Source organism: Glycine soja, chromosome 11, assembly GCF_004193775.1.
Source record: "Glycine soja cultivar W05 chromosome 11, ASM419377v2, whole genome shotgun sequence".
NCBI classification, from domain to species: Eukaryota; Viridiplantae; Streptophyta; class Magnoliopsida; order Fabales; family Fabaceae; genus Glycine; species Glycine soja.
This window is the reverse complement of record NC_041012.1, coordinates 34,379,344-34,448,809: the sequence shown is the minus strand read 5'-3', so window position 1 is coordinate 34,448,809 and position 69,466 is coordinate 34,379,344. Positions and strand designations below refer to the sequence as shown.

Sequence of the window (69,466 nt, the reverse complement as noted above, 5' to 3'; positions counted from 1 at the left end):
ATTACATATTAGAGATCCAATAATAACACAACCTAAATTAAGACAAAAGGATTATATCAAATTGTCTCAACCTAAAAACAAATAGAATAAATAATGTGAAAAAAGAGATTAAAAAAAAAGAGATTAAAAAAGAAAAGATGAAAAACATATATTTTTTTCTTTGACCATATATATCATAAAATTTAAGAACAATGTTAGCCTCAACTTTGAGTAGTCTTGGTAATCCTTGTGGCCTAGAGGATCTTCGGCCAGGTGACACAATCGTCATGATAAAGCTACCAACTTGGGTATGGGTTGATGAGATTGGACCATGAAAATCCCACTTTGAAATGATAATTATTATTTTTAATATGAAAATTGAAAAATATACTTATTTTTAGTTTGAGTTTTTTTAAAAAAAATTTATAAATGTCAATCCATAAAAATAATATAATAAATAAAAAAAATGTAATTTTGAAATAAAGTAATGTATAAACATAATTACTCATAATTTAAGCAATTTATAAGGACTAAACTATCCTTTTTCTCATGCCTTCTTTCTCTCTCTCTCTATATATATAGACACTAGATTTTTTACCTGTGTCATACATGGGGTAAATAGAGTGTATATGAGGATTTTTTTAAAGATTTTTTTGTGTATTTTAAAGATAATAAGAATGTTAAAAAAATTTGATAAATAAATATAAGATAACATGAACACAATGTATCTATTTGTGCATCATATGGATGTTTATGGGTAAAGTGACACAACCCTTATACTAATAACACGAAAACTCAATAACTTTGTTTTTTTTTTAACAACGGTAATTTTTGAAATTTTTGTGGTAGACTCTTGTGTTCCACCATCTTCAAATAAGCAAGTGATTTATATGTCATCAATTTATCTTTTTTCATTTGACTTGTTTGAAGAATTGTCAACCTTATTCAAACAATTTTATACACGATAAGATTTAAATAAATTTATCTGTACTTATTCCGTTGCATGTGACATGTTATATATATATATATATATATATATATATATATATATATATATATATATATATATGATCATATTTAAAACATTAAAAGAAACTATTATCACAATATTAGCCTTCTCTACTTTGACCTACTTGCTTTTCCAATTAGTACAATATCTTCAAGATTCACCTTAATTATAAAAAATAAAAATATATTAAATATTTGAGACTTGCGGACAGATTTTAAATTGTATATGATATAAAAAAACATTTTAAACCGTATATGTTAAATATTCATAAAGGTAGAATATTATCTTTATATATTGTCGTCCACGTGTGGTAAGATATCCTTTTTCGCATAAGATTCATTTTCTTCAATATTATTCTGCATGTAAAAATTAAAGTATTATAAAAATCTTTATATGTTTATACATAAAAAAAGTACTGTACGTACTATATCAAGCACCATGAACAAATTATTTAACTTTGGTTTACTTTATATAGAGTCATAGAAGCGAACATCTATGTTATGAAGGTGTGAGTTATAATCTAATTTCTGTGCAACCAACATGTCTCTTTTATGCTCATTCTACTACTCACTCTCACTCACGTTGGAACTCAAATTAGATAACACCCTTTTCGTTTTCTTATTTCTTTCTTTTATTCTTCTTCATCAAAGCTTTTCACTTAAATTGCTCGCTTTTTTCCTCTTCAAACCCTAAAATCCTTAATTTACATAAGACTAATGCAATGCTTAAATTTTATATTCTTTATTATTTTTTATGAATAGTTTATATTTTACATAATAAAAATTTCTTACATAAAATATTATATTAATATTTTTAATTTAGATAAGATATAAAAACAAACTAATTAAAAGGAAGATTAAAAAGATATAATTAATTTTTAAAAAAAGTTGAATTTCAAATTTTAAAATTTATATCTCACTCAATTGAAGAAAGTAAATTAAAGAGATAATTTGTTAAACAACAACTTGATTTTTAAAATGCATTTTTTATATTTTTAAATTTTAATTTTGCATTAGTTCAATAGAGTCATAGAAGCATCTCGATTATGTAGGTGTGACCCCTACCTTATGTGTAAAAAATATTACAGATATATCTCGCTCAATTAATGAGAAAAATTAAGGAATAAAATCTTGTTCCTTATAAGCAATACAAATTTGTTAACTTTTATTTACTTAATTGTAATATTAAAACATTGAGAAAATTATACATGAGATATCTAATTTATATTTTAAATAAAATCAATTATAAAATATTATAAAAACTAATGAAAGTAAATATATTTTTTCCATTTCCCATTTCTCTATTTTCTTTATCAAAGCTTTTCACTCGAATTTAGGATGAATTGACATTTCCTCATTGAGTGCGGAGTTGAGAGCCTTTCTGACAATCATCTGCATCGAAACAACGACAAGTTTGATATTTGATAGTAAGAGATAAGAGATGAGAAAATAATACATACCTTTTTAGCGACAGAAGAGAAATGTCTGATTGCAGAGAAGGTAGGGCGAATAATCTGCAAATAAAAAAGTATGCGTTCATCATATGAAATGCAATTGGAATAGGAATAAGACTTCAGACACAGACAAACAATATCTTGTGCCATATTTCAATCTTTATATGTGAAACTTGTGTGTAGGTGGTGTTTATACAATTTTGAAGTTCGATTTTTTTTAACCAACACCATATAAAATTGTCTAGTTTCATATATTAAATGATCATCAAAATTCTGAATTTATTAAATATCTATGTAGTCCAGCATATTAAATACCACTGTTGTGATTGTGAACCTTCGCGACCTGTGTAGTAGACTGTCATTTGCATGTTCTCTTCCAGTGTCTACAATTTTGCGCTCCATCTCTTCTTATTGGCTCGTTTTTCTTTTACTTCTATTTGTGCTTTTATAGTTTTATTTATAGACTTGAGTATTATATATAATATATGTGTATTATCATGGTAAACATGTTATTAAATTCTCTCTCTTTTGTCATAAAATTCCGTCTTATTTTGTTTTTCTAACTTTTGGACAACTTCTCTTAGAATTACTTCATCAATTTGCAAAATTCTTTCAAACTTATTTCTAATTCCTTCAGACTTCATTATTTATCTTTTTAATTTTCTCATTGTCGTGATCATCGCAGACAACTTATTACAAGAAATCATTTAACAAATTTGAGTATGAAGAAAGAAAAAAAGGAACAATGGGGACAAAAAACAGAAGAATATTCAGCCACCCAGAAAACAGCTAAATGCATATTAGTTTTGTGCTGTAAGGTTCCTTCCCCATGCTGTGCTAGCACTGTTGCCTTGCATGCGGTCGTTGTGTTGTCGAAGCTGGATTGGTTTAAAAGGTCCTATTTGTCTCGCTATAAACTAAATACCTAGAATCAGCAGCTATCACTTATTTTTACATTTTTATTATAACTCTGTTAGTTACTAACTAATATTCTTTGGACATTAATTAAAAAAGAAAATATTTATTACGAAAATAATACGAAAACATAAAAAAAAAAAAGTTATGAACAGTTGTACAATTATTTCAAATAAGTCAAAATAGGTTAAATTTAAATTGTTGAACCAAATAATTGTTAATTCTTCAAATTAATAAAATTCATTTATTACCTTTTATAAATTTTTTATATAGTTCATATTTTATATGTAAATTAGTTTTAGACCATCTTCCGGTTCAAACAATAAATTTAAAGGGTTGGACTTAAACTAAAATTTACTCAATGATCAAACTCATTATTATGTTACCATATTTTCTTAAGATTTTAATTATAATTTAAAAAATATAAGTGATTTAAGGCACGTTTGAATAAACAACTTAATTAAGGACATTTTAAATAAATTTTTGTATCACATAAACGTTTATAGTGTGAATTTGGTCATAAAACACACTAGAATAAGTTAAAATTAATTTATTTTGATGCATTATACCAAAAAATTATGAAATTAAGTTTAAAAATCTTACAAGAGTGATAAACTATTTTCATAATTTTTTTTCGGAATGAATTGAGTTTTATTCAACTTAAATATGCAGTACATCAGCTGTAATAATGGAAGAAATTGGATGAGTAACATTCTCAACCCAATATATATTTCGATCGCCCTGAGAAAAAGCTAGGTTAGATAAATATTATATGCAGCCTTATTGCATACCCTCTTCAAATATTCAAATAAACTCTTCATAAAATTTTCCAAATGAATTATAGTTTTTAAAACTTATTCCATTGAGTCAAAAAAGACCTAAGATAGGAACCATATTAGAAAAGGCTTCGAAAGTACAGTACTTATTTATAATTTATTTTCTTAATCCTTCCATTAATCTGGAGTTCGATGGAGAGATTAAAAATTATTTTCACCAAAAAAATCGAATTCATTTGTAATATTTAAAGTATAAGAATTTAAACTAACTAATATTCAATTTTAACAAAATTACTCGCACGCTAAAAACGTGACAAACGTGAAAGTTTTCACGAAGCTAGATTATTTGGCCCTTTTTACTTTGATTTAACAAATACTAGTAATTTTTGTATTCATATATATATATATATATATATATATATATATAGCCTAAATAAAAATCATGATCATTTGTTTTAAAACAATAACTATTAAAAATAAACAGTTGAGTATAAGTTTATGTTAAATTATGTTTTATCTATTTTTTAAACATTTTCTAATTTTTTACTAATTAATTTTTTAAGCAATACACAAATATTTTATGGGATATATTTGTGACTATATTTTTTTTACCATCACTTATTAATAATTTGGCACATATTTAATCTTGTTAAATTATATTTTATTTTAAAATGATTAATGATGAAATGTGATTAAATATATGTCACTTAATCATATATTAGATAATATTATTTTAGAAAAAGATTTAATGTTCATGCTGATTAAGTTGAACTACAAAATTTAAAAGAATGATATTAATTAAAATTTTATGTATAAAGATTACAAATATGTTTAATTTTTTCTATTAATCTTTTGTAGAGACTAAATTAATTTTTGAGTTAATAATACCATAATATTATTAGTGCAATATATTTTTTAAAATAATAAAATTAAAGATTCATTCTCTGACAAAACAAAACTGATTTGACAAGTTGCTAAAGGTAGGATGTACCAGCATGCATTATTACACATAGTGCTTTTTCTGACTCCAGACACTACCCAATCAAGAACCAATTGAACGGACCCCTACGTTGTGTGCGCGGGAGAGAGAAGAGCCAGAGAGATATAGTGGAGATGGATTTTATTTTTTGTTTGTTTAAATTTAATTTGCTCCTTTTATTTAGAGGTTTATGAAAATTAAAGAGTTATTATATTATTTTTATAAAATATTTTGTAAATTTTTACTTAAATTTTTTATATGAAAGATTAAAATTAATGACGACATAAATAATAATTTTATATTTTTTAAAGACTAACTTGAAAAAAAAAATGAAAAAAGCTAATTAATCTTTTGTTTATCATTGATGTTTTACATTGTTTGAGATTCAAATTCAAGAAGTTGAATTTAATTAAAATAATCCACGTATCTTTGGTTGGGAGAAAGGAAAACGGAGAGAAAAACATAAATAAGTAAGTGGAATAAGTAATTTTAGATATTATTAGTTACATATGCATAATTTATTATAGATGTGATGAAATATTAATAATTAATTTTTTTATTAGTGACTAAAATTATTTACTTTATTCTTACTTAATTTGAATGACTCGAATTCAAATCTATTTATATTATAAACAATTTAAGTTAAAAAAAAAGTAACTCAAAACACACAACTCCTTTACATGTATTTTAGATAACACCATTAATTGTTAGCGAATAAATAATTAGTGCATTATTTAACAAATTTTAATGTTACATATTATTTTCTATAATGTAAAATCCAAAAGATTTAAAATAATGTTTTATTAAAAAATTATAGTAGAGAATTTGAATTTTTATTAAATGATATTATTATTTCAAAAAAGTATATAATTATTTACTTCTCTTCATTCCGACAAATAAAGAAAAACATTCTATTTATTTTATCCCTCATTTCTACTCATTAAATGATACTATATCTTTTCTATCTTAATTTTACTCTATTTCTCACTCATTTTATTTTTCTTTTGTTTTTGTGTTCCTTAAAATTATTTTTCATCCAAACAAAGTGTTCATGAGACATTTCAAAATTATTAATAAAACATTTAAACCTTCATTTTATGTTTTAAAATATTAAAATTAATAATAAAAATATTCAAATTTAGTTATAAGAGACATGATAGTTGGAAATAGGAAATAAATATAAAAACATTTCTAAATACCAACTATTCAAATTAAGATAATTCATTTACATTAAAAAAGTTAAAGTATAAGTTACAATTGCCTCTTAAAAAAGGTGTATATTTTGCTTTTCAAAAAATATAATTTGAACATATTAAGATTCCCCTTCAAGATTTGAGTGTAATGACCGTCCCATTTTTTCCTTCTATTCATAAACATACACGTGTAATATAAAAAATAAATAGAAGGAAAATGATTTTCTTCATAAGTAGCCGGGAGAAGTACGCTTGCGAATTGAGTCAAAGTAACAGTACGTTGAAAGTGATGACATCTAATAATCCTACGTAGCATCAAAAAGAAAAATCCTATGTTTATTATCTACTTTAATATATTAGTTTTATATTTTTTTTAATTAATTTAAAGTGAAACATTGACTCATTAATTAAGAGAATTGTATTGAATTAGGATTTTAAAAGATTAGTTTAGTATAAAAAATCTTATGAATTTAAAAATTATGCAGAAATATTATGATTTATTAGATTTTTTTATAATTTGGATTTTAATAGATTTATATAATAAGAATTTAAAAGATTTGAAATGATTTTATAAATTTATAAGATTTAAAAGAATTATGTGAATTTTTAAAAATACATTCAAAATTACACATGTTAGTGGAAAAAATAATAAAAATGATGATGTTTGGATAAAAAAAAGTACAACCAAAATAATTTTTTTAATGTTTTAATAGTTATATTAATTTTTATTATGTTCTCATATACTAATCTTTCTTACAATAATATTTTTTCATTTTTACTTTTGAATTTGAATAATAGATTTAAAATTATACATTAAATTCTTTGATTTTATTTATTCTTATAATTATTTTATAATAAATCTAATGACATGTTTAAATAAGATACAATAATAAGCATGTATTAGAAGAGAGTAATGAGGGTGGAAAATTGAGAGAAGAGTTATTGAGTGAGGATGATGAAATTAAGGATGATAATCATATTAATTGTATAGAGCAAGTTATGAACATAATCAATATAAAAGAAATATGATTAGTTAACAAATAAGAAACATTATTTTAGTTTTAAAAACAAAGAAAAAAATACATAAGAGAGGAATATATTTTACTCTTTTTATTCCAAAAGAGAGAAGAAGGCATTTGTAGTGAGATAAAAGAAAATCTAAGAATCAATAGAAAAAGAAAGAAAAAAAATCTAATAAAATTTTAAAGATTTGTGTGAGAAAGTAGAAAGTCTGAAAGAATTCATCGAAATCTTTCTTAAAAACAATCCATTAAAATTAGTTTATTTTTAAATACCATCAAATTTTAGTATTTTTCTCAAAAAATATTAAAAGTCTTAATTGAATATCACAATATTTATTTATACTAATTAAAAATCTTTATTGAATACTACAAGAAATTTTCTTTTCTAAAAAGAGTTTTTAAAAATTCTTTAAGATCATAATTCAATACACTCCCTGACACTCTTAATAGATACAGTTTTATTTTTTTATAATTTTAAAAAAAAATATTAGATGTATTTTCTTTTATAATATAAAACCAAATATTCTCTAAAGAGTATGTACCCTTTACTTACAAATAAAAAGATATTATGTGTTAGAATTTCTTTTGTCAATGCAGCTTTTGTTTTAAAAAACTAAACTTTTTGTATAACTTTTTTTCGGATCTATATATACTAATAATATCGTAAAATATACTCATATTTAATATATATATATATATATATATATATATATATATATATATATATATATATATATATAAATTTGACTGGTCTAATTAGAAGTGATCAATCTGTCTCTTCTATAAAAATCTTTAGTATTTCAAAAAAGTAAGAATTGGTAAAAAAAAATGGTTTAAATTTGATAACTCATTTGATTCGGTATTTATACATTTTAATTTTTTAAATTTAATATAAAACATTTAAAGATAAATAAAATGTATATTTAAATGTTTCTTATAAATTATTTTTTTCAATTATTATTAAAGTTTATGTTATAAATCATATAATTTAGCTTTTTGTATTAATTTATAATTTTTAAACAATATTTTTTATTATTTAAAATATTATATGATGTTAATAAAATAAATTTAATAACTAACCATGATTTAACCACAGTTAATTGAACTATTATTTTTACCATGTTCAATTACTTGTCCAATTTAAAAAAAACATTGCAATTACATATTATACCATTTAATTTGTAGATCTTTGATGTCAACATTAACAGTTTAGTATTTATTAAAAAAACATATTAGTAAAATTCTTAATTTGTAGTGATTTACAAATATTGATGAAAAATATTTATTAGTTAAATTAAGATTATATTTCTTACTATTTATAAAGAATTTCTTACTGCCTACCAAAAGAAAATCTTAAATATTTTAAACTTATATTTATGAATATCCGTATAATTTTCAGAATTCTTGAAAGTCCGTGTACAAATAACGAAATTCCAATGGTCGGACCAGATTTTGAGTACCGTACTTCTGCTCATTCTCAGAAGTTTCTGGTTGAGCTCGTGTCTTAATAATAATAATAAATCACTTTCACATGTCTTAAAAGATTAAAAAATAGTCTTTGCCGGGATTGTTTTTGCTAAATGATTATTTTGTTCATTAAATGTGTAAATTGATAAATTTTTTGTTTTTGAAAGAATATAAATTTTATTGTAGTCTATGCATGTGTAAAAAAATATAACAATTATGTCTTCTACATATTTAATAATAAATTGATATCTATATTTTATAATTTAATGTCAAATCAATTCTTGTATTGTATTAATTGTTTGTCGACCGACCTAAGACTTCAAGTCTCATCATATTCACACACTCGTGGCTAGAGGACTGTATATAATATTGGTTGTTCGTTGATCGACCTAAGACTTCAAGTCTCATTGTACTTGTGTACTTAAGGCTGGAGGACTATGTACTCTATCTGTTGTATGTTGTCCGGTCCAAGACTATGTACTTAAGGTTGGAGGACTATGTACTCTCATCGTGCTTATGCAGTTGAGACGGAAGGATTGTGTATCGTAACAAGTGTTTTTCGTTTGACTCAAGACTTTATTAAACCCCATCATTCTTAAACACTTGAGACTCGATATATAATTGTGTACTATATTGGTCATTCATGGACCGATTGACAATCAAATGACAATTAGTATCCCATTCTAACGTATCGTTATAAACAATTAAAAATCTTAAAGAGAAAATGCTAGTAATATTAGATTTAACACTTACTTTACTATTAGCTAAAATTTATTGTAAATCACTCATTTTGATGGATCCCCTTCTCATATAATGACATCGGACCTGAATTAAAAGTATGATTCATCAAAATTGATGATTTCCAATCAATTTTAGACAATAGTAAAAATAGGATATAAAAAAGAGTGTTAGATATAATGTTTCTAGCATTTCTCACATCTTAAAACATGGTTTAATTTTTTGGAGAAAAAAATTATATTGAAACTTAAAAATAAATATAAAGAATTATTTGATATTTTGATAACTTTATACAAAGGAAAACCTTGAATCATTCTTCTTAATTTTCCTAATTTTCTACTTTCATATACACAACATTATAAGTGGACACTAAAGGACTAAACTACCACTAATTAATGCCCTATACGGCTATACCCACCGATGGACATTAATCGTGACACATTCCGTGAAAGAAGAATAAAATGAAAAAGAATGAACCTCAATTTTTGTGTGTAAATTATCAATTTAATCATTTATATTTACTGTAATTAACTTTTATTTTAGTCCTCTTTTTGTTCCAAATAACAAGTTTTAGAGAATTTAGTTGTCAATTAAGGCTTAGTTAACAACATCAATATATGGCAAGTAAATGCATGCACTTTCATTAAGCAAAGTAACAAAATTAACATAAAGAAAAATATTGCAACTAATTAAAAGTTTAAGTTGAAAAAACAAAATTGATAAGAAAAATAAAAGATAAAACAACAAAACTGACTTAACAACGAAAGGTGTATTGTTACTAAAAGAAAAAGAAAAAGAAACCTATCTTAATATATAGTTTCCTTTATTAAGAGGCTATAAATATGGAGTTCGTGCTCCCATTTCCCTTCACAAGTAATGAATCATTAAGTTATATTCTCTTTCCTCTTGTTTTCCTTGTTGCTCTTACAATGGCAAAGATGTCGACAGATCCTCTATTTATTGGGAGAGTTATAGGAGATGTTCTTGACTCTTTCACCCCAACCATAAAAATGACCGTAACTTACAAGAAGCAAGTCTACAATGGGCACGAGTTCTTCCCTTCCACAATTACCACAAGGCCGAAGGTTGAGATTGGTGGAGGAGATATGAGGTCATTCTATACACTGGTATACTTATATATTTTTTTCTTTTTTTAATAATATAAAAAAAAATCTTGAGCTGTTTTTGTTTTTTTGTTTTATGTTCCCTGTAATAATACAAAGTACTTCTTACAAAACTTCAATCATTTGAAATAAATGCCTCCTTTTCTCTTTGCAGATTATGACTGACCCGGATGTCCCTGGTCCTAGTGATCCTTACCTGAGAGAGCATTTGCACTGGTACTTTTAATATAGCTTGAAATTAGCCAATTATTTTGCTTCATAGTTCATAGGCTAAATAAAATTAATGAGGTTAAGTTGTAATGTTGTCATTACTTGAAAACCAAACTAATTCTGAACTGAGAAAGGGAAAAACTCTTGATCAGTGAACTTACTCCAATTCTGGATTTGAAATTGACCTTAATTGACAGAGATATAATTTTTTTAAAAAATAATGATAAAAAATTCATATTTTAGAATGACATTTTGCATATTAAAAGCTAGAAAATTTATTTTGAAGTACAAACATAATTATGTTTTAAATTTTTTGATAAGTTTCACATTGAAAATTAATCAATTCTATGCACCAAATTGTTTTTGAAGAAGGGAATTCTAAGTCCTAACCAAAGACCTAATTTTACTGTACATATACTGTGCAAAGAATTATCAGGTCTCATCCTATATAGGCTATATATTGAATTGTTTCAAATTGTGCCCTTTTCAGGATGGTGACAGACATTCCAGGCACAACAAATGCCTCATTTGGTAACTTCTATTTATTTAAAGATGTACTAAAATATATATATGGAAAAACGACCAAAAAAGAGAGTATTTTTTTTTCAAATTCACAGATGGGATAAAATTTTAATGAGTATCCGAAAGAAATAAATCATAAGATAACTTATTATTTCTAAATTAAAATTCATAAATTGTTTTATGATTTTTTTTTCATTGAAGTAGTAAAAAATTATAGGATTTTATTTTTTTTGAACAAGACTTTAAAGTTATAAGAGTTTTTTTTTCACACTACTTTAAAATTTTATTGGATTTTTTTTCCATTGAAATCTTAAATTATTTTATGATTTCATTTTTTTTTTGCACGTAAGGCATTTTTGTTTAAATCATAAATAATTTTTTATTTTAATTATTTAATAAATTAATATATATTTTATTCTTTTAGTTTTATTTAATATTCCATATATTTTAATAATTTTATTTAATATTTTCATATTTTTTTATATTATTTTATTTAATATATTTTCTATATTTTTTATTAATGTTAAGAATTTTTTTTTATAAATTAAAAAATAATACAAAATATTTAAATTTGAGCAAAACTTGTGTGAATATTACTCAGATATAAATCATTTCTAACGTATATTTGTAAACCGTAGATTAATAGCTGTAAAGCCGATTGAATGGATAATTTTTTTTTTTGACAAACGGTTGAATGAATAATTTAAGCTGTTCGGAGTCTGAATGTTGATTAAAAAAAATTGAATTTTTCAAAAAATTTACTAATGAAAAAAAACGGTTACAAGTTGTGCGAAAAAAAATAAAAAAAATCTTATTACTACAAAGTCGTGTTTTAAAAAAAATTAAAGTTATAATTTTTTTTACTGTGTTAAAAGTTATAAGTTATCCTTAAGGACTTATCCCTCTAAAGGTATTAATTTAAATTTTATTCCCATTTGATAAATTTGAAAAAAAATACCCCTCTTGATCGTTTGCTGAAATTTTTACACAAACATACAATAAAAAAATTAATATATACACAAACATATGCTTTTACTATTCACAATCTAAATTCAGGAGAATTCGAATTTGCACATTGATCTTTAAATTTTTTTTATAAAATCAAGTTGAGAATTTGAGTCCCCCAACTTGAACTCTTAACTTTTTTTTTGAATTTTTTTTAAAAGATAATAAAATAGTAAAATAAAAGAAATTAATTCAAAATAATAAAATTAAAGAACATAAATAAGAACAAATTAATTCTAAGTAGTATTCACAACATGTTTGTTTAAGTATTTTAAATTTGTAATTTATTTAAGTACTTAAATGGTAATTAAAAATTATATGATAATTTATTCTGATTATTTTCATGTCAAGGAATTTAACGAAACAAAAATTGAAGCTTAAGAAAATCCATAACATCTTTATAATTGTAGTAGGAAAATAAAAAAAAATTGATTTTAACCATTTAAATAAAAGTTCAGTTGCGTTAATTTTACAAGTTATTTAAGTAACATTGTGACAATAAAATAACTGTATGATATCTTAAATAAATATAAATATTAATTTACATTAAATTATAATTTTTTTATATTCTCTAATTTTATTATTTTGAATTAATTTTCTTTATTTATATTATTTTAATATCTTTTAAAAAAAACATTAAAAAAAACACAGTTGAGAATTCGGATTGAAAGAACCCCAATTTACAATTTGATTTTGCAAATTTTGTTAAGAATCACAGTGTAACTTTGGATCTCCAAAGTTGAATTTACACTGAATAATAAAAGTATATGTTTGTGTAAATAATAAGAAGATATATACGCTTGCATATATATTAATTTCTTTTTTATGTTTGTGTAAAAATATATATTAATTAATTAATTAATTAATTAAACTTTTTGCACCACTCTTTTGGGGTATGTATATAGGGAATGTGTTGGTGAGCTATGAGATGCCAAAGCCTAACATAGGGATACACAGGTATGTGTTTGTCCTGTTTAAGCAAAAACGTAGGCAGTGTGTAACTCGTCCACCTTCTTCAAGGGATCACTTCAGCACTCGCAAATTCTCAGCTGAGAATGACCTTGGCCTCCCTGTCGCTTCTGTCTACTTCAATGCACAGAGAGAAACTGCTGCAAGAAGACGCTAGCTAGCTATATATATATATATAGTTATAGTTATAGTTATAGTTACTAGTGCAATATATGCAAGCATTTAAATGCACTAAATAAAATATATGTTCACGTGGGGGACCTATATATGTGAGGATTTCTAGTGTAAATCTTCATGTGGCTTGCACCAATGTTGTCCCTTTTTTTTTCGGTCTTGTAACTTTTGGTGCGTTTGGTGAAAAATCGTACGGTGGTATGTATGTTTTGTTAGGTAGAGTTATGTCATGTGTCATAAGGGTGAATTATTCCAAGAGTTGTGGAAATTAAACATTCCTATAACTATATGGAGTTAATTATAATTAACCCTTCATAAATAAATGGAATTATATATATATTAGATTTATGTAATTTCTCTCGAATTCTCTTTCTCGTGTATTCGGAGTTAATTTGAAGGTGAGGATAATTAATTTGGAATAAAAAGTTTTTATCTGCCTGTATCCTTATTCGTTCTATCATGTTTAACTTTTTATTATTAAGTTGTGAGCTATATATACGAGGTGCTCTTATAAGAGGAATGACACCCTTTTTATTTTTTAACTGTAACCTAGAGTTTAGTTTCATTGTTTTTTTTTATAAAAAAAAACTATGGAAATTGAAGTAAGCTTTTTCATACATATATACACAAGTCTTCGAAAAAATTACAATATGATCCAGGATCACTATAGTCTCAACTAAATTATTTTTAGATGAAACATAATTGAGTATTATTATTATTTTTCTTATAAATTAAAAAAGTTAATCACGAATTTCGTAAAAATTAGGTGAGACTATAAACACATGATGGTTGGACTTAATTTACTGGACTATAAACACATGAAGTAAGCATTTTTATTCAATAACTTTTCACTCAAGAAACTTAATTATATTTTTCGACAAGTGCTGGACTTAATTTACTGGACTTTCACTTCTTTCCTTTTTGTTTTATGTGATAATAGTCTTTTTCATTAAGGATCCAATTCTGATCCAATCATCTATATTAATATATTGTTAAATTATACATTGGATATCAACAAATGAGTTTAATTTATGACAAGAATTTTTTGATTTTTTGTAATTGTTGTTAGTTTTTTATTAATATGGAGGATTCAAATCTCTGAGTTCTTTTTCCTTTTTTTTTTTCTCTTCACCGTCAAGTTAATTTTATAACTCTAAAATTTCTTAAATATTTAAAGTGATGCATCATTATATATATTTTTCTTAAATTCCAGATATGTGAGGATTTTCTATTCATCTATGAGACCCGCTTTTAGTTAACTTCACAGATTACCCTGTCAGGAATGCATGGAATGGTGTTTACGTGCTCAATCATAACCAAGTTTCCAGTGCAAGCTTCCAGGATAAAGATTGAATATTTGACGACTAATAACCATATCTTAACTGTGTGGAGTTCATACTGCAGAATTAATGTAACATTCAATATAAAGAGATTGAGAGTGAAATCTCCAGTCGTAATCCAAGTGAATTGAAGTAATGGTAAAGTATGCATCTCTAAGTGATTACTATTAAGAACTGTCGAAATATGGAATACTTGCATGTGTGCAAGCATTAAGTAAACATAACACTGCCATATAATGAGTTTCAGCATTCAGGCTAACACAACACGATTGGAAAAGAAATTGTGACATGAACTTCAATTCAACATGACAATTGGTAAGAGTGAGAAAATTTTAGTTAAAGGTTACTAGTCTTAATTAATAGCTTGCAAAATATTAAAAACAATGATCTGTTATCTCAAAGTTCAAGATGTTGGCTTGAGATGACTCAGTTATATACTGAGGAGAAACCTTACGAAAAGTAGCAATAGACAATGAGACGAATTATCCTAACTTAAATTTTTATTCACTGAGTTAACTATATATATGGTTGTTTGGAATGAATTTGTTAACGTGGATCAAGTACTTCTCTCACCACGTGTAACAATTGAAACACGGTTCTGATGACATAGATCCATTGTATCGAAACGTGGAAGCTAACATGTCATATATTGTGCCAGTTTGCCACTTAGTATAGCTATAATGTCAAGTAAGCATACAAGATTTGAGCTTGGAATATATAACATATCAGATCAAAGGTTTTTCAGAAAAATTAGGATCAACACATAGATGTTACCCTTGAAAGTTGTGCCTTTCTTTCGTTGGAAATTAATATTAGACTAGATAGGGTGTGTTGTTTAAAGTTTGGGTGGAGGGACACACATTCTAATGCACGTTTCGTGAGAAGCTCTAATTTGTTACTTTTGATTCAACATTTATTTGGAGGCTTCTTAACGGAAAAACACAATGCACATAATTATTTCTTTTTAATCTAGCAGCTTTTCATACATATCTGGATGCACCTCTATGATTGGTTTAAATTACGCACAAGTAGTTCTTGTTACTAATTAAAAGGAACATTTTCTTCAAACATTTTGGTTCTTGTTATAAGAGCTATGTTAGCATTGTTATCCAAGTATTCTTTTACCGAAAATCAGATATTAATTAATTTCTCAATATATAGAGATCTAAAGTAACTAATTTTTTTCAGTATATATTCTTCTCTATACATAAACTTGAATTGAACTTCTAATCGCATGCTTAAAGGATGTAATTATGTATCATCTGTAAAACACAATATTGGTATACTAGTATCCTTTGTACTCATAGCGTATATATTTCTTAGCTTCATAAAGTAAAAGAATTGCAGTATCTTTCTTGTCACTTTAGCACATTACCTTAAGCTCAGCCATCCAAATTCCAAACCTAGGGATAGAAGGCGAAACTGCGCACTGAGCTTGGTGAGTTCGTATCCACCCCACATGGTATTTACTAGGCAAAACAGAAAAAAGGTTATCGATCTATTTTCCCACTTAACTATGTACTTCTACTCCCTTTTCCGCATCCATTGGTTATTTGATAACCCTAAGTTGCTAGGTACATAGACTAATTTATTCAGCAATAGGTAACAATAATAAATAAACAATATTATGAAAGCTTATTTTAATTAAAGAATACATACTGAGAATATTCGGATGAAATTGGCAAACCTACATGGCTACATTATTTAAACCTTTTCCCCCTCCCTACACATTATTTGTAGCTTCTGTTACCAGACTCTTTTGATTTTTTTATGTGTGCAAAAATCAAACTAACAAAATCAAGATCGTAATCTCATTTGAGATTGATCTACATCAAATCTAACCAAAAGAAGGAATTGACTTGGTCTAACTAGGTGTATAATGGCTAAATCTGACACATGAAACCAAAGGAGGAGCCCCCAAAATAAGACCTAGCTAGTCATTGGTAGAGTATGACTTTTCAAAAGGAAGAAATAATGAATGTATTTAGATACTGATAATGTTCTTGAGTGGAAAGAAGCTGAAAAGGAAAAAGGATTCAGATTTGGCACATACGGAAGAAGAGAGCTGGAAGGATATATATATTTCTCGCCAGGAGACGTGAAACTACAACATTTAACTTATTTTGTATCATTTTCTCTGGGCTACTCTCTTCTTTTCTTTTCCATCATGTTCTTAAACTTTTGCTTTTTTTATACCCTCTTTGATCGTGATACCAAGCAATTCTAAAGCTAATGAGAAGAATTTTCGATCGACGTCATATCCCTTATCCAATGACGATAAACGTGTTAGTATACCATTTCAAAGAAGTTAGATTTCTTATTAATGATTGTGATAATTAAATCTTATAGAACATAATATATTTAAACTTGTATTATTTATATAACTAAAATATATAATAAATAAATAAATATTTTTGAACTATGAATTATATTTTATATTTATGATAAACAATTTATATCATAATACATAATTACTTTTAATTAGTTGATATTTTAAAAAATTTATATGAAAATCTAATTTAAAAATTAAAGATAAAAATGATAGGTTGAAAGAAAAAAAATATCTTTAAAAACATTAATCATGGTTGAAGAAATAAAAAAAAAACACTTTAATTCAAGATAGTTATTCTTAATGCATGACTAAGTTATTTTAAAAATTGCAATGTGAATCATTTATTTTATGTTGTTGAAAAATAAAATAGAAATTAAATGATGATATTTTATGTTGTTTATGAGAGGTGGATTAAGTTGTGTTGAGATTTTGGTTTGAACCATGAGTGAGAAGAGTCCATTTTCTCTTCCTTTCTATTACTTGGGGCAACCATATACCTAAGGAGACACTCTCATTTCTCTCAAGAATCCTAAGTTCTCTTTTTTCCTTTTTTCTCTTCTCCCATGCTCTCCTCCACCCATAAGGAGTTCTCTCAAGAATGAGACTTGTTCTCCTTTCAAGACAGAGTTCTTTCCTCTTTCTTGAGCTTGTGACTCCATTGTTGGATGGTGAGCTCTCTTTCTCTTTTATTTCTTCTTTCCATGAGATGACCCATAATTGGTGTTTGCTGCAAAACCTTATTTGTGTTGTTTTGGGGTGTGTTTTCATGGGTTTAGGTGAGATGGTCTTGTTGTTGAAATAAATCCTCTTTGGTTGAGCTCAAGACTTTTTCTTTCTCTCTTTTTCTCAAAAACATAAGCTTGGAGATCCATAGGTAAGGGACGCTTAACCTTGTTTTAAGTTCATGTTGGTGTGATTTTGGACTTGGAAATGATAGTTATTGGTGTTTTTATGAAAAAAAAAATCATGCTTGTTTAGTTTCTAAAATTTTGGGAGTGTTTGGAAGCCCTTGAAAGTGATTTCTGTAGAATCATAAGTTTTGCAAAGCTTCAGTCACTTAAGCAAATGAAGTCCCAAAGACGAACATGTTTAGTGAAATTTTCGCTTAAGCGAGAAGACTAGTCACGTATGCAAGTAGAAAGTCTAGCTTAAGTGAAAATAACACAAAGAAGGAAGGGGACTCTATGTGAATTGTCACTTAAACAAGGTTAACTCTGAAGTAAGAATGTTTGTCGCTTAAGTGAGTATAGAGATAGAAATCATGTATATGATTCATTACTAGAAAAATCAAAATTAGTGATGAAGGTTTGTGACAAAAACTAAACCCTCGCACTTAGTGATGATGTTTGTGAGGGATTTATAAAATTTGTGGCCGACACATATTTAACTACTAAAAAATTACTTTTTTATGATGCGTATTCTAAGACGGTAATACGTCACCGTCTTAGAATGTCACGCGGTGACAATTTTGTAATTAAGAAGAATTTTTTTTATGACACACATTCTAAGACGATTTTAAGGAACCGCCTTAGAGAATGTACTAGGGGGAACGATAGCGATGACGAGTTTATATGTAAAAACGTCGTTATTTTCGGCCCATTTAGGTTGGACTTGGCTTATGATAAAATGGCAGTGGGTACCATCTCTTGCGTTCTCGTTCTCTCACACCACATCGCACTCTTCACCCACACAAACAACAAAACCCTATTTTTTCTATTTCCACACTCTCTCTGTCTCTGTCTCTGTCTCTCTCTCTCTCAATCAAAGCCATTCCATTTTTCTCCAAAATCACACTCCCATATTTTCCCCTAAACTCTTCGTCTTCCATTTTCTATCTGAATCACATTCGCACAATTGCCTATACCGTTGCTACGTTGAGGCGGTTATTGAAACGGTTGCATCTCGGTATCCTCGTCAATCACTTGCCAATACCGCTTCTAGGGTTAGTTTCTTCCTCTCTTTTTCTTTCGCTTTCTAATTCCCCAAAAATTTCCCCTCTATCTGTAACCCTAGCTTCGAAAGGATTTTTTCCCCTCACTTGCGTGTCTTTTTAGGGCTTCTTTTCTCTCAACGCATTTTTTCGGGGTTCCACACTGTCTTTTTTTAATTTTTGTAATTTTAGGCATTGCTTCGATTCTTGGTCATGAACTGTTTGATGGTTTCATTTTTAGAGTTGTACCATTGTCTCTGTAGTTGTGCTTTTGGTGTGGGGATTTCTTTTCTAGATTTTTAACCCGTGTTGATGGTGCAACTCTGAATTTTTGAGGTTTTATGCGAATCAATCTTTTTTTCTATAAATAATGGTATGATTTTATATTGATAGATCTATACAACATTAACTTATTTTTCAAATAATTAATCTACATTTATTATTTTTCCTGAAGCTTCATGGTTCGTCAGAGATCACCTCTTCCAGCACTTAATGAGTGAGTCTTTTTTAGTTTCTTTGGTTGTTCCTGGTTTCTAAATTTGTTTATTTGTTTTTGGCCTTTTTTTGCTTTGTGTGTGTTGTTATTTATTATTTTTATAATCGTGTAGATTGTGCCTTGTTGTTTTTATTTGGAGTGGTCTTTTGGCTTTTATGGTCTTGGCCCTATTTGGTTTTGGTTTTATCGTTGCTTTGTTTTTATTGCTTGTTATTGCGGCTGCAAGAAACTGATTAGGTAAAGTTCACTTTGCCTTCTGATGCTTTTTTCTTTTGATTCTTTGAATGGTATTTTTTGTTTATTTGGAAAGAGTGAGGGATGGAACGGAAACATGAACTTGAAATTCAAAGGAACCAAATTTTGATTGTGTATCCAAAGGATTGTATGCTAATGTTTTTATAATTGTGTGTGTGTGTGAAATGGAAAAAGTAACTTATCCATTTAAGATGATTAAAAAATTGCCATACATATTGTGTGATCTAAGACACATGCCACAAATTGATTTATTTGTCAATTTAGGAATAATGTTGTCTATGAATTTCCATAGTTCATTTTCTTATTCTTAAATTTGTGAGTTAATTGATTTCTATGTAGTCAATAGCGGCCGTAGTGGTTGTTATAGCGACGGAGTGGAGTGGCCCCCATCCGTGAAGGGCACCTCTATAGTGGAGCGATTTTGGGTCGCGGTTGGAGCGACTACTATCGCGGCGGAGCGGCGCGGGTTCTGGAGCGATTTTTCACGCCGTTACTTCGAAGCACTGGAAATTCCAAAAATACCCTCACTTAATGAGGGTAAGTGAAGGTATTTTAGGTTTTTGGTTTTTTTCATATAAGCTGCTCTTCGCATGACCGGGGCTCCATCGTCTTCAACAGTTCAACCCTAGCGCCGCCGTTGCTGCTCTGCACACTTGCAACGCTTGCATCCTCCGTTCTGGCGACGCCTGCATCCATCGTTCTTGTGACGCCGTTCCAACTTCTGTTCTGGCGACACTTGTATACTGCGTTCCTGCATCCTCCGTTCCAGCCTCTGTTCTGGCGACACGTGCATACTGCGTTACTGCATCCTCCGTTCCTGTGACACCTGCAACTTTGTTCCGTTCTGGCTTCTGTTTTGACTCTGTTCCGTTCTTGTTTATTGTGATTACTACTTACTGCCTAGCAAAAGCAAAACCATGGCATCCTCTGATCAACAAAAGAATACCAATTTAGAGGGGTCTTCAAGTGGAATGTTCAAGCCTACTGGTGATAAGGTAGATGTCTTTTGGAATTGGAATAGCTTAAAGGATAAAAATAATAGGAAGAGTGTGACATGTGATTTTTGTAAAAAAAACGTCTACTGGAGGAATTTTTAGAGCTAGAAGACATCAACTTCAAATAAAAGGAGATGTGGGTTCTTGTAAGAGTACCGAAAGATGTTAAATTAGAAATGATTTATGCTTATGAGAAGAAAATAGCTGAAACTGCAGCATACATGGAGGAAATGCAAGAAGACAACGACGAAGAGGAAGATGGGATCCAAGAGATTGCAAGACTTAAAATTGGAAAAAGGCCTCCAACAACATCAAATGAAGCCTCTTCAACTGCTTCCAAGAAGAGGACCACAAATAAAAAAGGCCCTCTTGATTTTTTGTTCTCCAAACAACCTAAAAAAAGTATCAAATTGTGAAAAACTATGAGACAAACAAGTGTAATATGAATCTTATAACAAGGCATCAAGAGACAGGGCAATTCAGTACATTGCTCGTTTCTTTTTTAGGAATGGAATAGCATTCAATGTTGCTAAATCAAAAAGTTTCACGTTGATGATTCAGGCGATTGGAACTTATGGTCCTCATTTAAAGCCTCTAAGCTATCATGAATTGAGAGTTCCACTCCTTAAAAAAGAGTTGGAATACACAAAGGTCTTATTGACGGGTCATGAGGAGGAGCGAATCAAATATAGATGTTCAATTATGTCAGATGGTTGGATGGATAGGAAGAATAGAACTTTGATTAACTTTTTGGTAAATTGTTCATTGGGAACACAGTTTGTGAGGAGTGTGGATGCTTCTGAATACATGAAGACTGGTCAGAAGATCTTTGAGCTTTTGGATAGCTTTGTTGAGGAGATTGGAGAAAAGAATGTTATTCAAGTGGTGACGGGCAATGGAAGTAATTATGTGTTGGCGGGTAAGTATTCAATCATGTTTAATGAAGTTTTTTATTTTATAGTTATTATAACTTTTAATTGTTACACTACTTATACAAGTTTATTGATTTTGGTCTTTATAGGTAAAATTTTACAAGTCACTAGACCAAAAATATTTTGGACTCCATGTGCTGCACATTGTCTTGACTTGATGCTACAAGATATTGGAAAGATCCCAAAAGTAAAAAGGGTTATACAAAGAGGCATCATGCTTGTATGCTACATTTACAACCATACATTGACTTTGAACACCATGAGGAAATTCACACAAAAAACTGAATTGGTGAGACACGAAGTTACAAGATTTGCTATCACTTTCTTAACTTTGCAAAGATTGCATAAGCAAAAGGCCAATCATTTTAGTTCAGATGAATGGTTGAAGTCTAAGGCAACTAAAGAGCCCAAGGGGAAGAAAGCAACAGATGTTGTTCTTATGCCATCATTTTGGAATGATGTTGTCTACACTTTAAAGGCTATGGGGCCTCTTGTAAGTGTGTTGAGGTTGGTGGATAATGAAAAAAAACATGCAATAGGTTTCATTTATGAAGCAATGGATAGAGCCAAAGAGGCAACTCAAAGAGCTTTCAATAACAATGAAGGGAAGTACATACAAATTTATGTCAAAATTCAAACAATACTTCAATCAATTACAATACAATCATTCATAAATAAAAATTTATATATATATATATATATATATATATATATATATACATATATATATATATATTTTTTTTTTTTTTCAAATTTTATTTTTAATTGATTTTATATAATGAATTAACTTCTTTATTAAAAAGAAACTTAAAAAAACACTATAATTAAATAATTACATAAAAACTAATATATAATAATTATAAATATATTTATAATTAAAAAATAAAACAATAATTACTTCAAAATGAAAATGAAAATAATCTATTTTTTTATTAAAATAGATTAACTATTTAAAAACAACATTCTAAGTAAAATATTTATACTTAAAAAAACAATAACTATTTGAAAACATATTTGAAAATAATATATTTTCAGTTTAATAAAAAAACAATAACTATTTCCAAACATATTTGAAAAGGGTATATTTTAATTTAAAAAAACAATAAATATTTCAAAACATAATTCAAAAAAATCTTTTTTTAATTAAAAAATTAACTATTTAAAAAAATTCAAAATAATATATTTATAATTAATAAACAACAACTATTTCAAAAAAAAATGATAATAATATATTTATAATAAAAAAAAACAAAAACTATTTATAAACATAATTAAAATTATTATTTTTTTATTTAAAAAATAAACAATAACTATTTGAAAACAAAAACCAAAATAATTTATTTATTTATAATAAAAAAATAACTATTTAAAACAAAAATCAAAATAATATATTTTTAAATAACAAAAAACATTAAATATTAAAAAACAAAAAAATTATTTACATTAATAATTAAAAAATAATAAAACATACGGATTAACTAATCTGTATGAGTTATACGAATTAACTAATCTGTATAACTCATACGGATTATCTTATCTGTATGAGTTATACGGATCTCGTAAACCAACCAAACAACTCACCCACCCTGACAAATAACACAAGAATGAAGGAAACCACTTACAGTGATTGTGGTGGCGGCGATTGCCGCAACGGTGGTGACAGCGACGGGCTCTACAGTGGTAATGGACTCAAACGACGGAGAAGGGAGACGCAACAACAAGAAGAAAACCAAGGAGAAAATCACAACGACTGTATGGACGCGAGGGAGAAGCTTCTGCTTTTAAATTTTTACTGAAGGGCATTTTTGTCACTTCAAGTTTATTGTTAGGTGCACCAACAATTCTGCTGGGTGCATGTAAAAAAACCCATGAGTTTCACTTGTAAGAGAATATATTAGACATGTTTTGTATTGGGCTTTTGTTGGGTGTTGTCATTTGTGCATATTGGACTTAAGCCTCTTTCATTAATTTATTTGACTTTTAATATTTTTAGCTTATGTTTGGACCTTTATTAATGAACCTTGGTATAGTCTTTAGGTCTATAATATAGTAGGACATATGTTGACCTTGTAATTAGTCTTAACTTATTTTGGAAAGAAGCTTTGAAGCTTTGTGAGAGACACTCTATCTAGGTTCTTAGGAACTAATCTTGGTTATCTTTGAATTTCCTAATTCAAAATGGTGAATCTTCATTTGAATTTATCAATTCATCCAAATTATGGCATTGTTCTATCATTTCTCACCTCAATCCATTTTTTCTTTTGATTTCTATATTTTTCTTAAAAAATTACCTTAAAAAATTCAAGTGTGAGATGCTAAATTTGTGATCCATAAAGGAGATTTCATCATTAAATATCCATGGAGTAGAGTATGCATTTTGATGATTATGATTGGTGTTGGACTTGTGATGTTGATAGATGGTTGATTTATGATTTTGATACTCGGTTGTGATTCATGGTGATTGTACATGAGATATTCCTTTTATGTGAGTTGAATCTTGTTATTATTTGAATTTCAAATGCCATATTTTAAAGACAATGAAGTTTAAATAATTGTTATTTATTGAGTTTAAAATTGTTTTAAGTATGATTGTATTTGGTGAGCTTACTCTTGTAATATGGTACATGTGATTGTAAATGTGAATTGACATCTAATTTGTGGTTGTCATATATTTCCTAGGAATATAGTTTTATTTTATGAATCAAATTAGTTTTATACTTGTACTGAAAAATATTGAATTGCAGAGTGTTTTCAAATTTTGTATCTACCTTGATTACTTCATAAAAATTCCCTAAAAATGTCGGACAAGTTATTCATTTTATTGGCTTTTTTATTGCTCATGAAATATTTATGACTTTTATTAGAATGCTGATAATGTTAAATGATTGATAACAATGCTGATACTTTGATTCAATTGATACTTTGTACAGATTCGGAATGGGAATCAACTTGTTCGGATTCTTTGGTTTTGTTTTCAAGTTTGCTAATGTTCGGTGTATGTTTGGTGCAACAGTTGAATGATGGATTGATGGCAACACAAGGATATGCGAATCAGAAGCTATAGCATAAATACATTTTTTCTGTTTTGGTCTCTTATACAAGTGTTTTAACGGGCATGACTTTTTTTCTAGGGGGACAAATGTTTTTATTCTATCTCAGGGGATGCTGTTTTGGGTGATATAAGATGGGTTGTATGGTAAGGGAGGAGGAAAGAGAAAAAAAGGTTACGGATTTGATCTTCATGCTAACAAAACTAACATTCCAACAAATTAACATTGTCAATAAAAAAAAGGGGGGATGTTGTCCTGGATATGTAGGTGAATTGGCAGTATTTAGGCATGTTTGATGTATTCTCTGTAATAACTGTGAAGAAGGATGTTTTTTAATAAAGATTTTTTGTTTTGGCTTTTAAAAAAAATGTTGATAAGTTATTGATTTTTATAATTATTGTTGTAGGGTGATTTTTAATTTTTCTTAGTAACTTTTTAGATGAAAAATCAATACATGAAGAAGCAAGATGACAGATGGAGAAAAAATCAAGATGAAGCAGCAGGATGAAATGGGGTGAATGATGGTGTAGGTGGAATGAGGAGAAAGAAAGAGAGTAAGTTATAACACAAAAGGATAATTTGAGGATTTGAAAAATTTTAGGGGGCGCAGGTGGAAAAAGAAGGGAGTGTAAGAAGCAAAAGCCCTTCAGATGCCCAAGTGTTGGAAAAATGGGCAGTCCAAACCAGTACCTTCTTGAAATTGCTAGGGGCACCCAGTAGTCTTCTATAATTGTTGGGAGGGAACTGCTAGAGGCATTCAGTATAACATGTGGAATTAATGGTCCAAACATGAATTAAATTTATGACATTCATAGCACGAAATTCTAACTAATTGAGTTAATAGACCAATTATGTTATAAAATAAGTAATGTCGTTGTATATAACACTAAATATTAATGTATATTTAATGTACATATAAATTTACATAATAAATTTTATGATAATTAATTTTTATCTAATAATTAATTTGTTTACATAAATAAAGACCACTCAAGTCTCCAATATAATGTCTATTTTGTTATTCTACTTCAAAATTACTCTACTGATTTTGTTGACCATACTGTAAAGAAGATGAACTTTAGAGACTCCTCACAATTAATATTGATGGTCATTCTAATACTATTTTGACTCATGATTTAAAAAGAAATTAAGATGAATTAAAAAAACATTTCACAAATTTGAGGACTAAAAAATATAAATTTTAATTTGGGTGACTTAAAAAGATAGACTCCAAATTTAAAAGACCAAAAAACAAAACTCAATCATAAAGAAAAAGTTGTTATGATTTATCAATTTTTAAAGAACAAACCTTTAATTTATAATCCTTAAACTAATGAAATCATATAAATAGTTGTAATTGAATCAATTTATTCTCTAGATTGATATATTTCACTAATATTGAAGGAGTAATTTGAAGAGTTTTTAATAATTTGATTACTTTATAAACAATTTTACTAAAGAAGCAGAAGCATGAGGCTTTATGCAAGCATTGATTTCGCTGGCAGATTTTATGCATGGAGAATGTAATCATCGAGTTAGATTGCAAGATACTGATGGATACTATGTTAAGGTCATATCAAGAGTTCAAATGAGTTTCTGTTTATTTTGTCCCAATGTAAACAGATTCTCAATTGAATCCCAAATTTTATGATGAGTTTTGTAAGAAGAGGAACTAATCATGCTATTTATTTATACTCTAGTTAGTAGAGTCAAGATTTGGTGCTAGCAGTCAAATGTTTGATCATTTACTCTAGTGTATTCCCTCTTTTTTATGAATGAATGCAACAAGTATTGTTTTTGTGGGAGAAAAAATAATTTCACTGTTTATTCATCTTTAAACATATATTTATTTTTAGAAGAATAATAATAATTATTTTCTGAAAAAATAAAACACCAAGAAGTACCTACCCTTGAGCTTGATATTCTTCAGTTGTCCTCACTCCTCAGGTAGTCAAACAATGTCCTAAAGAAATTCAATTGAAACTCCCAATTTCTGAACGACACACTACACTATACTACTATTCTATGCCCTTTCCCCCTTTTTCGTCTCTAGGGTTACTGCAACTGCTACAAGAAGAAGCTTCCGCAATGGAGCGAGACGGCGTCGTTTCGCAGCCAGTTGCGGTTATCGCTTGCATCGCAATGGCCGTGTTCTACGTGGCCATCCTCTACGCTCCCACCGTGCTCCTTCGTCTCCCACCTCCTCCTTCCTTCAAAACCTACATGATTCGTCGCTTCCTATGCGCCGTCGTTTCGTCTGTTCTTTCACTCTTCATTTCCGCTCTCATCCTCCCCGTATGCACTCTCTCTCTCTCTCTCTCTCTGTCTCCCTCCCTCCATTTATTATTATTATTATTATTATTAAGGGTCATAGTGGTGGGATATTAGATAGTATAAACGAGGTAATAAGCTCGAATATCAGTTCGACCATTGTCCACCAAAAAAATTAGGCAAGTTAAGGAATATACGATGGAAAGTTTTCATTAGGAAATGTCATTAATGCATTTCGACTATGATTTCTAACATGAATTCTAATGGGAACTTTTCTATTTTGAATTCCGGCATTGGTCAGCAAGACCATTATTATTATTAAAAAACTTAGATGTATTTAGCAACGGGAATTGAGTTTAGTGAAATGGGCCAGTTTCTCACAATATAGCTAAGTTAACTATGGTTTGAATCTCTGTTGGAAGAGGTGTCCTACATGTAGTGTTCGATAGTGTCTCGAACAAGATTGCTATGAAGAAAAATAACGATTTGCAGTAAAAAACAATTAGCAAAAAAAAAAAAAAAAACTTACATGCATTTGTTTAGATAAATTATGGTGTTTTCCTCTAGAAATACATTTTCACTTTTATAATTTTAATATTTTCAATGTAATTTTCTATTATACAGATTCACGTGATGGAATTTCAGTTTTAATTAAAGAAGAGTGCAAAATACATCTAAGTTTTGTCCTATTATTATTATTATGAAATTGGTGAGGAATTTGTAGTCATTTTTTTGGTGAAAGTTAACTCTTTCTTTTATCCGTAAGAATCGAGCACATGTACTAGAGGATTTAAAACAACTCATGCACACTGCTCAACCAACTGAGTTAGACTCCCTTGGTTTTAAAAAATTAACTTAAATAATTATAATGTCTAAGTTTACTCTTGTGATCATTTATGGTGTTATTTTACTATGTGTGCAGGTGCAAACTAAGGAACTGCGCCACATTCTTGTTGTATTTGGCATCCGGAGGGACCATATTGTGAGTAATGCGCATCAAATTTGCTGGTTCAATTGAGGAGTGAAAGAGCATTTTGTCTTGTGTGATGTCAAGTTGTATTTCTTGTCATCCTATGCAGATTGGGAAACAGGGTTACTCATTGCTGAATTTTCTGTATGAAACAGTGGCAGGCTGTGGTTCTTCCTCTTTGCTTGACCTCTCTAATGTATGCTGGGTCTATATTCCTCAAGTGTCTTCTGTTGCTGGCTTCTTGGAGGCAACACTCAAGTTCTGAGGCCCTTTCCCTTGATTCTTTCAAATGTTCCTTGCAGAGGTTTCTTGACTGGTTATCTGTGATTTTGTCAAATATTTTGGTGTGGCGAAACTATGTTTTGGTTAGTACAATTATCATCATCTTGCATGTTGAAGCTTTTGCTTTCAATAGGCTGCTGTGTGTTGTTTTTCTCTTGTGCTTATAATGAGAATTTAAATAAATAGCTCTGTTTGCTGACTTGTGAATACAGCTTAGGTGATGTGTGTTTTATGGGTTTGGTTTCATATCTTACATGCATTATGTGAATGATTTATCATGGTATACTGAACAGGCACCCCTTACTGAGGAGTTGGTGTTTAGGGCATGCATGATACCTTTACTTCTGTGTGGAGGACTTAAAACGTACAGCGCTATTCTTCTTTGTCCCATTTTCTTCAGCTTAGGTAAGTAGAAGATGTGTGTGATTTGTAAAGTTATAGAGTAGAATTTTCTATTGTTGGATCTAAATGAGAATATTTTATCATTTAATATTAAAAAAAAGTTTTAAGAGAAGTGATCAAGCATCCATTGTAGTACAACAATGGCATTGTACCAAGTTTTATTAGAGCTGAAAAGTTCATCGTGCTTTTGAGAAGTTCTATTTTTAGTAACAAGTTTTCAATAACATTTTGGAAGATTTTGTCCTTGAGAATTTGGTTTTAACCAAGGCCAATGGTGTTGTGATTCATGTAGCCGAACTCACCTAGTGAGGTAAAACTATTGTTGTTGTTGTTGTTTTATTGGAAGACTTTAGAAGGGGACATAGTAAATTTATTTTATGATTATAAGTTGAAGAAGCATGTGTTTGTTTTTTTTTGCTCAGCAAAAGTATATGATTGTATTAAAAGAGTACTAGAGGTACAAGGTTTACACTTAAAGTTACTAGACACAGGGTTCCGAATCAGACTTGGTAAAGTCTGTATAGGAACCATTGACTAGAACATTAGATTACATAATTAAAACCATTGCTATAATGTATCAACCATCCCTAACGGATAAAGCCTAATATGAGATTACTGGACCAATGATTGTAACTTGTCCCGAAGTCCTTCTCTAGGTTACAAAGCCAAGACCAAAGTAAGAAGGCTGCATCGTCCATGATTTTGTTGGCGTTGAACGAATCGTTGGAGAAAAGAATCTTATTCTGTTGCTGCCATATAGACCATGTCAAAGCTAACCACCAACTCTTCCATCTATTGACCCATACACCCTCATCCAATCCAAAAATATGTTAGAGAAAATGCTGCTTTGGAGATTGTGGGAGAGGGCCCACGATATTCACCCAAGACATCGATTCCCACCATAATGGAATAATTTTCCTGCAATGAAAGAACAGGTGACCGGTGTCCTCCTCCAAGCTGCTACATAACGGGCATCTCCCATCATTTATTTCCACTTGACGTCTATAGAGGTTTGTTCTTGTGGGTAGTCGATCTCTAAGTAACCTCCAGACAAACGCTAATACTTTAATAGGTGCCTTTATCTTCCACAAATCTTCAAAAACTATATCGTCTGCTTCTTCAGATATAGGCTCCCTCATCATGTTGTAGGCACTCCTTGTAGAGAAAATGCCACTAGGATCTGCCGCCCACACCCACTCATCACGTCTCTATGGATGAATTTGCTTAGATTCCACGTCATTTAAGAATGAGACAGCCATGTCTACCTCACTATCAAACAACGGTCTCCTCCAAGTGAACTCCCATTCCCACCCTAAATCCTTGTCAGCTCCCATCTGCTGGATATTGTGATTTTGCTGGCTAGAAATAAGGTACAACCTATGATATTTTGCTGCTAGTGGTCCGTCTCCGCCAATCCATTGGTCCTCCCAAAATTTGATGCTACCACCATCACCAACCCTCCATTCTATGCTCCTCAGTAGTACTTCCCCATGTTTCGGATGATGAAGTACCATTTTTAAATCTCTCTACCAAATGGATTCATTATTGACTCTCAGTGCCTCGTGCAAACTCCTCCAACCTCCATATTTGCACTCTAGAACTCTGACCCATAATGCTTCTTTCTGTTGAAACAAGTTCCACTTCCATTTTGCAAGCAATGCAAGATTGAAAGTATTTATGTCCTTGATCCCCAACCCCCCTTTTTCTTTTGGAAGGCACACTGTCTCCCATTTGACCCAGACTATCTTGTTGTGATCCGCAGCTCCGCCCCATAGGAATTTTCTCTGTTAGCGAACCAATTTGTCCATCACCTTCTTAGGAACCCTGAAAAATGAAAAGAAATATATAGGAATGGATGTCAAAACAGATTTTATGAGAGTCACTCTCCCCCCAAAAGAGATATAACTTTGTTTCCATCTCGCTAATTTTCTCTCACATTTGGTGATTAGAGGATCCCACATCTGACTCCTTGGATTTGCACCAATAGGAATGCCTAGGTAGGTAAAAGGAAAGGACAACAAGCTACAATTGAGATAATTTGCTGCTTCAAGTCTCCACTGCTCAGACATGCCAAATGCACCGAAGTTACTTTTTGCGAAATTAATCTTGAGTCCCGAGACAAGTTTAAAAGCCCTTAAAATTGCTTTGATTGCTTTAATGTTCATCATTGAAGCCTCCCCATAGAAGATTGTGTCATCTGCGTATTGGAGGATACTAATGTCCACATTATTTGAACCCACTGTGAATCCGTTGTAAAGATTTCTCCCTATTGCTGCTTTTAGTATCCCATTTAACGCTTCAGCCACAATATTAAATAAAAGGGGTGCTAATGGGTCCCCTTGCCTTAGACCTCTTTGCGGGATGAACTCGTGCGAGGGACTACCATTCACCAATACTGAGATGGAAGCCGATTTTAAACATCCGTCAATCCAGCGAATCCATTTGGGCCCGAAACCCATTCTCCTCAACATGTAAAGCAGGAAATCCCATGATACCGAGTTATAAGCCTTCTCGTAATCAACTTTAAAAACAATACATGGCTTTAGACCTTTTCTTGCTTCTTCAACCACCTCATTTGCTATTACCGTGCTATGAAGTAGATGCCTTCCTTCAATGAACGCGGATTGCCTTTCGTCAATGATGAAAGGCATGACCTTCTTCAAGCGGTTGGCCAATATCTTTGCCACTATCTTGTAAATGCATCCTATCAGTGAGATAGGCCTGTAATCATTCTGGTTTTGAGGCTTCGACACCTTAGGGAGAAGGGCTATAAATGATGCGTTACAGCCCCTTGGGAATCTTCTGTTGACGTAAAATTCATCCAAGAACCGAAAGACATCAGGTTTGATTAACTTCCAGAATCTTTTGATGAACTTGAAATTAAGACCATCTGGGCCTGGACTTTTCTCGCTCCCACATTCCTATACTGCCTTCTTCACCTCCTCTTCCTTGAAACGTTCCAATAACATATCATTTTGATGACTTTCTATATTCTAGAAAAATATGCCATCCAGCCTTGGTCTAACTTGTTCTGGTTCTTGAAACCTCCGGAAAAAGAATGATCTTTCTTCCTCTTTGACCCTTGTCAGCTCTTCAACCCAAGATCCATCGATCATCACTCCTTGCAAACTGTTATTTCTACGTCTGACATTCATCAACAGATGGAAATATCTGGTATTGCAATCGCCTTCTCTGATCCATTTAGACCTTGCCTTCTGCCTTAATAACGACTCATGTGATTGAGCCGCTCTCCACAATTCTTCCTGAAGTATCTTCCTGGACACCATTTCTTGATGGGTTAAGTGTCTGTCAGCTGTGTCGTGCTCCAACTTGTTGAGCTCCTCCTCCACTTTCTTGAATTTCTGAAAAGTGTCTCCAAACTGCTCCTTATTCCACACCTTCAGCCTTTGCTTCAGACTTTTAATTTTTTCTTTCAACACATACCCTCCCCAACCACTCTGCAGATTAGAGCTCCATGACTCATGGACAATTTTATTGAACGAATTGTCCGCGAGCCAACAGTCTAGGATCCTAAAAGGTTGGGGACCCCAATCAACAAATTTTGATCTGAGCAACAATGGACAATGATCAGAGAAGTTTCTATCCAAGGTAAGCTGTATGCTTCCCGGCCATTTGGCTAGCCATTCCAGAGACACCGAAAATCTGTCCAACTTGCTCCTGGCGGTGCCATTCGGTCTGAACCATGTGAACTGTCTTCCTATCCATGGCGCTTCTTCAACCTCCAGCTCTTCGATCCATGCATTAAACTCATTGATATTGCTTTCTCCCCACCCCCTTTGACAAACACCCACGCTTTCTGATAATGTTCTGATGTTGTTGAAGTCACCCAAGATACACCATAACCCCCCTTGACTTTGATTTTTCAGCTGTTTAACATTTTTCCTCAAAGCTCTTTTGTTTTGGATGTCACATGATGAGTATACGTTGATGATATGAATCGGTTGTGTCTCCTGATGCCACTTCCCGACCAACATTATGAACCCTTGTCCAATGACCTTCCTTTCTAACCTGAAACTGTTTTCACTCCATAGGCAAAGGATTCCGCCCGCTGAATGCGATGCTGCTTGTGCTTCCCAACTAACTTCAGAGTCCCCCCATAGTGTTTGACACATGGGTTTGTCTATGACCTCCTTTTTTGTCTCTTGTATGCATAGCATGTCTATGCGCTGTTTGTTGACCATTCTTCTGATTGCTGGCCAATTGACCCCCCTCCCTAACCCTCGGACATTGTATGATATTATGTTCATTGTGAAACCCTCCTGCTTCCCAATCTCTGCGCCTCTCTTTGATCTCTATTCTCCATATCCATTATTTTGCCGACAAAGTCCATTTGTGACGACCCGGTAATGACTCCCAATGATGTTACCATCTCCCACATATCTGCTGCCTCTTGCTTCTTGGAGTGAAGAAATGCTGCCTCTTCATGCTGAGATTGTGTTTTTCCATCCTCCATATTATCGGTTTTTCATGTTGTACAGGACCACATGTTGATAGGGTCTCATCCATTTGCGGGAATAACATTGGGGTAATTGACTGTGTGTCCGATTCTGCATGTAAGGCTGGTCCATGTATAAGACCCAAATTGCGTTTCTTTTTGAAGCTCCTTCTCTGCAAATACACTTGTAACTTGGTTGATGTTGGGCTGAACTTGTGTGTTGCATATGGATCATGGGGGGTGTAAATAGGAAAGCCCCTGTCTCCTTCTAATACCCCCACGTGGTCACGTGACCCATTAGCATTTGAAATCTGGCTCATGGTCTCATGCTGCTCATGCCTGCCAATCTTTCCATTTTCGCTAACTAATTCCTCCGCCTCATCAGGGATTCGGTTCCCAATATCATCAGAATACCCATTTTCGTGGAAGCTCACTTGTCGGGTAGCGCGGATATCACTAATACGTGCGGGGTGGTTAGTCGCGATGTCCGATGAACAGCTACCCTTGGTCCATGATTTTTCATTAGCCGTTGGACTTGTTGCACAGTGGACAATGGCTTTACCCTTTTGGTTTGGATTATTCCTTTTCCCGCTGGATAAACTGACTTCGACAGGGTCCTGTATTCCCGGTGATGGGACAATTGCTTCCGTCGTCGTCGTCGGCACGATGGGTGTGTTAGCAATCGCGACGTCGCCAGAATCGTTCGCATTTGTGTGGAGCTTCAGTCCCGACCCCGACGCGGTGGGTCGTGCAGTGGGTACGTTAACAGTCGCGACGTCATCGGAATCGCTCGCGTTTTTGTGGAGCTTCATTGCCGACACCGACGCGGTGAGTTGTGGTCTGTGCATCTCGACATTTGGCTTCGCCGCCATGACCGCCGCCTCGTTCCCATTCGACCCCACGCTTCTGTTTGCCTCCCTCGGCGTACCTACATCACTGTCTTCAGATTCTATCTCTTTGGATGACCCGTACATACTCCCCTTTCGGCAATGACACCTAGCTGGGTTACTGCTGCTTTCTTCAACGACGTGCACGCTGTACATCTCCCCTTGGATGTGCACGCTGATTGTGTGTTGTATGAACGACTTCTACGGGGTTTTTATGAGAACCTGTACCCTGTCCATCCTCCGGACCAGCTCGACGTCATCATCTACATCCACCATGTCTCCAATGGTGGCCACTACCTTTCGGATTTGGTGCGCATCCCAGGCCAATATTGGTAAGCCCCAGCGGTTGACCCATGTCAATCTATATCCAATGTTCAGCTTGGGATTCCATTTTTCCAAGGAATGGAATGGAGTTGCCCCAGCCTCTTTTTCCTCTTCCATCATCTGCTTTGCTCCTTCGTTAGTGAGACCAAGGAGAAGAACCATATCTGCACCCATATACTTCGGCGCTACGTCGGCGATGATATCCCAATATAATTCGTCTTCGACCCTGTCAAACAAGGCCAGATTTTTCAGTCTGCCCACCCACACTTCATTTGCCCACTTCGCCACCGATTCCGGTATGTCTAGGTACACTGATGACCACGATCGTCCACTACTGTCGCTGCCATTACCTACTGTATGTCTTGGACCTGCACTTCTGTTAGGCCTCGACACGACCTCCGCGTACGACTGATGGTGTATGGGCGGGTTTGGGTATGCAACCCGAGGTGCCACCTTCTCCTTCTGCACATAAGTTATTGGCTTCAAAGCTCTTGAGTGTGTGTTTGCAGCCTTGTCTCTACCGAATTTTGGAATGTTAACATGCATCTTGAGTCCACCATAAATGGCATTGTCCAGTTTCCGCTCCATAATCTGGTCGTTCCCTGCGCCTTCAAATCTAACAAACCCATACCTCCTTCCATGCTTGTTCCTCTTCTTGGCAATGAAGATCTCTCTTACAGCACCGAACGATTTGAAATGCTGCCAAAGATCTTTCTCTGATGCGTCATCAGGGAATCGGGTGAAATAAAATGATGTTATGTTTTTTCGGCTTCTCCAATTAACTTGACTGTAGCTCTGTCCTTGCCCATACCTATTCCCAGCATGTGGCCGATGAAGATCCTCTCTCACCCTCTCACTGTCCAGCTCTTTGTTTTGATTTCTGGACCTTACTCTCACCCACCCAATCTCACTCTCTCTCTCATTCTCTCAGTCTTGCTCTCTCATTTTTATCATACATAATCACTCATATAGAAGCATGTGTTTGTGTGTGCAGGCGCATGCATGTGCAATTACATATAATAGATTCCCTTGTATTTTTACCAGTGTATCTGTAGATTCTGTACTCTAAGGAATTAGTGGCCAATATTTAACCTGTCTTGTTTAATTAGAATATATTTGCAAAAGTAACTAGCTGCCTTTATATTTTAAACATATTAACTACTAATTGGTAAAGTGTACAGATACCCTAACAGAAAGGAAATGTAGTGGAGAAAACTCTGTTGAGTGTTCACACTATCTCTCACATGCACAAGCCTTTTCAACAGTGTTGTCCTAAGATGTAATCATAGAAACAATTTTGGAAATTCTTTATAATAAAAAACTTCGTACCCCATTGCCCGGAGGCTCTTCGCTATGCGAAGGTATGGGGGAGGGATATTGTACGCAGCCTTACCCTTGCATATGCAAAGAGGCTGTTTCCGGATTCGAACCCATGACCAACAAGTCACCAAGGCACAACTTTACCGCTGCACCAGGGCTCGCCCTCTTTTTTATGGGGGAGGGATACTGTACGCAGCCTTACCCTTGCATATGCAAAGAGGCTGTTTCCGGATTCGAACCCATGACCAACAGGTCACCAAGGCACAACTTTACCGCTGCACCAGGGCTCGCCCCCTTTTAAAAACTTCGTACCCCATTGCCCGGAGGCTCTTCGCTATGCAAAGGTATGGGGGAGGGATATTGTACGCAGCCTTACCCTTGCATATGCAAAGAGGCTGTTTCCGGATTCGAACCCATGACCAACAAGTCACCAAGGCACAACTTTACCGCTGCACCAGGGCTCGCCCTCTTGGAAATTCTTTATAATACTTTAGTGAAATTATTGCATATTTTGCATTGCATAGATGCCAGATAAAAGTTGTAATTGTGAGCTAAAATCCCTTAAAGTATTCAGCAAATTTTCATTTAGCTGTAGATTGAAGAAAATAGTGAGCAGAATTTGTTGTCCTTTTCAAATGCAAGGTTCTTAATGAGAAGTTTTACTATATTATGGTTTGCAGCACATTTAAATCATTTCTTGGAGATTTATGCCAAGCAAAACTACAGAATAGTGAAGGCTGCTATGGTTATAGGTATGGTCAATGTCACACTGGCAAAGTTGCTGTACCTTTTTTAGAGAATTTGAGATTTTGGGGCATTTCAACAATCTAAACTTAGTATTGTTGGATAATAATCTCACACTGCCAAATGAATTTTGTCTACAGGTCTTCAGCTTGGCTACACTGTTGTCTTTGGGTCATATGCGTCTTTTCTTTTCGTTCGAACTGGTATGTGGTGTTTGGGCACTTGATTGATTGTTAATGTTACAGGTTATGGTGTTGTTATATTACAATGAAGCTTTTTTTATAAGGTTTAAAATGACTCTGGATTTTACCCTTTAGCCTGGAAAGTGAATGTACTCTTTAAATTACAATGAAGCTTTTTTACAAGGTTTAAATACCTTTTTTTAGTTTTATTTATTTATTTGGTTTTGGTCCCTGTCACTAATGATGTGCCACCACACATATTCTTCAAGAGACAAGACAACCATCAAGACTACTGTTTGGTATACTATAGAGATCTAAACGGAGCAAAACTATAGGAACCAAAAACCAAAACAATAAAGATGTGGGGACTGACCAATTTTTTAACAAATAGGGATCAAAACCAAAATCATGATAAACGATAGAGTCCAAAAATATATTTAAACCTTTCTATAATTATATATATGCTTGCCAATATTATAAAAATCAGGAAGGTAAGTACTAAATTTACAAATTAGTGGATCTAACTCCTTTTCTATTTTAAAGTGGCCCTAACAAGAAAACACACAATAAAAGCCAATATTAAAAGTGTTGGATAAATGTAAATTCAAGCACCTGCCTTAATGTACAGAAAGTTTATCTCTGTTATGGGGTGAAATGATAGGAAAGACAGATAAGCATGATATTATATTATCATGACTTGGTATCATTCTCTTCACTGTTCATTTAACCTTACTATACTTTGAGCTATGTAGCTGTAGTTAGCAATTTGATATCATTCTCTTCACTATACATTCTCTTGTGTTTGGGTGGCTTTTTTTTTTTTGTCTCATTTGTTAATGGCTTATGCTTTGCAGGACACCTTATAGCTCCCTTAGTTGCGCACATATATTGTAATTTTATGGGACTGCCTGTATTGTATTCGCAGAGAAGTGGTACGTGTATCAAGTTGCTTATGGAGTAAATTGCAAATGCGACTTCTTTGGTTATAATATATCAAACTACTATAGTAGTACTATTATTATTTACTTTTATCTTCTTACCCTTTTTCTCTTGTTTTTTTTTTCTTTTCATCCCAATCCTCTTTGCTTTTAATTGTCTTTCATTTCTTGAATTATTTTCTACTTACTATATAAACTAGAGCTCAAAAAGTACTACCATTTTGTTATGAACTTATGATAGATTTGGAAGTTTAGTTTCAGCTGGACTTCTGATTGGAGGCACAAGTTAAGAATTTTTATATTCTTAGTAATTTCTTAAGTTGTACAATTAATTAATTTTCCTCCATGTCACTTTTCATTATGAATTATTTACTAAAAAAATGAAGAAAAGAATGTAGAAAATATATAGTTATCAGTTACAACTTTCAGCTTACAGAAATTGCTGTTACTTGTTGGTGTTGATTTTTTAGTGAGATCAGAGTAAAACTCCAAGTAATTAGCAAATAGAAAAGTACAACATTATAGGAGCAACTAAGATTAAACCAAGATTAAACCAGTAGTTGTAAAACCAGTAGTTGTAAAAGTTTACACTAACAGTGAATCAAGATTAAACCAGTAGTTGTAAAAGTTTGATCTATGATTGTAAGTATGTTTATTTTAACTAAGGTTTCTCTAGCATGAAACTTGAAATTTAGTTCTGATGCTTCCGTGGTCATTATCAAGTTTTAGATCTAATATCTGATGGTGACACCCCGAGAGCTCTCCCTCTTCATAAAACCTTATATTGTGCATGTATAGGAAGATTTATTTTATTTTTTTCATAAAAAAAGAAGAGGGAGCCAGGGATAAAAACAGTGCTAGTTAGTACGATTAACTGTACTCATGGTCTGCCCATTTTTTGCCATGGAACTATGGATAAGGTGATTTATAGCTTCACTATGCATTTCCATATAAATGTTGTTTTGGACTTATTCATTTGTTTTTGTTTCTGTTTCAGGGATTGTAAGTGTAACATTCATAATAGGATTTCTGGGCTTCTTGTGGCTTCTTTTCCCAATGACGGGCCCAGAATTGTATAATGATAGAATAGATAACTGCAGTTGTTGGCAAAGCTACTGCACATGGAGAGAAACGATAAGAATGACCCAGATGTAAACGTTACTATTTTTTTTTTGGGGAGGGGTTTGGTGGTGAAGGAAGAGTGAACTAAGAATGAATTCTATAAGAACACAGTGACACTCAAAATTGCTAGAAGTTAAAACTTTCCCCAAAGGGCTCATAAATATCAGCTTCATAAATCATGACATGAGTATAGTTTTTAAGAATTTTGCTCCCCCGAAGTACAGAGTAATAACCAAGATGGAGAAATTAACGATTAAGATTATAATGAAATATAGACATACATATATGGGACATATAATCAATATTATCAAATAATTGAATTTCAAATTTTGATATTTAATTAGTTATTATTTTACATTTTACTTTCTAAAATCTGGGGCATGTTTTACGTTTTAGAGGAGTGGAATTCCATTTTTAAAATGTGAAGAGCAAGAATGCTTGTAACTCATTTTCGCTTGAAATGGTGAAAGGTTTGGTAGCTTAGTTGTCCTTCATTTGCTCAACTACCGAGTTAAATTATTGTATACATTATTTAGTCTCGGAGGCTACGCAAGGCATTTCCTAAGCTCAGAATTCAGAAATGGTAAGTTTCTCCATGTGCATGAAAAAATATTACGTCTGGACCTTTTACTTAGATATGGGTTTTTAATACCTTTAATTTTTTTTATAAAAAAATACTGCAGGTGCATGACTCACCAACACCGCATCCTTTTCTGTGGAGTAATGATAGTTTTACTGTATTTTTTTCTAAACAAATGGCCGTTGGTTGAAAAAATAATTAAAAGTTAATTTTTTTTATATATTATTAGGGTAAAAAAAATTACATTATCAATTAATTAAAATTATTATAGATATAAATTTTGATGTAATTTATGTAAAAGTTAACAAAATTACATGAAATTTGTTTTACCAATAAATGTTAATTATTTTAGTTTTTTTGTAACAAGGAGAGATTGAATATGTGATTTTTCTCTTGATTCTTTCTAACCATTCATCTGACTTTATATCTTTAATGTATATGATAATTTATATTTAAATGATAATATAAAATTCTTTTACTCAAAGTTCATACGCTATTTACTCATCTTTTTAATAATTACTTTCACATATAAATACATAATCCAAAATTATCAACCATTTATTCATTTATATTGTGCAGGTTCTCCAATTTTTATTTTTTTTTCCTGAAGCGGATGTTAAGTGGGATTCAATATCAGGATTCCCCACCTTAAGATCTTAACCTCATATTCATATTCACGCCGAACTAATCGCAATGTGACTTGGGACAATTCAAAACCCCAAGATGATGATATCCAAAGTCAACTTTGAGTTATGAGATTCCTTCTAATTTTTCAATTTTCTACTCGAGCTAATCATTTTTTTTTTTTCAAAAGCCAAAAAAAAAATTACTTACATTTTTGTTTTTCATTTTCATTTGGCAAACCCATCCTAACTCCATAATATAGTCTTAGATATGGTTATGATGGCCGAATCTGCAGGCTGCAGATACTCTGTAACAAAGAGAATATAATTTCAACAAACATTTAATACAGCTAAGTTAAATCCAAGAGGGGGCAGAGGTAAAATGTAGATATGTTGGTCCTGCTCTGAGGCATCTCTTGGTTTAGCCATATGGTTCTGTTATACCTTAACTCCACATTACTATTGGCTATTTTATTTATTGTTTTATAATATTTTTTTCTTCAGTATCTTTCATCATATTTTTGGACGCATTTATTAAAATCTATAGATTTTGACTGACTTGTGGGTCTTCAAAGGGAATCTCAGTCATCATGCCCCGGTCCTTAATTCCATATCAAAAAATACACACTGAGCTGCTTTGGTGACCTTAAGAGGTCAGTTTCAGTTAGATGAAGGATTTACATGATGAAAATTTGTGAATTCCCTTTGAATTTTGATTGGACATTCTTTATTGTATTTTGAACGGAGAGAGATGCAAATTTGTTTGCAATTTTTTTCCCTAAAATTTGAGCCCGAACTTATATTTTTCACTCTGAAAATGATGATGTCATGTTCCTTAAGACGTTATATATGTAAATCAAACATTTAACAATTAACTACTGTCTATAACAATTAACCACTGTCTATATAAATGTCATTGATGTGTATCTTTTTTATTCATCCTTGAATATTAAATAAATAAATTATATTAAAAAAAATACTTATCTTAATTTTTGACGAAAATTAATCTTTAGACAGACCAATACCAAAGTCAGAAAAAAGAATTATTTAACAAAGTTTTTTAAGTTTGGTATTATTCAATAAAAATTTAATAAATACTACAATAATTACAATAGTGTAATGTTAAACAATTAAAAACTAATTTAATAATTAAGTATTTGTGATATTTTAATTACATTTTATTATGTTGTCCTTGTGCAAACCTAAGATGAGGAACAAAAGCACCAAAGTAGAGGTACAAAATGGATTAGACTAGTTGAGTCAATCCATTTATTATGGTTTTATTTTTGTAGGGTGGGTTGGAGTCTTTAATCAATCCACCAATTAATCCATTTTGACTTGCTCTGCTTAACTTGTCAGCCAAATGAGGTGAGGCAGGTTGGCTTGTTGGGTTAGTTTGTGCGTTGGCTCGTTAGATTTGTGTACTTTTTTTGTGATGTGTTTTAAAATTTTGAAATTAATTTGTTAGTGAGGTTGTGGACAATTGGACTTCTATTAGTGCAGACTTGAGAGTAGTTGGTTACAGATTTCTAATATTTTATGAATTGTTGGGACTCATTGAATTTGTGGTTGACTGGTTCTAGTTATTGGGTTATATAATGAACTAATTCATAACTTCTAGTTGTTGGAATTGTTAGATGCATCCTAATAAATTAGCAGTATATTATTTTCATGACGTTTCCTTAGATTATATGTTACATGTTGCTAGAATTTTCTATGAAATATGAATGAAACAATTGTGCTTTATAGTTGACAACAACTAGAGGTAGTGAGACATGATACAAATAAGTAAATGCATACTTCATAACTATTTTGCTACACAGTATAAGATGTTATTTTATTATTTCTTATTTTATTTTTTCATAAATTTGTATAGATGAATAATAAAAAAATGTTATTTAGATAATCTATTTTTTTTTCTTTTTTATTATTTTTTAGGTGTATCCATTATTTTTTTTAAAATTACAATACCTCAACTCGATCGCCGTCTCAATATAGAATAGGTTGAGATTTTCAATCTATTTTGTCAATATACCCCTTGAACTTAGGCACACCAATGGCTAGGTGAATTGGTCCATTTTATCACCCTTATATGAGGTGTTAGTGTTGCTTGAGAAAGAAATGAGTTCCTAAAGGATAATTTCATCGAAATATAAGTGATAAAAATGAAAAAAATTATAAGTTCATATTGAAGTAACATTTGAAAATATAATTAGATAAACTATTTAATACATACCTCTAATTTAGTTAAATAATATAAGTCAATCAAATAGGCTAGCTAAACTACATAGATTGAGCAATCAAAACATATTGTCAAGTAATTTCTAATGCTCTTTGGTAGAGTAGAAAAATAAGATAGATGAAAATAAAATGGATAAGTGAACATAAGTGAGAAATAAAATAAATATAAAACATGTTTAATTAAGAAGGAATAGAAGAGAGAGATAAAAAAAATGAACAAAAATATATGAAAAATAATCCAGTAAGTTTCACAAATGTAAATTATTTCCATTTTAATCTTTTATCTTTCATGTCAAACAAAGCAAATAATTTTCATTTCTTCCCTTCCTTCCAATTTCTTCTCTACTAAACAAATCATAATAGAGATATTTGTACTCTTTTTTACTTATTATCAAGAACCAATGCCTGTTAAGAATTTTGTTAGAACTTTATCTTATTAAGCATTGGTGAAATAACATGTGCTTATGTAATTACTAGTGATAAATTTTTATTGTGGACCTTGCAGTGCACATTTTATTAAATAATAATAAATATAATAATAACTGCTAGTAATTAATGTCAATACAATCTAACATATAAGATTATTTATGAAATTCATTTGATAAAATATTTAAAGTTATTAGAATTTAATTAAGATGGGTAAAAAAAAGTGATGTTGAGACTAAGATACTCTTAATGCTGTTAAATTACATGTGAAATTAAATAATACTATTTAAGACTTCATTTGACACAATTATTTTATGATATGATACGTTCTGCATACCATTTGCAGTCAATCATAATTGTATGCTACGAGGCATTGACAATGTCATGTCCTGGACTCTGATATTTTGTGGGTTACCTTTTGTTTCTTCTTTCTTACCATTCTAATGAATCCTCATTGACTTTCATTCGTGAATCTTTTGATGACTTTTTTTTTTTCTGATAATTAAAAAGATCTCTTATAATAAGAATCTGAACGATAAGCCATCTCTGCCACCCTTCGTATTCATTTTTTTTTTGTAGTTTTCATAAAAAAAAAGTCACATCTCTTTTTATTTTTATTTTTTTCACTTTGAAATTGAGCTAATACACTGGGAAAGGTTATTTGTTTCTCAAGCCAAGTGAAAAGAATAAAATAATAAAACTTAAAACACTCATGGGGGAGTTTCACACATGTTATAGAATCAACTTATCTTTATTTTTATTATTTTCAATATACAATATCTCATCCATTTCATGAATTTCAAATTGAGCTAATACACATCTCTTTTTATTTTTATTTTTTTCACTTTGAAATTGAGCTAATACACTGGGAAAGGTTATTTGTTTCTCAAGCCAAGTGAAAAGAATAAAATAATAAAACTTAAAACACTCATGGGGGAGTTTCACACATGTTATAGAATCAACTTATCTTTATTTGTATTATTTTCAATATACAATATCTCATCCATTTCATGAATTTCAAATTCGACTAGAACTTATAGTAATTAATATTAACATTAGTATATAATTTTTCATAATCGCATAGAAACAAGCAGAGGCAGTGGCAATGAGTGCTAAGCATATAATAACATATAATAAGTTTATATTCATTTCTAGCAGATAGACCTGACATACCTTCACCTTGTAGTTCAGAAATTCATATCTAACCCCCCCCCCCCCCCCCCCAAAAAAAAAAGTTAAACATGGAAATGGAAGAACAGTGCCCTGTAGAGGATTGCTAGTATTGTCCTATGGAACAGAAACTACAAGTACACTGCTCCTCACATTGGTTTTACACAAAAAGGTTTGGAAAGAAAAAACAATTAGAGTCACTAGAGGGGTCACAAGATGCTTCCCATAATCACTAAAGCACATTAATTGGTGGAACTAGAAGGGTTTTGAGTGGCACTTGAGCTGAGACTCAGGTCAAGAATGGCGTTTGTATTGCTAGCATTGGCTTTCTGATTCCCCCTGGAGAGTTTCTGTTTGAGCTCAGACAACAGTGCCTGATTCTCCTGATTGAGAAGCTGTGCCTTCTTCCTTAGTCTCTCATTCTCCTTCATTATGTAACAGTTCTGCAGGTACAGCTTTGAGTTCAACCTCTCCATCACTACTAATCAAATCTCCAAAATTTCCTGCACTTAACCCTGAAACAAGAAAAATACTAATTGTTATTAATTGTTCCACAAACAAACTATGATGTGTCAAGCAAGTGAGTCAATCCAAAGGGGTATGCTATATGAACGTAAGAAGAAAAAAGGAAAAGAAAGGAACAGAACCGCATTAATAACTGAATGAAAATTAAAAAAAAAAAAAAGGCATATGCAAGCTTCCTAGTGAATGTGCTGCTTTATGAAATGCTTTGGTAGATATAATTATTACTCTTAAGAGAAGAAGGCAACATCAACAGGGAAAAGGCATATATAGAAGAACAATTGAGTCTTTTGGACCACCTTGTCAAATAAATAGAGCATATGGGGTTTTCTGAAAAAACTAAAGAAGAATTAGGATGAAATGATGCAGGGAAAGGGGAATAAGTTAATAACAGTTGTCCAAAACCTGCACTGACTTGAAAGCAGAAAAAAAAGAGATGAAGATGGCTTCTTCTTTCGGCTATCCCAAGAGGGAAGAAAAGGATAAAATAAAGGTCCTACGTAAAAAAGAGACAAGCTTCGTACACAAAGATCTTGTGTGTTTTTTGTATGTCTATGCAAAAAACCACAGTTTCTTGGTGTTCCAAGAACACACACACACACATTATAAGAGGCATTCCAAAAGGGTTTTAGTATCCTCAGAAATGCCAAAACTTGCCAAAAGTTAAATGGTTAAAACAAATAAACAAATCACATAATGGGAAGGCTATGGCTAGAGAAAGACAAAGAAACAATTGAGGGTGGTTTTCCTTTTTCATTTTTTTATATGAAAAAAATAAATTATAATATAAAAATAAAATAAATGAAACAGAATCTACAGAGAAAAAAGGTTTGATAGGCAACAACTCAAACATTCCTTCCACAAAACAAGGTGGAGTGAAACTAACTAAGATACCTCAAACTATCTGAATCCTCAAGTTAGATAGACGAAGCAACCAAGGGTACAAGTGATTTGGACTTAGATATCTAAACCCAAAAAAACACTAACTTTGCAATAGCCTGAAATATGCCATGTTTACATTTGTTTGTGAAAGTAATGAGGAAAACAAAAGTTACAAAACAATAAACATAGTGTGTGTGTGTGAGAGAGAGAGAGAGAGAAAGAGGTGGGGTCCTCTTGTCTTTCTCTCTTGAACTTTTCGAAAAAGATCACCTTTTGAAGGAGGGTAGGTTGGTTTGGCTAAGTAGGAGACTTTGGTGGAGGGAAGCAGAGGGTCTGGATTTTATGGAAGGAGTGTAGCAGCGAAAAGGGTGAGTTTTAGTTTAGGGGAAGAGGAAGTGAGGCACAAAGGGAACAAAGGGTGCTCATTTATAGAGGAAAAAAAGAGAAAGAGAAGAAGAAGAACACAGACACAAAGGATGAGAAGGGGGGGGGGACGTGCCCTTCCTCTCTCTGACACAACAATCATGCATGTGTAAGCATAGAAGGCGGCCGGTTAGTAACCTAAAAGATTTTATGTTTCGCCTTCTATGATGATGCTTATCGCGTCATGCCAATGATGATGCTTTGTTTGCCTTTTCAATTTTTTTTTCAAGGGTACGTTGCTTCATATTTTAATCAAATCTATAACATGCTAACAAACAATGTTGGTTAGGATTCACGCAAGTAGTTAAGGTTCCTTCTTCTACTGGATACAGGTTCGATTTTCTCTAATGATACTAAAATTCGATTGGATGGATGATCCTTTTTAGGGAAACTCCTGATGCTTAGGAGTTATGGAGAAATTCAACATGCTATTGTTGGTTAAGATTGACATAAGTAATTAAAGGATCTACAATTAACTTTCGTTTCTTCTCGATAGTGGTTTGATTTCCTTTGAATGTTACTAAAATTCAATTTGGTTGATAGCTTATTTTTAGGGAAACTCCTGATGGTCAAGAGTTATGGGAACAAATTAACATTCAAAGTTGGTTAAGATTGACATAAGTAGTTAGAGGATTTGCAGTTAACTTTCATCTTTTCTAGAAGTGAGTTTGGCTGTATTTTTGTTGACGTTATTAAAATTCAATTTGATGGACAATCCACTTCAAAGGAACTCCTAACGCTAAAAGATTATAGGGGTTATAGTCTTATAGATAAAATTATTTGCGGTTTAGGTTCTTCTACAATAATTTTCTATATAGACATCTAGTGTAACCTAGCATGTCATTGGTGTCCTAATATTGAATGGTGATTAAGAATAAAATAAATAAAATTTAAGAGGAGTATCTATCTACTATGTATAAATAAATGGTCAACATTTGTTACCAAGTAATTTCCAAGGAACTTAATTTGGCTGAAGATAAATTTATTTGACATTTTTGTTTTCTATGGGATTGTTTGTTGTGTATGGAAGAACAATCCCTTGTGAGGTGGAGGAGGGTACAATGGGTATAAAAATGGGCATAATGGAGTTTTCAGTTAGGATTTGTAAAATGGTGATGGGCTAGGTCGTCCCAAGATATGCAATGATGGTTTGGATTGGGTCCAAAACCACCATCAACACCATTCCTTATCCCCCTCCTCCTATCATCAATTACTCTTTTGTTTTATTTATGTTGCGGTTCTTCTATTTTTAGGCCTCCATAATTTACACTTTCGTTTTTTGTAATTTTCATGTGTGGGGGAAGTGTTGGCAGTAATCATTCTCGTTGCGGTAGTGTTATTCCTCCTTTTGTTGAAAATGAGGATTTTTGTGCATTGAGACCAGAGAGAGAAAGGAAGAGACTGCCACTTGTTCTGGACTTGTCTCCACGACACGGCACTTCCTTAGCTAGCCACTTGTGTTTTAATTCTTTATCATCATAATCGTTTCTAATAATATTTAATAAATATCTTTCATTTTTACATTTGAGTGATGATACCAAAATTTGTTCATTTATGTAGGTATATATGATATAGTGAGATGCCAAAATCCGTTGCCTTAGCTCATGAACTAAATATTTTTCTTTGTTTTTATTATACTATATGCTTGGGAGAGTGCTTTAACTTTTTAACAAACTAAATGTGAAATCATGAAAGAGGTTCCACAAAAAGGGCAAAAAAGAAAAGGAAGGGAAGGGTGTTATGCATTGTCATCATACTAAAGCAACCGTGTTTTTAGTACCACAAGTTCTATTTGAAAATCAATTCTTACTCCTAGTTGAATTCCATTCACACCAATTACCTGGTGACTCAAGAGCCTAATTAAAAGAGCGTTTTGAAAAAGCATCGATGGTATTTTGTTTTATGTTATTATAATGATAATAATTATGAGGAAAGGTGTATAGTAGTGTGTTAAGTAAAGCACTCTTTTTGTTGCCAAATTCTGGTTGAAATAATTGTTGGGGGTAATAATATAGGGGGGTTGGATGAGAGTTTGGGCCAACCAGCCCCCAATTCCCTCGTGGGTTATGAGTGGTAGAAACATGAAACATCATGGTTGACAAATGGTGTTTTGGATGTGTCTATTTTACTTGTGTGAGTGAAGTTGTCAACAAGTTCAGTTCATGGGTGTCCCCCCTCGTTTCAATCCCCTGTCTAGAAATTTGTTTGCATCAGTCTTTGTTGTCTAATTATAGGATTCAACAGATGGGTACCTCTTTCTCAAATTACTCTTTGGTCTTGTTTTCTTATCCACAAAAATCAAATACACATATCTCTCCATACATCATATTTAATCAATTAAATTAGACTTTCTTCATCTTTAAACATTTATATTGCGTAAGGTTATTAGTTTTAATCTCGAGTGTAATTTCTCACACTACACATATCTCTCCATGTAATATACTAGGTGATTGAGATTAATTTTGACATATTTCTAATACCCAACTTTAAAACCAATCTAACGCTTATGTTCATAGATATAACAGTTATATATTAATTTTAAATTCTAGTTAAGTAGTTCAGTTTGAGTGATCATGATATATAAGCTCGAGTTTCTTAAGTAAATAGTAAAGGATTCGAATCCTGATTCTTGAATACGGACAAAATCTAATTGGGAGTATTCATTAAAGAATGTGTTGTAACATTCCATTTTTTTCATAAATAAATTTAAAAAGTTTTTTTAGTATAAATAAATAAATATAGAGCAAATAATAAGTTGAGTACCTTAGATATAAATAATTATGTTAAGTCAGTGCCTCCTCTTCGCCTCATCTTTGTTTTTCTCTTTTCCCCTCTCAAAACCTTTTCTTTTCCCGCAGCGCACCAAACCTGTCTTAGAAAAACAATGATCTCAGACTCATTCACCGTTGGATCGTCCTGAAATTGAAACACCAGGTTCGCAACCAAATTCTGAGCATTCTCACCGTTGGGAATTTCAAAATCATGTCTGAGCTTAGAGGAAAACCTTTCGCATTGTAGCCTTTTATTTTCCCGAAGAAATCCAAAACTGTCTTGATAAAACTACGTTCCCAAATTCATTAACCGTTGGATTGTAATCAAATTTGGATATGTTGTTCGAAATTCAATTGCGCACACTTTCACCGTTGGGATTTGAGAGATAATATTCATGGAGAGAGAAAAAGGAATCTCACCAAGACAGCACAAGTGGAGGCTTCAATCTCTTCTCTGTCTCTCTGACGTTCAGAAACTCTATCAGAGCAGAGGAATCTCAAGGAACCGCTAGAGATGCTGCTATTGCTGGCTGAAGACACGTGAGCCCGCTTAGAGGTAAGGGATGAGTTATTCACAATTGGGAATTGGTGAGAACATGTGTAGAAATCCTTAGAGATATCAATTGGAATGAGTTTTGGGGTGTTTTTGCAATTTTCATTTTATCCTTATAATTATTACAGTGAATTATATATGTTTGATGAATCAGTTGATGCCCCAATGAGAAATTGCTGTGAAATTGATGTGTTCTTGTGTTGAGTGTGAACCCCTTAAAAAAATTAAGCTCTTTTTATTAACGTAAATTATATTTTAAATAATATTATTCAATGACTTATTTTATACAAATTATTATCTTGTTCTAATTTTTCTACGATGATGATCAATATGTTATGTGTATATAATTATTGTAATACTAGAATAATAAATTAAAGAAAATTGTAAGGTTAATGCCTAGTGATAAATTCTTTTGATGTAATATTAAATTAATTGTTATAGAAATCCTTTGATTAAAAACAATGTAGTTTAATTTACTATATACATATACATATATATGTTTTGTATCATGCAAATATTATTATTGTGTGATGTGTATATGAGTTATAAGGTGTAATAAGTTATTATAATGGTATTATAATATTATTGTGAAGATTGAGTAATACAAAGTTGAATGTGTCAATTTGTGAGATACATGTAAAAATGATATGGTTGATGTGATATTATGAGATGTTAAATTATGAGCATGATATTTGATTGTGAATAAGTGTGTGTGTTTGACACTTGATTTGACAATAATTATATTGTGAGCTATGAATTATACAATAACCCGACCAGTGTTATCTTGAGAAAAATGTTGATGTACAGTGTTTAAGAGAAAATGTAGATTTCCTATTCAGGAACCAGTGTTAAATTGTAGTGCAATGTGTTAAACGTGTTTGAAACACGAGTGTAAGATCGTGAGTATTATATAATTCATGAGCAGTGCTTATAAATGAAATATGTGATGAATTGTGGAATAATATGTTTCCTTGAGATTATAATATTGTTATTGAGATTGAGTAAAAGTGTAAAGTATAACAAATGTTGAATTGTGAGATACGTGAAAACATGTGATGTTGAATTATAACATTATGAGATGTGAAATTGTGAATGAGTTTTGGTTGTGAATAAGTGTGTGATTAACTCTTGATGTGACATTATTTGTGTTGTAAGTTGTGAATTGTACAATAACCCAACCAGTGTTATTTTGAGAAAAGTGTAAATGCGCAGTGTTAAAGAGAAAGTGTAAGTTTCCTATTTAGGAACCAGTGTTAAAGAGAAAGTGTAGGTTTCCTATTTAGGAACCAGTGTTAAATTGTAGCGCAATATGTTGTACATGTTTAAAACACGAGTGTGAGGTCGTGGGTATTGTATAATTCACGAGCAATGTCTGTGTGCTAAAATGATTTTAGGGGTTGGACCTGAATCAAGAGGGAAAGACCCTGACGGACTCTTCGGAGTGTAGGCCTTGGGGGTCACTGGGTTTGAGTGTTCCTTTAAGCCTATGTTGATCCCATATGGTTGGAGCATTCTCGCAAAACATCGTGACCCTGACTGGTCTCCCTATGATCTTACTTAGTGAGAGTGACCTGACAAACTCATTGTGTGGTATGTCTTGTTATGTACTCCTAAGCGCCCCAGGGTGGTTTTTCACTGACATGGTACCACATTGCATATAGGCTTAAGTCTTAGCATAACTGTTTCATGCGCTTGCTAATTGTTTATTATGAAATTGATGTGTTATTATGTCTTGATCAGAGCGTATAATTCTTGTGTAATGTGATTGATGAATGAAAAGTGAACTTTGAATGACAAAGTGGTGGAATTACGTGAATTACGTGTAAGTAAGTTTTATTTGGTTTATATGATATGTATATCTAGTTGTCTTGTTTCTCTATTAGTTAGGAATAAGGAACATTGTGCTGAAGGACGTCGAGACATAACGCTCTGATAGGATGTGACAGTGGGACATAAGTTTTTATATTGATTGCATGATGTTAGTCTATTTTATTTTATTTCACTGATTTAACAAAATATCTATGTAAATTTTGACGATCTTATTTTGAGCCAAATATGTTTTAATAAATTTTAATTGATAATAGTGAAGTGAATGTGAACCTTTTACCGTGTGAATTTAGTTACCAATATTTTTATATATTTTGTTTATTTATATATATGTCGGGTAGAGAGTGTCACAGATGCAATACTGTTAAATGAAAAATATTGTATTTCACAATTAAAGTTTCATAAATAACGTTTTGCACTGTTATTTAGTTTTTTTTATCTGTCACTGTTATTCAGTTTGATTTTTTTTTCACATATTTTACACGAATACACTCGGTAAATGCTCAATGACAAAAGTCATGGTAACAAAGTGGAATGAGATGTTGATAGTCATTAGTAAATCATTCCTACTCATTTATTTCGTACTAACAAGTAAAATCCATAACTATTGTGTTCAAATACGGGAAGAGAAACATGACCAACTTTCAATTATTTTTGTTTCTCACAACTTTCACTCTCTATAAAGTCAATCAAATTTCATGTGTTTTTATTTGTTTAAAATTAAATGCATCTTTTATGAAATATAATCTTATTTAAGTTTCAAAATATTTACAATAAAAAGCTGGAACTCTTTTGGCATTTTTTTTATCTTATGCGCACAAAGTTCAAACTTGTATATATTACTTCATAAGAATCATACATTTATGTATCATTTGATACCAACCATCCATTTATTTTAGAGAAAGCCAATTACACGGACACTTAACATATCAAATAAGAAAACTAATTTTATACAAGAGTGAGTCATACAATTATATATAAATAATTAATATATTAATTTATCTTACTGTTATATAATAAAGGTCTTATATAGTCTTCTCTATATAGAGAGACTTTTCTAAGAATGTGAGTTGTGAGAAATTAGAACGATAAATGCAAACTATTAGATTATATTTGAATGATTAAAATTAAAAAAATAACTTTTTAAATAGTTACGTGACTAACAATTAACTTATAATCTTAATCATTCATATAATTATATAGTCTAAATTTATTATTTTTCTTTCTCAAAATAATTAAATGTTGTAGCAAAAATGGCCTCATTATAATTTTTTTTTGCCAGAGAAAAAGTTCAAAGGTATTAAAAATAGATCAGACTATTTTTTGGAGTCTATTTTTAATTTTAAATTCAATTTCAAAAATAGTTCAAGACTAATAAAAAACATTTTATTTATATTAATTCCTAATGAATGTGAGATATCTTAATACACATCTCTTACAGATTGGATATGTTGAGAATGTAGCACCAGTTTTAAAGTAAAGAATAGAAACAAAAAAAAAAATACACAAAGGAATAACAAGGTTCAACCATTTATCTACGTTTTCAAAAGCAGAGATTGTGTATTTTTCATTAATTAGAAATAAGATTACAATTCATAGTGAACAGTATATGTTTGTAAAATTACTCATACAGTATCTATCTGCTTATCATAAAATAAGAGTCATATACACAACAAGATATATGAAACCTGAGTTTGGAAAACCTTTTGTTTTTTACTGGAGTTTGGAAAACTTTGACTTTGATGACCCAACATTAAGTTTATATATACTCTAATAATTAAAAGCAAATGTAATCCACTCCCAAAAATTAGTTCTAAGAAGATCGTTTGAAACTTAAAAAGAATATTCTTACCACGATCTTAATTTTTGTGGGGTATCTTAGCAAAAGCGTGGAGTATTTAATTTTATCAATTTGTTGTGGATTAACCCGGGAATCAAACAATTCTTTTTTTTTAGACAAAACAAGATCATATCATTTCATCAAGGATGATAGCTTGTACATAAGTGAGAATACGATGATTAAAATCACAGGAGCTAACATGAAAAATATAACTTTTCATATTTAACCCAAGACATGGTTTAAACTTCATACACACTTAAACCAATAAATATTGTTAAGTTTCACTCTTTTGCTTTTCATATTTCTCTCTTACAAATACCAAATTTATGACCACAACTACTAGGCACTTTTTTTTTCCAATATTGATTATCCATGGTGAGTTCTAAATTTTCTTGCTTTGTTCCCTTCACCAAAAAAATGGAACAAAGAGCAATAGTGTCTTGCTAGCCACTTCCTCGTGTTCTGTATAGTTTAGTTAGGCCAATTGGATGAGACTAGAAGTTTGGCCAAAAATTGCAATTGAAGAGTCCATAATTATTTAGTGTGTGCCTTTTCTGCAAATGAATCACTACACCAGCATTTTGTCCTATATCCCCTTTTCTTTTCTTCTTTAACGGCGATATAGCTGCGGCTAAGGCTTCCTCTGCTCAACCAAAGTTGTAGCCTCATGAGTTCCTACCCCATCATATGTTCAAACATGTTCACTACCCTAACATGTGCTTGGTCAACAACCCCATATGCCATTCAACTTCAGATAATAATAATAATAATTAATTGCAGAGTCAAAGAAGTGTATATAGGGAGGCAAAAGGGTATCTCTTTCTCAATCTCCCCAACAAACAAGCCATAAGCACAAAACACAGGCAGTAAATTGGCGTAAATGCGTGTATGAATCTAATAAAAGGGTGTTATAAATCTCGTCAGAATCAAACAATGATGGCAAAGGCCCAACAATAATGGTTCTCTTCCCTTGGCAAACCCCTTCTTAAATAACCATTTTGCTTTTCCCCTTGCAAAAAAATTGAGTCATCTCTCATTTTTTTTTCCACCCTAATATTAGTGTATTTTATTGATTTATTGATAATTAATTTTGGTCGAAAAATCCAACTGATCCTGTTTTGGAGTCTCTTCTCTATTTATTTTTTTCATTTATCAGATTGGAACTAACATTTTATTTAAGAAATTTAAATCCAATTTTACTTGTACAACAATCACAATGTTGTTAGTTACCTCATTTAATAATTTATTGAAAATTTGGACGTTCATGATTTAAGGGGTGGTTAGTTTTTTCATAAATGTGTATGACAGTAGTAAAGATTTTTCATTTTGTTTTTTTTTTAATATTTGCGTGGCCACAGAAATAACTGGCACTCATGAATACCCATCATCATATACCTTGTCTATAATTACAATTATGCAGCGTGGTAATGACCCATCTTTATTTTTACCAAAAGGAAAATTAAAAGAGTAGGGGATGATTGCATCACCCAGTGAGAAGCAAAGTAACTGATTTGTGGAGCATCAAGGACCAACACACGTAAAGGACTTTGAAATTGCATCCCTTAGTTATATCTGCTCATCATGTGTGAGCGTGTGATACCATTGGCAATAGAAAGATCTGAATGTGACCCACCAAAGGGTAATGAATTGTGTAAGAAAGAAACTAAAGGGAAAGAAGAAAGAAAGGAAGGTTAGGCAATTTAATCAGACCAAGGCCAAATGACATGATTTCATCAATATTTCAAACCCTTCTTCAAGTCTATCCTTCCTTCCATTACTACTTTTTTTTTTTCCTGAGGTCATTTATAATGATTTCACATAATACCAATCCCTGCTGTGCTAATGATGAATTTTTACATTATTACAGTCCGTAAGTGCATTGAACCCTACACGTGAGGTTAGGGGTTTGATAAATTTTTGTAGACTCTCGGGGGACCACCAGTAGAAAAATCACACTTCTTCATTGTATTCACACATTCACTGATTGCTAGTTGCTAAGAAGACCCATAACCGTAACCAAATTTATAACTCGCACGTTTTTGTATTTCTAATTGGATGCATCAGAGGGTCATTGTCATGTAAAAATCTCTTCAATTGGATTTTTTTTTATAGACTTGACACCAAGTTTGGAACAAAATAGCAACTTCCATCCAGGAACAACAGTTGGTATATGCATCCCTAGCTAGCACCTATCTAATGAAATATAATTTACATTTTTTTTCCTACAAATTGTTGTAGAATAAGAAGATACTTCCGATATTACCCGACAAGCTAGGCTCCAATGACATGTTGGAGTTTTCGACAAAGACTCACCTAAAGGGTTATTGCAAGATTGACCATAAAATTTTACCCAATGCTATCACTAGTCCCTATCCATATGGGGTTATCCATCAAGTAGGAAAAAAGTGGTGTTAGGTGGATATGAACTGACCCTCATGTGAAGGTGAAAGTTCCTTCTACGTTCTTAATCATTTGTGTCAATTCGCATTGACACGTATTTCTTCTTTGAATATATGAAAAAATATATTTTAAAACAACTTTAAAGAAAAGCCATACATGGATCAATTATGTAGGATTGTTTAATTTTAATAATTTTGAATTTGCATTTCTAAATATGCATCTATATTAAAATCTCAAAAGGTGAATTTAATTTTATCCAACTCAACTAGTATTATTCTAGTAAAATATACATGTGGTGTTAAAAAAGATAAATGTGTGGTTTCGATTTTGGAAAAAATGAAAGGTTGCCAAATTTGAATAACTCAAACAGAGTTTAATGAAATTACATTATTTATCTTTTAATAGAAAACACAAAAATTATGAGAAAAGTATGGGAATTGAGAAATATTGTTGTATTAGGATTTTAAAATAAAATAAAACAAAAGCTTCTCTTTTCTGCCGGTTTCCCTTTTGCATTTCTAGGCAAAAACTATTTTTGTCTTTTTCTTACCTAGATTTAGCCTTTTCAGATATGAAGCACACTTTCTTTCTTTCCTTTATGTAAAGATAGGAGGCGCATTTATAGTACTATAATGATTAATCTTTATTACATCACTTCAAAATCCTGAATACATTTTTTGTATATCAACTGTAAAACAGTAAATTATTTCCATTATGTTAACTTAAAAGCTTATTTGGACGTGTACGACGAGTATGTGATATTATATGGTCGACATGTACATAAGTTATACATACAAGGGAAAGTCGTGTCTTTTTATATATTTTAAATAAAAATAAAAAGAAAAAAAAGGATTTGAAAGTAAAAAAGATAACTTACAACATAAAATTAGTGAATAATTATTAAAAAAGAGTACTAAAAGTTTAAAAAATGATAAAAAAAAATAAAATTGTATAAAATTTATCAACATTAAAATAGAAATATTTCTTTTATTAACATTAAAATTGTATAAAATTTATCAACACTAAAAGTATTAAATATTTTAATATTTGTGACACATTAAGTATATTTACTTTTTTTTAATATTTTCTTTATAAAATAATTAAAGTTTGTAAAACAAATATAACATTGCTACAAATTCATATATATGTGGGTCCGTTTGAGATGAATTTGGTCAAACCTGAATAAACCCAATCAAATTTGAATGAATTGATTTGGGTTGTTTTTCCAAAAAAAAAAAGAAAAAAAATTTTAATCTAAATTAACTTATTTATAAACCGTTTGAATTAACTTGAGTCAATGAATCAAAATATTTAATTTTATTTATTCTTTTTTAAAATGTAATTTTTTTCAAGCTAAATTTTTTATCAAATGAAATGCTATAATATATTATTTATAATTATTACGCGTAGTCAAATAATGAAAAAAAGGTCAAGAAAAAATCACATTGTTATCAATTTGTTATTATCATCACATAGACTATAACATCTATTATGTTAAACATGGTTTAATAATTAAAATATAATAAACAAATATCATACCCACCAAACCTAAGAACCTCAAAACTAAAACTATTACATCATAGTTTTAAAAATTTCAATATCATCAAATAATCAAATGAGTAATAGAATTCAAATTTCAATTAAAACTAAAATAGTTTGAAACAAATAATAATAATAATAATAATAATAATAATAATAATAATAATAATAATAATAATAATAATAATAATAATAATTTGTACACATAAACATCCCTAACTACAAATACAAATATTATGGCCTAGTTTGTTTAAGCTTATAAGTAATTTTATGGTTTTCTAATGTGTTTATCTAAATTATTTTTTTACTTAAATTAATATTTTTTTTTATTTTTTTAAGAAGCAAATTCTTTTTAAAAAGTACTTATTTTTTTAAAAAAAATTCAAACAAATTCACCCATTAAGCCGTTTGAGATGGTCCTATCATCTAATTGCTTAATATAAAAAAGGGAACTTGAAAACTATACCCACTACTGTAGAAAAAATAATTTATTTCCTAAACTCCTCTTTTTTCCCCCTTAATTATTATTTTTAAGTCCGGAAAAGGGACAGTGTAACCCAAAGCACAAGCTTCTCTTGGGTTGAAACAATTGCAGCCCACTTTGAAAAGGGACAGTGGCAATACAAATCATTTGCATCTTGTGGAACTAATTTTAAGCTATGTAAGCTAAAATAAACCATTAGCATGTGTGCGTATGATATCTTCATAGATTAGGTTGGTGACCTTTATTTTGCATGATTTGGCAATGTCTCACTATAAGTTGTAGATCATCCATTAATTAAAAGGACTGAAAGGATAAGATGCACTAGATAATTATTTTAAGTCATCCATGATTTGTCATTCATATAATGTTTCTATTTTTTTAAAAAAACAAGTTGTTGACTTTTCTTATCTTCAAATAAATTTAGATGAAGATTACCATGAGTTATAAAAATTTTGAGGCATGTTTCCTTTATGATTTTTTTAGAAGAAAAGTGTACTTCCTGATGATATTGTTAAGTAAGTTTTTCATGCGTATGGTATCACAGTTGAGACTTATGTGATATTCATGATGGTTATGTTGTTGATTTTTACTTGCAACATTATATATTAGTGTTAATTACTAATTTCTGATGCGTATCTTGTTTGCAAATTTATAATGATTATGTAGTGAGTCAATTCCAGTACATTTATTTTTGTTTTTTTATTCTGAAGTCTGCACACATCACATTGATCATCTGTATGTCAGAGTGCCTTAGAAATTAGAATTATGTAAATTTCATCCTTTTTTCTCCCTGTATATTTTAGATTTCCCTTTATAATTTACATTTCCAATGCAGCAAGATTTTTTTGGGAAGCTCATGGATGTTTTTAGAGTTTGTGAAGACTTGGAAAATATCGATGGCCTTCACATGATTTACAAAATAGTCAGAGGGATCAGTCAATATTTACTTTTATGCCAAGAACATTTGTCACTTTGTTGACATTTCTTTGTCCATTTCTGATATATGATTGTTTCTCTTGCAGTTTTGCTTAATAGTACACAAATTATTGAGCGAATATTCAGGGATGAGTTTATGATGGACATTATTGGTGCCCTTGAGTGTGAGTTCATTACATGATTTTATCTTCAACCTTGTAAAATGAGTTTTTTGGTGTTAGCCTTTGAACATATTATGTGTTATACATGTGTGTGTGCATGTGTGTGTAGTGACTCTACTGTAGTAAAAAAACACTAAAAATGAGTTTTCTTGAATCTCATGTCATTTTAGATGATCCAGAGGTTTCCCATGTTAAACATCACCATAAATTCTTAAAGGAGCATGTTATTTTTAAAGAGGTATATTTTGGGATCTGATAATTTATTCTATTTTGGGAGAGAAGCTAGGTGATAGGTAGATCTCTACATATGCAACAAAATTTTACTTCTTACTCATAGTATTTAACTATTTTCTTTTGTAGGCCATACCTTTTAAAAATACAACTGTATTATCAAAGATACATCTGACATATAGAGTTGGTTTTTTGAAGGTTTCCTCCTTCTAAGCCTTTCCTTGTTTACTCTATTTGTTTATTTGTGATTTGTTCCTTATCTTCATTTTCTGCTTTTAGGATGTTGTTTTGGCTAGAGTATTGGATGAGGCTACTGTTGCAAATCTTAACTCCATAATATATGCAAACAATGCCATTGTAAGATTTTGATTTGTATGGAAAGAAGGCTTAACATATAATATAGTGACTGTTATATATTTTGTTTTGACTACTCTGTTATTTTTAGGTTGTTTCTTTATTGAAGGATGACAATACGTTTATGCAGGAGTTGTTTGCTAGGTTAAAATCGCCCACCACCTCTCCTGAATCAAAGAAAAATATGGTAAGTCTTTTGTTTCTACTGGCCATGACTAATACTAGTTTAGTATTTCCAACATGACATGGCTATTTCATAAGTTGACGTTTTCCCTCCTGGTTGCGTAGCTTATTATTTGTGTGTGTGCAGCCACATTTGGTGAAATTTTACTTAAAGAAGAAACAGAATTCCAGTGTGAGTTTATAACAATAAATGGGTATTGTTTCTACACTTTCTTTGGGTCATTATTCTATTAACTATTGATTTTCTATTCTCCCTCTTTCAAATCAGTTGATTTTGTTTCAAAACTTAGGAAAATATGCATTTTGTTATTCAATGTAGTGTTTTTCTTATATTAATGTAGTGTTTTTCTTATCTTGTATTGTTAAACTGCTTTAATGTTAATGGCATCTTTTTTACTCTCTAATTCATACTGAACAACATTGTCAAGGACCACTTTTAGTGGCATGTGGGTATTGTCATTGTTATTATTGGCATACTTAGTGCATCTTACATTGAGTTGTGTTTTCTTGTGTTGCCTAGTTGTGGTGGGATATATTATGAGAGATATCAAACTTGCTTTGGTGGACATTACTACTTTGACTTTGTGCAACCAAAGTGTTTGCTGAAAATATATTAGCTTACTATGCATTTTTTTATATTCCTACCATGCTATACTTACAATCTATACAACATGCAAGGGTCCTAGGAGAATGCATTGTGTCATGGATTCCATTCCTGCCACTTCAATTGAAATTGGAGGTGTAACACCTATACAGACTGTTGGTTAGGAAATTAGTCTTATTCAAAATATTATGTTGAATTTCATTGTATTTGTATTGTATTACATATAGCTTCAAAATATTTTGTTGAATTTCATTATATTTGTATTGTATTACATATAAGCAACTAGCTTCTTGTACTTATTCATTAACTAATTTAATAGCTGAAATTTGACCTGGGTTTATAAATTTCGCAAAAATAATAAAAAAAAGCCTTATTCTACATCGGTTCACTGATAAACGATGTAGAAAATCTCCTAATTCTACATCAGTTGAATGATACAACAACAACAACAACAACAACGCCTTATCCCACTAGGTGGGGTCGGCTACATGGATCAACTTCCGCCATAATGTTCTATCAAGTACCATACTTCTATCCAAACCATTAATTTCGAGATCCTTTTTTATAACCTCTCTTATAGTCTTTTTGGGTCTTCCTCTGCCTCGAATTGTTTGTCTTCTCTCCATCTGGTCTACTCTCCTCACTACAGAGTCTACCGGTCTTCTCTCTACATGCCCAAACCACCTAAGTCTATTTTCCACCATCTTCTCTACAATAGGCGCTACTCCAACCCTCTCTCTAATAGCTTCGTTTCTAATTTTATCCTGTCGAGTCTTACCACACATCCACCGCAACATCCTCATCTCCGCTACACCGACTTTATTCTCATGTTGGCTCTTGACCGCCCAACATTCTGTTCCGTACAAAATCGCCGGTCTTACCGCAGTCCGATAAAACTTTCCCTTTAGCTTGATCGGTACCTTTGCATCACATAACACCCCCGATGCTTTTCTCCATTTCATCCATCCTGCTTGAATGCGATGATTCACATCCCCTTCAATTTCCCCATCATCCTGTATTACAGACCCAAGATATTTAAACCGTGTGACTTGAGGGATAATATGGTCTCCTATTTTCACCTCTGAGTTAGAAACCCTCCTTCTTTTGTTGAACTTACATTCCATATACTCCGATTTGCTTCTGCTTAGGCGAAAGCCATGTGTTTCTAGAGCTCGTCTCCAAGTTTCCAACCTCTCATTCAATTCCTCCCTCGACTCTCCAAGGAGGACTATGTCATCTGCAAAAAGCATGCATCTCGGCGCTATCTCTTGGATTTGTTCCGTGAGGACATCCAAAATTAAGGTAAACGCACCCATTCCTACCCATTTTACATCAGTTTAATGATAAACGATGTATAGAAAATCTCCTCATTCTACATCGGTTGACTGATAAACAATGTAAAAACCCTTCCAATTCTACATCGGTTGACTGATAACCGATGTAGAAACCTTCCCATTCCTACCCATTTTACATTGGTTAACTGAAGACCAATGTAGAAACTGCATTCATTCCTACCCATTCTACATCGGTTTCATCCTTAGAACTGATGTAGAAAACTCACATTCTACATCGGTTGTAGCTACACAACCGATGTAGAACAGTCCCCCTTCAAAGACGGTCCTTCAACCGATGTCGTTATTCAACGACACTAAGTTACCACCACTTGTCATAATCAATGTAGAAAGGTCATTAGAACCGATGTAGAAGATCTTTTTTTAGTAGTGCTCTATGGGACTCCTTTGGCCGTTTTGTGGAACCCTACGCTAGTCATAGACCATGGATGGTTACCAAAGGCAACCATGAGATTGAAAGTTTTCCTATTATCCAACCACATGCCATACAAGGAAAGTGGCTCCACCTCAAACCTCTACTACTCATTTGAGGTTGCTAGCACCCACGTCATCATGTTGGGCTCTTACATTGATTTTTATGCACACACCCAACAATACACATGGCTTCAATCTGACCTAGGTAAGATTGATAGGAAGAGGATGCCTTGGGTGATTGCCTTGTTGCATGCACCTTGAAGGTGAAGACATAAGACAAGCCATGGAAGAGTTGCTTTATGAGGCTCGTGTTGACTTGGTCTTTGCTGGACATGTTCATGCATATGAGCGTTTTGTAAGTCATATTATACTTTTATTGTTTAACTGCTCGTTTAGTCTTTAATGATAAACAAATATTATCTTCTAGGTCTGATACTTAAAAACCATTCATTTTAATCTTTACACGTGTCATTTTTATTTTGGTTTAGTCCCTGTACATATAATTTATCTATCCATTTTAGGGACTAGAAAACATTAAAAATAATAGTATAATGATGATTTTTAAATATAGAAACTAAAAGGTAAAATTTATGTAAGTATAAAAATCAAATGAGTAATTAAACTTAGTTTTATCACGATACTTCTATTGTTTTTTCTTTTGCTTTTTCTCATTTTTATTTTCTAATTTTTATTGGTTTAATTGCAGACTCGAATTTTCGACAATAAGACTGATTCATGTGGTCCATTGTACGTGACAATTGGGGATGGAGGAAACCGCGAGGGACTTACATTAAAGTGAAATATATACCTTGATTAACTTTTTGCTTAATGTTAATTATGAAATTTAGTAGTTTGTTTATACTTTTATAAAATATGTTTCTCTCGGGACTCATATATAGGATTGAAATCAATTGTTTCCATTTTTATTACCTTCCCTATCTTTTCAGTTAAGAAATTACATGTTATTGAAAGCAACAACATTCTCTCTTCATACTTAATTAATTGCTTATTATCATTGTTCCTGTTAACGTGCTATTTTCTATATATATAAAAAAAAAATTGGTATCAGGATAGAAGTAATAGAGACAAGTGATGTAAGTCCTTAATTAACATTTTTTTATATTACCTATTTCGTTATTGAGGATTTAATTCCAAGACAAGTTAACAAAACTTAGCAACAGACATGTGTTGATTGTTGAAACAGGTTTAAGAAGCCTCCTAGCCCACTTTCTTTGTATCAGGAGCCAAGCTTTGGTCATGGAAGGTTGAGAATAGTGAACGAAACACATGCACATTGGTCATGGCATCGCAGCAATGACACCGATACATTTGTGGCTGATGGTGTTTTGGATTGAGAGTTTAAGCAGCTTGAAAGCATGCTGGGATGCACAAGGCCAACATGTTGCTCATTGTGAAAGCTCAACTTTGCCTCCCAGCAAGAAAGAGAAGCACTTTAGGAAAAATTATTGAATATTCTCTAAAACTACAACTTGCTATGATCTAAATTAATCTCTACAGACATATAATTGAATAATATTGATTGATTTTTTTCATGTAAATTGAAAAATTCAATTATATGAAGTGTAAAGATGGATCCAGATTATACATAAATACATGACTAGAACTATAATATTTTTTCGTTTTTAGTTAAATCATAATAGTTTGCATTAAATAGTATCTCTTATGGCATTGTGTGTGCTTGAGAGAGAGATGTGGGAGAATATTGTTTAATTGATAATTACTTTTGTTTTTCACCGATATTTAAGAAGATGTATTATTTGGGAGTCTTAGGAATAAAGTTGTGGACACAAAAGAGTGAGAAAGTGACAAGTGTGATGATTGATGTAATGGACAAAAAATATATAGAAATAAGTTTATGTTAAACATTTTGTCATTATTATATTTGTGTTTGTATAACTAGATATGTTGTGTGAAAAAAGTATTATGTACTCACCCTTGCTGTACTTTTTCTTTTGTATAACAATAATGATGAAGTTTGAATTTACCAATTAATCTAAATCATGTAGGTTCTTTAATTATGTTAATGAAGATTTCATTTATATATACATCCATTATATAACTTTTAACTTGATAACAGTTTCTTAAAATTAATAGTTAGATTGAAAGTTCCATGTAAAAATTTATATTAATCTAAAATCATTTACTACTTCTTTTATATAGATTAAAATTAACATATTATAAAAATTTTAAAATATTAAAATATACATCATTTTATTATTTTGTTGTTATTAATAAAATTTAACACAAATGATTTTAATAATATATAAATATAATTTAACTGTTAGATCAATAAAAATCACATTCTATATCAATTATAAAAATTATATAATAATTATTAAAGTTACATCACTATAAATTGATCCTTTTTCATATAGAAAAGTTATAGCTTGATATAAACAAATTTCAAACTTCAATTTGTTATTTTCAACACTTTTTATTTATTTTGAATGAAGAGTGAAATAAGAGAAATGAAACATAAGGAATTTATAGAAATAAATAATAATAATTTTTTTATTTAAATAGATAAAAAGGAAAAAAAATATTTATTTGAATGGTCATAGGCCTAATGTTGGCATGTTGGCACATGAGATTGTTCCCATGGATCATGCGGGATAGATATATTGCATCAATGAGGCCACAAGATGGCATTGGGGACAGGGACGAATTTAGAACTCTCTTAAAATGGGATTGAATTCTTTTTCTTCTTTTGTAATTATTTAAATATATATTAATTTTCAATAATTAATTAATAAAAAATTACACAAAAATTTATCAGTTTTATGCATAAAATTAGAGCTAGTTTTTATTTCAAACAATAATAAAAAAAGTAAAAAAAAAATCACATCAACTTATCAAGTTCATATTGTAATACATTTGTCACTCGTGTGAGCACTTTACTTGTTAACTAGTATTTTAGACTCAACCATTCTTGTGTTTCTATTTCATATGAGAAAGTTCTAATTGTGATCCATGAGCTAATATACGTTTAATAAATTTTAGTTTTGCATCCATAAAAAAGTAGTGTTGTTTCCCATAAGATAATTCTTTTTTAAATGAATGTAAAAAGTTATAAGAAATAAAAAGAAAATAAATAAATATTAATTTTTATCACTTTATTTTTCTAAGTTATAATATTGACAATGAAAAAATATTAAACATTTTGAAAATATAAAAATATGTAAACAACAATTATAATTTATAAAAATATAGGTATTTTGTGCCTGTGGTACTATCCTATACCCCAATCAACAACATAGCTAATATATTCTATTGACCCACACGTGCGTATCGCTACATAACAACCACCATCATAGAACCCCACGTATGATAATTACTATAAATTAAAACTTGAAGCATGTATATATTAATATATGCATAAGGTGTTAACAGGGGTGGAAATGAGTCAAGTCAAGTTTTATTAGGCTTGAACTCGGCTTGAGTTGAATATTCAAAGCTTGAACTTGATTCATTATCTGTCATAGACTTTTTGCAATAGGTATACAAGTACTGTATTTTATTTTTATTTTTGTAATTATCATCATATGAAGTATATTACATTTTCTTATTGAGAAATTCTTTTATTGTTAAAGACTCTGAAGAAACGATCAAGAAGATTAAGGTGAAAGTTAGGGGAGTCAATAGCTTACCTAGGGAGTTACGCATCATTGTGAATTTTGATGACCAAGGCCAAGCAATTGGTGAAGCACAAGCCTTGCTTGCAGGATTTCTTGGAACACTAGCAGCTGATTGCAAATTATTTCCTATGGATTATGATAGATGGTCTGGACCTTCAGGCATACCTAAAACTTATTTTGATGATTGCTTTGAAACAATTTTAAAGGTATGTCAATTAGTTATATATAACTTTTTTTTATCTACACCACTTAGAAACCCTATCTTTACTATTTTTCATATATATATATATATATATATATATATTATTTTGCATATGATATTTGATAAATTTGTCTTTTTTTTTAGTCTCGATTTTATCTTAAGATTAATGAAGCTGGTGCAAAACGGTATTGCAAATTAAGTATGGGAAGAAAATGGGCTGCAAATAGGCAAAGCTTATGGAATGAATTCAACGACCCAACCAAAACAAGAGATGAAATCATAAAAAATGTGCCGATAGGCATAGATAAAGATCAATGGGCTCGTTTTGTTCATTATCGTCATAAACAATCAACATTGGTACAATTAGATTGTTTTAATTATTGAATTGTTTTTATAGCTAATTATATGATTACTATTACAAGTTGTAAACTTGAAATTGCTTTGCATATAGGAACTTTGTAGGAGAAATAAAGAAATTCGAAGCAAACAAGTTATTCCACACACTGGTGGATCCAAAGCTAATCCTAGAAGAAGAAATTAGTTGGTAATGACACTAAATGTTAACTTTTACTAATTAAAGAAGTTCAATGTTTACTTACTCTTTATTTATCTTAGTTGTTAGAAACTGGGAAGCTACCAAGTCGTGGACAATTATATATTGAAACTCATAAAAGGAAAGATGGATCATTTGTAAATGAAGCAGCAAAGACTATAGCGGTATGTTTTTCTTTAGTAACATTGTTTTCAAGGATTGTGCTTAATCTTAAAAATTTTGTAATTCCTTTTATTACATGTTTGCAGGAACAAATTGAAGTAGGATTGACTCAAAGCATAGTTGATGAATCTGAAGTTTCTCCTCTTGATGTTGTTGGTAGAGTGTTAGGGTTAGAGCACTCTGGGAGAGTGCGATGCATGGGATTAGGAGTTGTTCCTTCTAATACATTCAGGAACACAAGACTTCGAGCTTCTAGTCTGAGCTCTTCTTCATCTGATGTTTCCTTTCCATCTTCAAACCAATGGCAAGAGAAATACAACAATTTAGAATAAGCTTTTAAGGCCTACATGATAATGAAGGAATGAAGGATCCCTGAAGAATTAGCTAGTTATTTCACTCCTGATCAAACACATGTAAGTAATTAATATGCATACATCATTATGTATATCTGAGGTATCCTAAAACTTGTTAGTATAATATACAATGTACTCTTAAAATTGTTTTACATATGTCTATAGTTTATTAATTTATTCACGCATATTAGTTAGGAAATATATTTTGTAATTGGTACGTGTGTTTATTAAGCTAATTAATTTACAATTTTGTAGGTAGATTTTATAGTTAATCAACAATATTAAGGTAGAATTTTATTCATTTTGGCTAGCTCTTAATACTCTTTATCTCAAGTTAGGTCTTTAAGTAAACGACCAAGGTAATAACCATGCATAAGTTTAGAATATTAAAACAATTGTTTAGAATTGATTATTTTTATTGATGGTCATTATGATTTAGTATGTGTGATACACCCTCGTATATAGTATATGTGACTAAGTGTTTTTTCTTTTCTTATTTAAGCCAAATGATGCTTCAAGTGTTCCTAATACACCTTTGGATGCAAGAGGATCTTCTGGTGCTAGCAACCCTTAGTTTGCTTATAATGTATTTTGGAGTTAAAGTTTAGTACAATACTAATATTACTTTGTTATGGATTTTGTCATACTTTGATTTACAATAGAAATTTGAATTATAAATCTTTGAACTATATGCTATTATTTTGGTTATTGAAATATAATTTCTACGTCCTCATTATGAGTTTTTTTATTACATTTTTTTTTATCGATATCATAAGAAAATGAAAAATTATAATACATATAGATTATGAAACTAAAATGAGTATACATAATCATTATATACAAGAAAATAAGGAGAATTAGAAAATCAATTGTAAAACATCTATTGCTAGCATGATTTTAAAAAAAACCCTCCATAGTATAGTTTTAAAACCTCTTTTAATAAATCTCCGCATTTAGCATAGGTTTAAAACCTCCTACAAAAAACCTTCAAATTTAGTGTAGGTATAAAAACCTCTTCCAATAAACCTCCACAGTTAGCGTAGGTTTAAAACCTCCTTTAAAAAACCTCCACAGTTAGTGTAGGTTTAAAACCTCTAAAAAAAACCTCTGCAAAATGTTCTTGATACCAGAGGTTTTCGAAAACCGCCGCTAATTGCTTGTGGCGAATCTAACTGCGGAGGTTTTTGAAAACCTCCATAATTTATTTTCTGGAGGGTAAAAACCTTCACTAATCGAAAAAATAACCTCAATTATTTAACAGATTTGTTGTAGTGCTGCTATTAGAATTATTACAATTATTTGTATAAAAACACTTTAGAAACTTTGATTTCATTACTCACTTGAGAAACTTTAATTTGATTATTCATATACATAGCCAATAAAATTCCAGACTTAATTATATACTTTACCATTTTTTTTATTTTACAAATTTAATCATCAATTTTTAATAAATTTTATGACTTAAATTTTAATTTTTTTATATATTTTATCAAAGGTGACATGTCAATAAAAAGAAGTTAGTAATTTATATAAAATAACGTAATATTTATAATCTTCAAGAAAACATTGGTTTGTTATTAATATAATGATAAAATGTGTAGTTTACATTTTTTTAATGATAGAATGTATAAAAAAACATTTAATAGTAAAATTTACAGAAATTAAATTTACACAATAAAATTCATAAAAAATTATCGCAGTAGAATGATAAAATGTGTAATTAAACTTAAAAATTAAAGCAATAATTATATTAATGACATCAAAGAAATTAAAACTAATCAAATATTTATAAGACTTAAAAGTATCTCCCATCAAGGTCATAGATAACTTATTAAAAAATATAGTACAATTTTTTTAAAAAAGAATGTTAAATAAAATTAATCAATGAATAAAAAAAATAGAATTCAATGTTAATTAAAGGAATTTTTTTTTCTGCTGTGATGACTGGAGTTGTATCTTTTTCTCTGGTTATTAATTATGGTTAAATTTTGGTTTGGAGTTTATGACAATGACGCCATTTTGATGAACAGAGGTTGTCACCTTCAGCACTGCCTTGTTATTGTAGCCTACCCTAAAAATCAAACCACAAAAAATCAGACCAAAAAAAGAAAAAGAACCCTAACCAAAATCGCAAAAAAATAGAATGAAGATCAGAAGAGAGAGGAAAAATGCAATACGCTTCTGGAACCTACTACAGAGATGAAGAGAGAGGAAAAATTTGGAGAATGAAGATGAGAAGAGAGAGGGAAAATGCAACACGCTTCTGAAGATAGAGGAATAATGTGGAGAATGAAGATGAGAAGAGAGAGGAAAAATGCAACACGCTTCTGGAACCTGCTACAAAGATGAAGAGAGAGGAAAAATCTTGCTCTCTCGCTGCCACGTGTCACCAAACTATGCAAAGACAGAAATGACCAAAAAACCAAAAAATGTGCCAAACAAAAAGAATCAAAGGAAAAGAGAAGAAGATTAACAAAGAGAAATATGGAGAAAGAGATGATTAAGAGAGACAACGCAATAGTAGACAAAACGAGGCAGAAGTGAAATTAAATTAGGAGTTTAAATCCACCAATGAAGAAGCCACACGTGTCAAAATTCTAGGTAGGGGTACAACAAAATTTTCCAAGTACTTCTCTTTTATAAGACTTAATATAGACGAAGAAGAAAGAAAGCCCGGATGAAACTTTGTGTAGCAAAAAAAGGAAGCAGATAGAAGTTGGTGAGGAGATGACACAAACGGAGGAAGCAAGTTTCAATTTGGTGAGGAAACGATGGGAGAAGCTTGGAGAAGAAGGCACGTCGAGCAACCAATAGAGGGTGGAAGCCTCAAGCGGAAATGCATTTTTATGATGTTTCATTAGATAATTCTTACTGTGCAGCAATCTAGTGACAATCGTCATAGTATTCCTATGTAAATAGTTGTGTTGGTCTAAGATAATGATCGCAATAATGACTGCTATAATCGAGAAATGTATTTGCCAACAATCTGATCTTTTGTTAATTGCTCATTACATATGCCCTGCTTTCATTTATGCATGCTTTTATGTAAATCCTAATAATACTTGCCTAGTGTTATTGCAAACGACCATCTCATTTGAATTTTCATAATTATATGTATATGTGTGTGTGTGTGTGTGTATAACATAGAAAGCTAGGATTCAGAATAATAGTGACCTGATGTTTCAAATGGTTAATCTTACTAAAATTGCTATCTTTGATTGCTTACAATGATCTTCGGTTCGGCACTATTTGTATTTGTTA

The 69,466-nt window shown here is 31.0% G+C and overlaps 3 protein-coding genes across 6 annotated transcripts; 2 read left to right on the top strand and 1 right to left on the bottom strand.

Annotated features, from left to right (window-relative positions):
• Window positions 1-10,419: 10,419 nt before the first annotated feature.
• LOC114374146 (protein CENTRORADIALIS-like) lies at window positions 10,420-13,518 on the top strand. Its single transcript, XM_028331754.1, has 4 exons — window positions 10,420-10,658; window positions 10,810-10,871; window positions 11,356-11,396; window positions 13,298-13,518. Exons 1-4 carry the CDS (start codon window positions 10,461-10,463, stop codon window positions 13,516-13,518), a joined length of 522 nt encoding a protein of 173 aa, XP_028187555.1. The 5' UTR covers window positions 10,420-10,460.
• Window positions 13,519-26,765: 13,247 nt separating this feature from the next.
• LOC114373730 (CAAX prenyl protease 2-like) lies at window positions 26,766-38,966 on the top strand. Of its 2 annotated transcripts, XM_028331253.1 has the most exons (9): window positions 26,777-27,160; window positions 28,059-28,118; window positions 28,262-28,471; window positions 28,682-28,793; window positions 36,458-36,529; window positions 36,662-36,724; window positions 37,558-37,635; window positions 37,883-37,926; window positions 38,639-38,730. In XM_028331253.1, exons 1-8 carry the CDS (start codon window positions 26,891-26,893, stop codon window positions 37,894-37,896), a joined length of 879 nt encoding a protein of 292 aa, XP_028187054.1. In that variant the 5' UTR covers window positions 26,777-26,890; the 3' UTR covers window positions 37,897-37,926; window positions 38,639-38,730. The 2 variants fall into 2 exon arrangements, with proteins under 2 accessions (XP_028187053.1, XP_028187054.1); XM_028331252.1 differs by lacking the exon at window positions 37,883-37,926 and having other exon boundaries at window positions 26,766-27,160; window positions 38,639-38,966.
• Window positions 38,967-43,860: 4,894 nt separating this feature from the next.
• Window positions 43,861-45,721, bottom strand: LOC114375706 (protein LITTLE ZIPPER 4-like). 3 transcript variants are annotated; one of them, XM_028333553.1, is made up of 2 exons: window positions 45,478-45,721; window positions 43,861-44,318 (listed from the first exon to the last, which is right to left on the bottom strand). In XM_028333553.1, exon 2 carries the CDS (start codon window positions 44,277-44,279, stop codon window positions 44,046-44,048), a length of 234 nt encoding a protein of 77 aa, XP_028189354.1. In that variant the 5' UTR covers window positions 44,280-44,318; window positions 45,478-45,721; the 3' UTR covers window positions 43,861-44,045. The 3 variants fall into 3 exon arrangements, with proteins under 3 accessions (XP_028189354.1, XP_028189357.1, XP_028189355.1); XM_028333556.1 differs by lacking the exon at window positions 45,478-45,721 and adding an exon at window positions 45,220-45,443; XM_028333554.1 differs by lacking the exon at window positions 45,478-45,721 and adding an exon at window positions 44,554-44,934.
• Window positions 45,722-69,466: the final 23,745 nt, after the last annotated feature.

Bases quoted from the DNA above. Each gene is read 5' to 3' on its own strand.
- LOC114375706 (XM_028333553.1), bottom strand. From the start codon at position 44,279: ATGGAGAGGTTGAACTCAAAGCTGTACCTGCAGAACTGTTACATAATG.
- LOC114374146 (XM_028331754.1), top strand. From the start codon at position 10,461: ATGGCAAAGATGTCGACAGATCCTCTATTTATTGGGAGAGTTATAGGA. The intron at 10,659-10,809 runs GTATACTTATAT...TTCTCTTTGCAG, and splicing joins TGAGGTCATTCTATACACTG to ATTATGACTGACCCGGATGT. The intron at 10,872-11,355 runs GTACTTTTAATA...TGCCCTTTTCAG, and splicing joins CTGAGAGAGCATTTGCACTG to GATGGTGACAGACATTCCAG.
- LOC114373730 (XM_028331252.1), top strand. From the start codon at position 26,891: ATGCCCTTTCCCCCTTTTTCGTCTCTAGGGTTACTGCAACTGCTACAA. The intron at 28,472-28,681 runs GTTAGTACAATT...TATACTGAACAG, and splicing joins TGTGGCGAAACTATGTTTTG to GCACCCCTTACTGAGGAGTT. The intron at 36,530-36,661 runs GTATGGTCAATG...TTTTGTCTACAG, and splicing joins GAAGGCTGCTATGGTTATAG to GTCTTCAGCTTGGCTACACT.